The sequence below is a fragment of the Ylistrum balloti genome, unplaced genomic scaffold (genome assembly GCF_031769215.1).
Source record: "Ylistrum balloti isolate Yb309-2 unplaced genomic scaffold, AGI_CSIRO_Ybal_v1 Utg371826, whole genome shotgun sequence".
Classification (NCBI taxonomy): domain Eukaryota; kingdom Metazoa; phylum Mollusca; class Bivalvia; order Pectinida; family Pectinidae; genus Ylistrum; species Ylistrum balloti.
Window position 1 is genome coordinate 2,910 of NW_026782907.1, and position 70,976 is coordinate 73,885.

Consider the following 70,976-nt stretch of genomic DNA (forward strand, 5'->3'; position numbering starts at 1 on the left):
CACGATAAAATTATACCGTGGTTTTTAAGAAACATTATACCGTGGTGTAGTAGTACAGATAACATTATACCGTGGTGTAGTAGTTAAGATGACATTTTACCGTGGTGTAAGTTAACACTATAGTGGTGTAAGATAACATTATACCGTGGCGTAGTAGTTAAGATAACATTATACCGTGGTGTAATAGTTAAGATAACATTATACCGTGGTGTAGTAGTCCAGATAAAATTATACCGTGGTGTAGTAGTTAAGATAACATTATACCGTGGTGTAGTAGTCCAGATAACATTATACCGTGGTGTAGTAGTTCAGATATTATTATACCGTGGTGTAGTAGTTATGATAACATTATACCGTGGTGTAGTAGTCCAGATAACATTATACCGTGGTGTAGTAGTTAAGATATTATTATACCGTGGTGTAGTAGTTTAACACTAAGATATGATAACATTATACCGTGGTGTAGTAGTTAAGATAACATTATATCGTGGTGTAGTAGTTAAGTTAACATAATATCGTGGTGTAGTAGTTAAGATAACATTATACCGTGGCGTAGTAGTTAAGATAACATTATACCGTGGTGTAGTAGTTAAGATAACATTATACCGTGGTGTAGTAGTCCAGATAACATTATACCGTGGTGTAGTAGTGAAGATAACATTATACCGCTGTGTAGTAGTTAAGATAACATTATACCGTGGTTAAGGTAACATTATACCGTGGCGCAGTAGTTATGATAACATTATACCGTGGTGTAGTAGTCCAGATAACATTATACCGTGGTGTAGTAGTCCAGATAACATTATACCGTGGTGTAGTAGTCCAGATAACATTATACCGTGGTGTAGTAGTTAAGATAACATTATACCGCTGTGTAGTAGTTACGTTAACATTATACCGTGGCGTAGTAGTTAAGATAACATTATACCGTGGTGTAGTAGTTAAGATAACATTATACCGTGGTGTAGTAGTCCAGATAACATTATACCGTGGTGTAGTAGTTAAGATAACATTATACCGCTGTGTAGTAGTTAAGATAACATTATACCGTGGTTAAGTTAACATTATACCGTGGCGTAGTAGTTAAGATAACATTATACCGTGGTGTAGTAGTCCAGATAACATTATACCGTGGTGTAGTAGTTAAGATAACATTATACCGCTGTGTAGTAGTTAAGATAACATTATACCGTGGCGTAGTAGTTACGTTAACGTTATACCGTGGCGTAGTAGTTAAGATAACATTATACCGTGGCGTAGTAGTTACGTTAACATTATACCGTGGTGTAGTAGTTAAGATGACATTTTACCGTGGTGTAGTAGTTAAGATAATATTATACCGTGGTGTAGTAGTCCAGATAAAATTATACCGTGGTGTAGTAGTTAAGATAACATTATACCGTGGTGTAGTAGTCCAGATAACATTATACCGTGGTGTAGTAGTTAAGATATTATTATACCGTGGTGTAGTAGGTAAGTTAACACTATACCGTGGTGTAGTAGTTAAGAAACACTATACCGTGGTGTAGTAGTTAAGATAACATTATACCGTGGTGTAGTAGTTAAGATAACATTATACCGTGGTGTAGTACTCCAGATAACATTATACCGTGGTATAGAAGTTAAGAAAACATTATACCGTGGCGTAGTAGTTACGTTAACATTATACCGTGGTGTAGTAGTTAAGATGACATTTTACCGTGGTGTAGTAGTTAAGATAATATTATACCGTGGTGTAGTAGTCCAGATAAAATTATACCGTGGTGTAGTAGTTAAGATAACATTATACCGTGGTGTAGTAGTCCAGATAACATTATACCGTGGTGTAGTAGTTAAGATATTATTATACCGTGGTGTAGTAGTCCAGATAACATTATACCGTGGTGTAGTAGTCCAGATAACATTATACCGTGGTGTAGTAGTTCAGATATTATTATACCGTGGTGTAGTAGTTATGATAACATTATACCGTGGTGTAGTAGTCCAGATAACATTATACCGTGGTGTAGTAGTTAAGATATTATTATACCGTGGTGTAGTAGGTAAGTTAACACTATACCGTGGTGTAGTAGTTAAGAAACACTATACCGTGGTGTAGTAGTTAAGATAACATTATACCGTGGTGTAGTAGTTAAGATAACATTATACCGTGGTGTAGTACTCCAGATAACATTATACCGTGGTATAGAAGTTAAGAAAACATTATACCGTGGCGTAGTACTCCAGATAACATTATACTGTTGTGTAGTAGTTAAGATAACATTATACCGTGGTGTAGTAGTCCAGATAACATTATACCGTGGTGTAGTAGTCCAGATAACATTATACCGTGGTGCAGTATCCCAGATAACATTATACCGTGGTGTAGTAGTTAAGATAACATTATACCGTAGTGTAGTAGTCCAGATAACATTACACCGTGGTGTAGTATTCCAAATAACATTATACCGTGGTGTAGTAGTTAAGAAAACATTAAACCGTGGTGTAGTAGTTAAGATAACATTACACCGTGGTGTAATAGTTAAGATAACATTATACCGCTGTGTAGTAGTTAAGATAACATTATACCGTGGTTAAGTTAACATTATACCGTCGCGTAGTAGTTAAGTTAACATTATACTGTGGTGTAGTAGTTAAGATAACATTATACCGTGGTGTAGTACTCCAGATAACATTATACCGTGGTGTAGTAGTTAAGAAAACATTATACCGTGGCGTAGTACTCCAAATAACATTATACTGTTGTGTAGTAGTTAAGATAACATTATACCGTGGTGTAGTAGTCCAGATAACATTATACCGTGATGTAGTTAAGAAAACATTATACTGTGGTTAAGTTAACATTATACCGTGGTGTAGTAGTTAAGATAACATTATACCGTGGTTAAGTTAACATTATACCGTGGCGTAGTAGCCCAGATAACATTATACCGTGGTGTAGTAGTTAAGTTAACACTATATCGTGGTGTAGTAGTTAAGATAACACTATACCGTGGTGTAGTAGTTAAGATAACATTATACCGTGGTGTAGTAGTTAAGTTAACATTTTACCGTGGTGTAGTAGGTAAGTTAACATTATACCGTGGTGTAGTACTCCAGATAGTATTATACCGTGGTGTAGTAGTCAAGATAACATTATACCGTGGTGTAGTAGTTATGATAACATTTTATCGTGTAGTAGTTAGTTAAGATAATATCATACCGTGGTGTAGTAGTCCTGATTGTAAATCATCGTAGGAGAAGCTAATGTTTGTAAGTCGGAGTTGGATATTGCTGCTCCAGAACGACAGTAGATGGGTGTCTGTTCCTGCAGTATAAATTTAATCTTGAAATTGATAATTAAAGAAACTAAATGATTGAAACAAAATTACAATGTTTGTCATTTAAAGCAAAGTGAAAATTAAATTTATTAAGATGAGGAAAAAACTAATATTGAAGGAAAATGTCGGTGATAACACCATACACAAATATTGATAAGACTAATTCTGTGAGTCAGGTTTCCACTTATTTAAAATTCAAGCTAATGTGAATGGATACTACCGTGAACGGTGTTTCACCGAAGTTCGAGTATTTTCCGACGCCACAGCAAGAATACTATAAGATAACAAGGAGTTTCATGTATAACGTACATAAAATAAAATATCGATTTAAAACGATGAAATATTTCGAAAAAAAAACTGCAAGGCATTATATATAGTATATATGCAGTATATATAACATGAACAATGATTTTGTATCAACACATACAATGTTGTTATGACACGGACAAGGATTTTGTATCAATACATACAAAGTTTGGCATACCACGCCGAATATCATAAAATTCTACAAAAGACACACAATAGTACCTTTCAGTAATCTAGCGTTAGATATAGCAGAGCCAAAAATGCAACAAACAGCTGTTTTGTCCTTCTAGGACTTGTCAGTAATGTTAAGGGCCTAAAATTGGAAGCCTATGAAAATCCGAACTGATGGAATGAGGTAGGCCTACTAGTATCAAATCATCATAAATCTATATCCGTGTTAATTATACCACACACAAATTCCGATTTTTCTATCACAAAACACAAATTGAAAAGTAGTAATAGTACAATGGGGTTGGTTATTGGGTTACACTGGATATAAACCGGAAACCGTATCTGCATCCAACATATTGAGAATACCAGTTAATGGCTGGATTTACAACATTTATAACCAGAGAGAAACAGGCGAGTTCCATTGTTTATTAGTAACAAATTTTGTAAAATATCTAGGATGTTCATATCCATTTGAAGTCCAACGCTTTATTTGTTTTTGTGAGATAATAAGAGATATGCTTTATTCATAGGTTGCATTGTTAAAGGCAAATAGCAGTTGGTGGTGTGTAACATTTTCCCTTGTAGGTCAAATAGAGGTAACGTCCTTCTTCCCAGTGGGACAGAAGACAATTTCAAGGAAAAGCAGAATTTCAGTCGGGTAACTTTGAGCATACATATAATGTACAACTATCCAGCATATATCTAATTGATCTTTGATAATGATGAAGTGGGTGATAATTTATCGACTTAACCATTAAATTATCTAAGACCTCGAGCTCTTTCTAAGAAATGTAGGTATAGCTTTAGTCCATGTATGTTATTCTCTACGTTAAAGAAGTATAAAAATCCTTGTCATTTTTGTTGTTCAGAAATACTTACGGTGACGAAGAGAGCGTTCCAAGCTCGTGTATAATACAATTGAATGTGTGTATTTCCACCGTACACCAAAAACTCCCGATGCAACTGATCAAACATATCGCGGTACACCTAATAAACAGTTCATGTAAATATCAGAAATAATAGGAAAAGAAACAAACAAAACAATTAAAAAGAAGAAACAAATGAATTGGAGCAAAATGGGAGTAATTTCACGCTCTCAAAGGAAAACAAGAAAAGCTTCAATAGAACCAACAGGCGACCTCAAATCAAACACGCCCAGTTTCTTATGGAAACAAAAGCCAGAATGGGCCTGCAGCGCTCACAAAAAATAGTAATGATATCAAAGCCAGATATCATGCCTTTAGGCCATCAGTTCATGAGTAGAGGTTGTTTAAAGGTTTTAACCAATTTGACCGATGTGACCTTGAATATACGTCAAAGTCATTTATTTTCGCCAATGTTGTCGGGCTTCATCCTGGGAACATACCAGCAAAACAGTAAGGCGTTCGGCCTTTTAGTTCATGGCAAGAAGTCGTTTAAAAGGTTTTACCAAGTCTGACCCTTGTGACCTTGAATATATGTTAATGTCATTTCTTTTCGCAAACATTGTCAGGCTGTATACTTGGAACTTACAAACCAAGTACATGTATCAATACATTTGGTCCATTGGTTATTAAAAAGAAGTTGCTTAAATGAAAACGTTGACGACGGACGGACGACGGACGCTGCGCCACAACATGAACTCACTTAGCCTATTGACATCACACATATAAAACTTACCACCAACAGGTGGGGAATCCAAAAGCATGCTCCAGCGATGAGCAAAATGATCGTAAAAACTTGCCACGTCAAACTCTGTAATAAAACCAAAAACAAACGTTTTTAAATAGGTACTGATCAACCCAATTATTGCAGTGCTTTTAAATCAGGATTAATACACCACTCAAAACAGCAGAGAAGGATTTTACTCTTGGACATAGAATTAGTTACTTGCTTTATATCAGGTATTGAGATATAATTGAAGTAATCAGTTGCTTTATTTTAATGAAATATCGACGTCAGTCTAGCTCCCTGATATCAAAATCTGAATTTATACTAAAGTATATTATTTTGTGTGTTTTATTCAATCTTGTAGATGACAAACTGTCGTCCAACAAGGTTTGAAGTAATGTGACTCAAACTTTTAAATGCATTCGAAGATATTCAGTGTTGATTCACACACATAAATTTGACATTGTTTTGGAGTGTTAACAGAATATTTAATGAAATAAAACAACAAATATGGAATCATGGGCTAATACAGCTCTTTATCCAAACTTAAATATACCCAGTCACCTCCTCAAATATACCCAGTCACCTCCTCAAATATATCCAGTCAACTCCTTAAATATCCCAGGTCACAACCTTAAATATCCCCAGTTACCTCCTTAAATACCCCCAGTCACCTTCTTGAATCTCCCCAGTCACAACTATAAATCTCCGCAGTGACCACCTTAAATCTCCCCGGTAACCTCCTTAAATATTCCAAGGCACCTCCTTTAATATCACCAGTCACCTCCTTAAATCTGCCAAATCACCTTCAAAAATAACCCCAATCACATCCTCAAATATCCCCAGTCACCTCCATAAATCTCCCAAGTCACCTCCTTGAATCTCCCCAGTCACCTCATTTAATATCACCAGTCACCTCCTTAAATCTCTCCAATCACTTCCTCAAATGTGCCCAGTCACATCCTTATGTATCCCCAGTCACCTCCTCCAATCTACTAAATTACCTCCTAAACTTTCCCCAGTCACCTCCTTGAATATCCCCAGTCACCTCCTTGAATATCCTCAGTCACCTCCTTAATTCTGCCCAAACACCTCTTATATATGCCAAGTCACCTCCTTAAATATCGCCAGTAACCTCCATAAATCTCCCAAGTCACCTCCTTGAATCTCCCCAGTCACCTCATTTAATATCACCAGTCACCTCCTTTAATATCACCAGTAACCTCCTTAAAGATCGCCAGTAACCTCCCATAAATCTCCCAAGTCACCTCCTTGAATATCCTCAGTCACTTCCTTAAATATTCCAAGTCACCTCCTTAAATCTACTTGTCGCCTCCATAAATATCCTAGTCACCTTTTAAATATCCCCAGCCCTCTTCTTAAATATCCCAGTCACCTTCTTGAATATTCCCAGTCACCTCCTTGAATCTCCCCAATCACCTCCTTAAATATCCCCAGTCACCTCCTTAAATCTCCCCATTCACCTCCTATGTCATCTAGCACGTTTCAGAATATATGCATGTTCTATATTTTGTTCTAAAAGTAACGAAAAGGATTTAATGATGTTCTGCTGCATCTCCTCATCTAGATTTTGACTTTCTTTTCGATCACTTAATATTTTCCTTAATCGCCTCAAAGGTTCAAAATTTAGAAATTACTGACGAGCCCTAGAGGGACAAAACAGTTGAATGATGTAGCATTACTGACGAGCCCTAGTAGGACAAACAGTTGTATGATGTAGCATCACTGAAGAGCCCTAAAAGGACAAAACAGTTTGATAATGTAGCATTACTGACGAGCCCTAGAAGTACGAAATTGCTCTATTGTATCTAAATTGGCATCAAAAGGTGTTATTCACTTGTGACTTTTGAACATTCTTTTCAATACTAGAGGATCATAGCATTACCAGGGAGACTACAATAGAAATAACTGTTTGATTAAGCAGTGATTTACTGTTCAGCATTTCCTTTACTTCTGACTTGTATTTAAATGCGATATTCGTTTATGTGTCTTTTGTACAATACTTTGTATTTCAATGTGATACTTGTATGTGTCTTTCGTACAATACTTTGTCGTTCAATGTGATACTTGTATGTGTCTTTTGTACAATACGTTGTCGTTCAATGTGATATTTGTATGTGTTTTTTGTACAATACTTTGTATTTCAATGTGATACTTGTATGTGTCTTTTGTACAATACTTTGTATTTCAATGTGATACTTGTATGTGTCTATTGTACAATACTTTGTATTTCAATGTGATACTTGTATGTGTCTTTTGTACAATACTTTGTATTTCAATGTGATACTTGTATGTGTCTTTTGTACAATACTTTGTATTTCAATGTGATACTTGTATGTGTCTTTTGTACAATACTTTGTATTTCAATGTGATACTTGTATGTGTCTTTTGTACAATACTTTGTCGTTCAATGTGATACTTGTATGTGTCTTTTGTACAATACGTTGTCGTTCAATGTGATATTTGTATGTGTTTTTTGTACAATACTTTGTATTTCAATGTGATACTTGTATGTGTCTTTTGTACAATACTTTGTATTTCAATGTGATACTTGTATGTGTCTATTGTACAACACTTTGTATTTCAATGTGATACTTGTATGTGTCTTTTGTACAATACTTTGTATTTCAATGTGATACTTGTATGTGTCTTTTGTACAATACTTTGTATTTCAATGTGATACTTGTATGTGTCTTTTGTACAATACTTTGTATTTCAATGTGATACTTGTATGTGTCTTTTGTACAATACTTTGTCGTTCAATGTGATACTTGTATGTGTCTTTTGTACAATACTTTGTATTTCAATGTGATATTTGTATGTTTCTTTTGAAAAGCAATTGGAATATATTCTGATGCCCAGACTCAGTCATCACAAAATTTCTACCGTCCATCGTTATCCCCCTTTACCTATATCTTTATCAGTGACCCATGACTCTCAGTTTTGATTTTAAACATCACTTAATCTTGATCAGTGACCCATAACTCTCAGCCAATTAGAATCATTGTAGTATAATCAACAGTACAACTTGTGTCTGTAGTATAATCAACAGTACAACTTGTCACGTCTGTAGTATAATCAACAGTACAACTTGTGTCTGTAGTATAATCAACAGTATAACTTGTCACGTCTGTAGTATAATCAACAGTATAACTTGTCACTTCTGTATTATATTCATCAGTACAGCTTTTTTTTATTGTATAATCAACAGTATAACTTGTCACGTCTGTAGTATAATCAACAGTATAACTTGTCACGTCTGTAGTATAATCAACATTATAGCTTGTCACGTCTGTAGTATAATCAACAGTACAACTTGTCACGTCTGTAGTATAATCAACAGTATAACTTGTCACGTCTGTAGTATAATCAACAGTATAACTTGTCACGTCTGTAGTATAATCAACAGTACAACTTGTGTCTGTAGTATAATCAACAGTACAACTTGTCACGTCTGTAGTATAATCAACAGTATAACTTGTCACGTCTGTAGTATAATCAACAGTACAACTTGTGTCTGTAGTATAATCAACAGTATAACTTGTCACGTCTGTAGTATAATCAACAGTATAACTTGTCACGTCTGTAGTATAATCAACAGTATAACTTGTCACGTCTGTAGTATAATCAACAGTACAGCTTGTGTCTGTAGTATAATCAACAGTATAGCTTGTCACGTCTGTAGTATAATCAACAGTATAACTTGTCACGTCTGTAGTATAATCAACAGTATATCTTGTCACGTCTGTAGTATAATCAACAGTATAACTTGTGTCTTTAGTATAATCAACAGTATAACTTGTCAAGTCTGTAGTATAATCAACAGTACAACTTGTGTCTGTAGTATAATCAACAGTATAACTTGTCACGTCTGTAGTATAATCAACAGTACAACTTGTGTCTGTAGTATAATCAACAGTATAACTTGTGTCTGTAGTATAATCAACAGTATAACTTGTCACGTCTGTAGTATAATCAACAGTATAACTTGTGTCTGTAGTATAATCAACAGTATAACTTGTCACGTCTGTAGTATAATCAACAGTATAACTTGTCACGTCTGTAGTATAATCAACAGTATAGCTTGTCACGTCTGTAGTATAATCAACAGTATAACTTGTGTCTTTAGTATAATCAACAGTATAACTTGTCACGTCTGTAGTATAATCAACAGTACAACTTGTGTCTGTAGTATAATCAACAGTACAACTTGTGTCTGTAGTATAATCAACAGTACAACTTGTCACGTCTGTAGTATAATCAACAGTATAACTTGTCACGTCTGTAGTATAATCAACAGTATAACTTGTCACGTCTGTAGTATAATCAACAGTATAACTTGTCACGTCTGTAGTATAATCTGTAGTATAATCAACAGTATAACTTGTCACGTCTGTAGTATAATCAACAGTACAGCTTGTGTCTGTAGTATAATCAACAGTATAGCTTGTCAGTATAACTTGTCACGTCTGTAGTATAATCAACAGTACAGCTTGTGTCTGTAGTATAATCAACAGTATAACTTGTGTCTTTAGTATAATCAACAGTATAACTTGTCACGTCTGTAGTATAATCAACAGTATAACTTGTCACGTCTGTAGTATAATCAACAGTATAACTTGTCACGTCTGTAGTATAATCAACAGTATAACTTGTCACGTCTGTAGTATAATCAACAGTATAACTTGTCACGTCTGTAGTATAATCAACAGTATAACTTGTCACGTCTGTAGTATAATCAACAGTATAACTTGTCACGTCTGTAGTATAATCAACAGTATAACTTGTGTCTGTAGTATAATCAACAGTATAACTTGTGTCTGTAGTATAATCAACAGTATAACTTGTCACGTCTGTAGTATAATCAACAGTATAACTTGTCACGTCTGTAGTATAATCAACAGTACAACTTGTGTCTGTAGTATAATCAACAGTATAACTTGTCACGTCTGTAGTATAATCAACAGTATAACTTGTCACGTCTGTAGTATATAATATAACTTGTCACGTCAGTATAATCAACAGTATAACTTGTCACGTCTGTAGTATAATCAACAGTATAACTTGTCACGTCTGTAGTATAATCAACAGTATCAACTTGTGTCAGTACGTCTGTAGTAATCAACATAATGTAGTATAATCAACAGTATAACTTGTCACGTCTGTAGTACAGTATAACTTGTCACGTCTGTAGTATAATCAACAGTATAGATTGTCACGTCTGTAGTATAATCAACAGTATAACTTGTCACGTCTGTAGTATAATCAACAATACAACTTGTGTCTGTAGAATAATCAACAGTATAACTTGTCACGTCTGTAGTATAATCAACAGTATAAGTCTGTAGTATAATCAACAGTACAACTTGTCACGTCTGTAGTATAATCAACAGTATAGATTGTCACGTCTGTAGTATAATCAACAGTATAACTTGTCACGTCTGTAGTATAATCAACATTATAGCTTGTCACGTCTGTAGTATAATCAACAGTACAACTTGTCACGTCTGTAGTATAATCAACAGTACAACTTGTGTCTGTAGTATAATCAACAGTATAACTTGTCACGTCTGTAGTATAATCAACAGTATAACTTGTCACGTCTGTAGTATAATCAACAGTATAACTTGTCACGTCTGTAGTATAATCAACAGTACAACTTGTGTCTGTAGTAGAATCAACAGTACAACTTGTGTCTGTAGTATAATCAACAGTATAACTTGTCACGTCTGTAGTATAATCAACAGTATAACTTGTCACGTCTGTAGTATAATCAACAGTATAACTTGTCACGTCTGTAGTATAATCAACAGTATAACTTGTCACGTCTGTAGTATAATCAACAGTATAACTTGTCACGTCTGTAGTATAATCAACAGTATAACTTGTCACGTCTGTAGTATAATCAACAGTATAGATTGTCACGTCTGTAGTATAATCAACAGTATAACTTGTCACGTCTGTAGTATAATCAACAATACAACTTGTGTCTGTAGAATAATCAACAGTACAACTTGTGTCTGTAGAATAATCAACAGTATAACTTGTGTCTTTAGTATAATCAACACGTCTATAGTATAATCAACAGTATAACTTGTCACGTCTGTAGTATAATCAACAGTATAACTTGTCACGTCTGTAGTATAATCAACAGTATAACTTGTCACGTCTGTAGTATAATCAACATTATAGCTAGTCACGTCTGAAGTATAATCAACAGTATAACTTGTCACGTCTGTAGTATAATCAACAGTATAACTTGTCACGTCTGTAGTATAATCAACAGTATAACTTGTCACGTCTGTAGTATAATCAACAGTATAACTTGTCACGTCTGTAGTATAATCAACAGTATAACTTGTCACGTCTGTAGTATAATCAACAGTATAACTTGTCACGTCTGTAGTATAATCAACAGTATAACTTGTGTCTGTAGTATAATCAACAGTATAACTTGTCACGTCTGTAGTATAATCAACAGTATAACTTGTCACGTCTGTAGTATAATCAACAGTATAACTTGTCACGTCTGTAGTATAATCAACAATACAACTTGTGTCTGTAGAATAATCAACAGTACAACTTGTGTCTGTAGAATAATCAACAGTATAACTTGTCACGTCTGTAGTATAATCAACATTATAGCTTGTCACGTCTGTAGTATAATCAACAGTACAACTTGTCACGTCTGTAGTATAATCAACAGTATAACTTGTCACGTCTGTAGTATAATCAACAGTACAACTTGTGTCTGTAGTATAATCAACAGTATAACTTGTCACGTCTGTAGTATAATCAACAGTATAACTTGTGTCTGTAGTATAATCAACAGTATAACTTGTCACGTCTGTAGTATAATCAACAGTATAACTTGTCACGTCTGTAGTATAATCAACAGTACACTTGTCACGTCTGTAGTATAATGTATAACGTCTGTAGTATAATCAACAGTATAACTTGTCACGTCTGTGTATAATCAACAGTATAACTTGTGTCTGTAGTATAATCAACAGTATAACTTGTCACGTCTGTAGTCAACGTCTGTAGTATAATCAACAGTATAACTTGTCACGTCTGTTCAACAGTATAACTTGTCACGTCTGTAGTATAATCAACAGTATAACTTGTCACGTCTGTAGTATAATCAACAGTATAACTTGTCACGTCTGTAGTATAATCAACAGTATAACTTGTCACGTCTGTAGTATAATCAACAGTACAACTTGTGTCTGTAGTATAATCAACAGTATAGCTTGTCACGTCTGTAGTATAATCAACAGTATAACTTGTGTCTTTAGTATAATCAACAGTATAACTTGTCACGTCTGTAGTATAATCAACAGTACAACTTGTGTCTGTAGTATAATCAACAGTACAACTTGTCACGTCTGTAGTATAATCAACAGTATAACTTGTCACGTCTTGTCAACAGTCTGTAGTATAATCAACAGTACAACTTGTCACGTCTGTAGTATAATCAACAGTATAACTTGTCACGTCTGTAGTATAATCAACAGTACAGCTTGTGTCTGTAGTATAATCAACAGTATAGCTTGTCACGTCTGTAGTATAATCAACAGTATAACTTGTGTCTTTAGTATAATCAACAGTATAACTTGTCACGTCTGTAGTATAATCAACAGTATAACTTGTCACGTCTGTAGTATAATCAACAGTATAACTTGTCACGTCTGTAGTATAATCAACAGTATAACTTGTCACGTCTGTAGTATAATCAACAGTATAACTTGTCACGTCTTGTATAATCAACAGTCTTGTAGTATAATCAACAGTATAACTTGTCACGTCTGTAGTATAATCAACAGTATAACTTGTCACGTCTGTAGTATAATCAACAGTATAACTTGTCACGTCTGTAGTATAATCAACAGTATAACTTGTCACGTCTGTAGTATAATCAACAGTATAACTTGTCACGTCTGTAGTATAATCAACAGTATAACTTGTCACGTCTGTAGTATAATCAACAGTATAACTTGTCACGTCTGTAGTATAATCAACAGTACAACTTGTGTCTGTAGTATAATCAACAGTAAAACTTGTCACGTCTGTAGTATAATCAACAGTATAACTTGTCACGTCTGTAGTATAATCAACAGTATAACTTGTCACGTCTGTAGTATAATCAACAGTATAACTTGTCACGTCTGTAGTATAAACAACATTATAGCTTGTCACGTCTGTATTATAATCAACAGTATAACTTGTCACGTCTGTAGTATAATCAACAGTACAGCTTGTGTCTGTAGTATAATCAACAGTATAGCTTGTCACGTCTGTAGTATAATCAACAGTATAACTTGTCACGTCTGTAGTATAATCAACAATACAACTTGTGTCTGTAGTATAATCAACAGTATAACTTGTCACGTCTGTAGTATAATCAACAGTATAACTTGTCACGTCTGTAGTATAATCAACAGTACAGCTTGTGTCTGTAGTATAATCAACAGTATAACTTGTGTCTTTAGTATAATCAACAGTATAACTTGTCACGTCTGTAGTATAATCAACAGTACAGCTTGTGTCTGTAGTATAATCAACAGTATAGCTTGTCACGTCTGTAGTATAATCAACAGTATAACTTGTCACGTCTGTAGTATAATCAACAGTATAACTAACTTGTGTCTGTAGTATAATCAACAGTATAACTTGTCACGTCTGTAGTATAATCAACAGTATAACTTGTCACGTCTGTAGTATAATCAACAGTATAACTTGTCACGTCTGTAGTATAATCAACAGTATAACTTGTCACGTCTGTAGTATAATCAACAGTATAACTTGTCACGTCTGTAGTATAATCAACAGTATAACTTGTGTCTGTAGTATAATCAACAGTATAACTTGTCACGTCTGTAGTATAATCAACAGTACAACTTGTGTCTGTAGTATAATCAACAGTATAACTTGTCACGTCTGTAGTATAATCAACAGTATAGATTGTCACGTCTGTAGTATAATCAACAACAGTACAAATTGTGTCTGTAGTATAATCAACAGTACAACTTGTGTCTGTAGTATAATCAACAGTACAACTTGTGTCTGTAGTATAATCAACAGTATAACTTGTCACGTCTGTAGTATAATCAACAGTATAACTTGTCACGTCTGTAGTATAATCAACAGTATAACTTGTCACGTCTGTAGTATAATCAACAGTACAGCTTGTGTTTGTAGTATAATCAACAGTATAGCTTGTCACGTCTGTAGTATAATCAACAGTATAACTTGTGTCTTTAGTATAATCAACAGTATAACTTGTCACGTCTGTAGTATAATCAACAGTATAATTGTCTCGTCTGTAGTATAATCAACAGTATAACTTGTCACGTCTGTAGTATAATCAACAGTATAACTTGTCACGTCTGTAGTATAATCAACAGTATAACTTGTCACGTCTGTAGTATAATCAACAGTACAGCTTGTGTCTGTAGTATAATCAACAGTATAACTTGTCACGTCTGTAGTATAATCAACATTATAGCTTGTCACGTCTGTAGTATAATCAACAGTACAACTTGTCACGTCTGTAGTATAATCAACAGTATAACTTGTCACGTCTGTAGTATAATCAACAGTACAGCTTGTGTCTGTAGTATAATCAACAGTATAACTTGTCACGTCTGTAGTATAATCAACAATACAACTTGTGTCTGTAGAATAATCAACAGTATAACTTGTCACGTCTGTAGTATAATCAACAGTATAACTTGTCACGTCTGTAGTATAATCAACAATATAACTTGTCACGTCTGTAGTATAATCAACAGTATAACTTGTCACGTCTGTAGTATAATCAACAGTATAACTTGTCACGTCTGTAGTATAATCAACAGTATAACTTGTCACGTCTGTAGTATAATCAACAGTACAACTTGTGTCTGTAGTATAATCAACAGTACAACTTGTGTCTGTAGTATAATCAACAGTACAACTTGTCACGCCTGTAGTATAATCAACAGTATAACTTAATATATAAGTAAATTCACCAATCATTAAAAAGGGAAAATTGTCTGCGTAGAGATATAATGATATATATATATGTATATATTTAAGAAAGAGAACTAATATTTCATGGTGTAAGAAAAACTTGATGGCAGATCATATCGGTACCAATTAAAGCTTAAATATCACTTAAGTCTAATAATCTTCTCCATTTTCTCCATTTATTTTCTAAATTCTGCTGTGCAAGATCACCTTTGCTGTTAGCAATATATTTTTGAAATGTGTAATACTCTTTGATTGATCAGAATATTTGGATTTAAGATTTTTTATGTATACATCTTGATTTATATATACAACATAATCATGATCAGAATTTCATTATCTGCTGAGTTTCCTATAGCATTGTCATAATCTGAAGTTACCCCAAAAATAAAGCTTTTCTTGTTAAAAGAAAATGGAATCAATAGTTCATCAAGAAGAGTTTTAACATTAACCAAAAAATTCTGAGTTTCTCGACATTCCCACAAAGTATGAATTATTGTCTCTCTCTCCAAGTTGCAGAGAGGACAGATAGGACTATTTGCTAATCCAGCTTTAAACAAATATGTATTTGTTGTTAAAATATGTTGCACTATTCTGTATTGAAACCACTGTAGCTTTGTATTCTTTGTAACCTTAAATGGAGTTTTATAAATATCAGACCAGGTCAACTCAATATCTTCAAATATGTCTTCCCACTTCTTCCTACCTATAGATACAGTACATTTTTTAACCATAAAATTATATAGATCCTTAGTCCCTTTTGTATTTTTCACGAAAAAAAAAATATGTTACTTGGGATGATAGGGTGAAAGATTAACTGCCTTCTATAGCCTATCTTTGTTACATATGATTTAATAGCAGAGATCACACCATTATATTGAAGAAAGTTTGTATTAACTTGATAAATCTCATTAAATTCTTGAAGAGTGTAGAACGAGCATGTATCAATATCTTTTATCAAATCAGAAATTATTGTTACTCCCCTCTTGTACCACAATTTATAAAAAATAGTCTTTTTCCCAATAAGTAAATCTCTGTTATACCATAATGGCAATGTCAATATGGAGTTTTTTTTCTTTCTTTCCTTTACTGTATCTGAATCATTAAATCTTTCCCAGGCTTTAAACACATCCTTCCAAAATTTATTTTTGCATTTATTTTTACGTTCTTGAATATAGGCACCGCCACATATAAATAATTTGTGTGGGTCTGAGAATGTTTTTGAAAATCTGTTGCCACTTTGATGTTTTTTGATATAACCTTCTTATCCAACCTAATTTTAAAGAATCTATAAATACCCTAACATTAACCATTTTCAGACCCCCCTCATAATAATTCTGCGTGATAATATCTCTCTTTATTTTATCCACCTTACTATTCCACAAAAAATATATATATTTATATAGGACAGACCCGTCAGTATGAGTTATGAAGGACTTTTATTGGACACACTCGCCAGTATGAGTTATGATGGACGTATATAGGACAGACTCGACAGTATGAGTTATGATGGACGTATATAGGACAGACTCGTCAGTATGAGTTCTGATGGACGTATATAGGACAGACTCCTCCGTATGAGTTTTGATGGACGTATATAGAACATACTCGTTAGATTGAGTTATGATGGACGTATATAGGGTACACTCGTCAGTATGAGTGATGATGGACTTTCATAGGACAGACTCCTCAGTATGAGTTATGATGGACGTATATAGGACAGACTCCTCCGTATGAGTTATGATGGACGTATATAGAACATACGCGTTAGATTGAGTTTTGATGGACGTATATAGGGTACACTCGTCAGTATGAGTGATGATGGACTTTTATAGGACAGACTCCTCCGTATGAGTTATGATGGACGTATATAGGACAGATTCCTCCGTATGAGTTATGATGGACGTATATAGGACAGACTCGTCAATATGAGTTTTGAAGGACTTATATAGGACAGACACGTCACTATGAGTTATGTATATATCATATAGGACAGACTCGACAGTATGAGTTATGATGGACGTATATAGGACATAATCGTCAGTTTGAGTTATGAAGGACGTATATAAGACAGACTCGTCAGTATGAGTTATGAAGGACGTATATAGAACATACCCGTTAGATTGAGTTATGAAGGACGTATATAGGGTACACTCGTCAGAATGAGTTACGATGGACGTTTATAGGAGAGACTCGTTATTACGAGTTGTGATGTACGTATATAGGACAGACTCGTCAGTATGAGTTTTGATGGACGAATATAGGACAGACTCATCCGTATGAGTTATATAGAACGTATATAGGACAGTCTCGTCAGAATAAGTTATGAAGTAAATAAATAGGACAGATTCGTCAGAATGAGTTATGAAGGACGTATATAGGACATAATCATCAGTATGAGTTATGATGGACGTATATAGAACATACTCATTAGATTGAGTTATGAAGGACGAATATAGGACAGACTCGTCAGTATGAGTTATGATGGACGTATATAGAACATACTCATTAGATTGAGTTATGAAGGACGTATATAGGACAGACTCGTTAGATTGAGTTATGAAGGACGTATGTAGGACAGACACGTCAATATGAGTTATGAAAGACGTATATAGGACATACTCGTCAGTTTGAGTTATGATTTACGTGTTTAGGACAGACTCGTCAGTATGAGTTATGAAGGACGTATATAGAACATACTCGTTAGATTGAGTTATGAAGGACGTATATAGGGTACACTCATCAGAATCAGTTACGATGAACGTTTATAGGACAGACTCGTCAGTACGAGTTATGATGTACGTATATAGGACAGACTCGTCAGTATGAGTTTTGATGGACGAATATAGGACAGACTCGTCAGTATGAGTTATGAAGGACGTATATAGGACAGTCTCGTCAGTATAAGTTATGAAGGAAAAAATCGGACAGACTTGTCAGTATGATCTATGATGGACGTATATAGAACATACTCGTTATATTGAGTTATGAAGGACGAATATAGGACAGATTCCTCAGTAAGAGTTATGAAGGACGAATATAGGACAGACTCCTCAGTATGAGTTATGATGGACGTATATTGGACAGACTCCTCGGTATGAGTTATGATGGACGTATATAGAACATACTCGTTAGATTGAGTTTTGATGGACGTATATAGGGTACACTCGTCAGTATGAGTGATGATGGACTTTATAGGACAGACTCCTCCGTATGAGTTATGATGGACGTATATAGGACAGATTCCTCCGTATGAGTTATGAAGGACGTATATAGGACCGACTCGTCAATATGAGTTATGTATATATTCATATAGGACAGACTCGACAGTATGAGTTATGATGGACGTATATAGGACATAATCGTCAGTTTGAGTTATGAAGGACGTATATAAGACAGACTCGTCAGTATGAGTTATGAAGGACGTATATAGAACATACTCGTTAGATTGAGTTATGAAGGACGTATATAGGGTACACTCGTCAGAATGAGTTACGATGGACGTTTATAGGAGAGACTCGTTATTACGAGTTGTGATGTACGTATATAGGACAGACTCGTCAGTATGAGTTTTGATGGACGAATATAGGACAGACTCATCCGTATGAGTTATATAGAACGTATATAGGACAGTCTCGTCAGAATAAGTTATGAAGTAAATAAATAGGACAGATTCGTCAGAATGAGTTATGAAGGACGTATATAGGACATAATCATCAGTATGAGTTATGATGGACGTATATAGAACATACTCATTAGATTGAGTTATGAAGGACGAATATAGGACAGACTCGTCAGTATGAGTTATGATGGACGTATATAGAACATACTCATTAGATTGAGTTATGAAGGACGTATATAGGACAGACTCGTTAGATTGAGTTATGAAGGACGTATGTAGGACAGACTCGTCAATATGAGTTATGAAAGACGTATATAGGACATACTCGTCAGTTTGAGTTATGATTTACGTGTTTAGGACAGACTCGTCAGTATGAGTTATGAAGGACGTATATAGAACATACTCGTTAGATTGAGTTATGAAGGACGTATATAGGGTACACTCATCAGAATCAGTTACGATGAACGTTTATAGGACAGACTCGTCAGTACGAGTTATGATGTACGTATATAGGACAGACTCGTCAGTATGAGTTTTGATGGACGAATATAGGACAGACTCGTCAGTATGAGTTATGAAGGACGTATATAGAACATACTCGTTAGATTGAGTTATGAAGGACGTATATAGGGTACACTCGTCAGAATGAGTTACGATGGACGTTTATAGGAGAGACTCGTTATTACGAGTTGTGATGTACGTATATAGGACAGACTCGTCAGTATGAGTTTTGATGGACGAATATAGGACAGACTCATCCGTATGAGTTATATAGAACGTATATAGGACAGTCTCGTCAGAATAAGTTATGAAGTAAATAAATAGGACAGATTCGTCAGAATGAGTTATGAAGGACGTATATAGGACATAATCATCAGTATGAGTTATGATGGACGTATATAGAACATACTCATTAGATTGAGTTATGAAGGACGAATATAGGACAGACTCGTCAGTATGAGTTATGATGGACGTATATAGAACATACTCATTAGATTGAGTTATGAAGGACGTATATAGGACAGACTCGTTAGATTGAGTTATGAAGGACGTATGTAGGACAGACACGTCAATATGAGTTATGAAAGACGTATATAGGACATACTCGTCAGTTTGAGTTATGATTTACGTGTTTAGGACAGAGTCGTCAGTATGAGTTATGAAGGACGTATATAGAACATACTCGTCAGTATGAGTTATGAAGGACGTATATAGAACATACTCGTTAGATTGAGTTATGAAGGACGTATATAGGGTACACTCGTCAGAATGAGTTACGATGGACGTTTATAGGAGAGACTCGTTATTACGAGTTGTGATGTACGTATATAGGACAGACTCGTCAGTATGAGTTTTGATGGACGAATATAGGACAGACTCATCCGTATGAGTTATATAGAACGTATATAGGACAGTCTCGTCAGAATAAGTTATGAAGTAAATAAATAGGACAGATTCGTCAGAATGAGTTATGAAGGACGTATATAGGACATAATCATCAGTATGAGTTATGATGGACGTGTATAGAACATACTCATTAGATTGAGTTATGAAGGACGAATATAGGACAGACTCGTCAGTATGAGTTATGATGGACGTATATAGAACATACTCATTAGATTGAGTTATGAAGGACGTATATAGGACACACTCGTTAGATTGAGTTATGAAGGACGTATGTAGGACAGACACGTCAATATGAGTTATGAAAGACGTATATAGGACATACTCGTCAGTTTGAGTTATGATTTACGTGTTTAGGACAGACTCGTCAGTATGAGTTATGAAGGACGTATATAGAACATACTCGTTAGATTGAGTTATGAAGGACGTATATAGGGTACACTCATCAGAATCAGTTACGATGAACGTTTATAGGACAGACTCGTCAGTACGAGTTATGATGTACGTATATAGGACAGACTCGTCAGTATGAGTTTTGATGGACGAATATAGGACAGACTCGTCAGTATGAGTTATGAAGGACGTATATAGGACAGTCTCGTCAGTATAAGTTATGAAGGAAAAAATCGGACAGACTTGTCAGTATGATCTATGATGGACGTATATAGAACATACTCGTTATATTGAGTTATGAAGGACGAATATAGGACAGATTCCTCAGTAAGAGTTATGAAGGACGAATATAGGACAGACTCCTCAGTATGAGTTATGATGGACGTATATTGGACAGACTCCTCGGTATGAGTTATGATGGACGTATATAGAACATACTCGTTAGATTGAGTTTTGATGGACGTATATAGGGTACACTCGTCAGTATGAGTGATGATGGACTTTATATCCTCCGTATGAGTTATGATGGACGTATATAGGACAGATTCCTCCGTATGAGTTATGAAGGACGTATATAGGACAGACTCGTCACTATGAGTTATGTATATATTCATATAGGACAGACTCGACAGTATGAGTTATGATGGACGTATATAGGACATAATCGTCAGTTTGAGTTATGAAGGACGTATATAGGACAGACTCGTCAGTATGAGTTATGAAGGACGTATATAGAACATACTCGTTAGATTGAGGTATGAAGGACGTATATAGGGTACACTCGTCAGAATGAGTTACGATGGACGTTTATAGGAGAGACTCGTTATTACGAGTTGTGATGTACGTATATAGGACAGACTCGTCAGTATGAGTTTTGATGGACGAATATAGGACAGACTCATCCGTATGAGTTATATAGAACGTATATAGGACAGTCTCGTCAGAATAAGTTATGAAGTAAATAAATAGGACAGATTCGTCAGAATGAGTTATGAAGGACGTATATAGGACATAATCATCAGTATGAGTTATGATGGACGTATATAGAACATACTCATTAGATTGAGTTATGAAGGATGAATATAGGACAGACTCGCCAGTATGAGTTATGATGGACGTATATAGAACATACTCATTAGATTGAGTTATGAAGGACGTATATAGGACAGACTCGTTAGATTGAGTTATGAAGGACGTATGTAGGACAGACTCGTCAATATGAGTTATGAAAGACGTATATAGGACATACTCGTCAGTTTGAGTTATGATTTACGTGTTTAGGACAGACTCGTTAGTATGAGTTATGAAGGACGTATATAGAACATACTCGTTAGATTGAGTTATGAAGGACGTATATAGGGTACACTCATCAGAATCAGTTACGATGAACGTTTATAGGACAGACTCGTCAGTACGAGTTATGATGTACGTATATAGGACAGACTCGTCAGTATGAGTTTTGATGGACGAATATAGGACAGACTCGTCAGTATGAGTTATGAAGGACGTATATAGGACAGACTCGTCAGTATAAGTTATGGAGGAAATCAATAGGACAGTCTCGTCAGTATAAGTTATTAAGGAAAAAATCGGACAGACTTGTCAGTATGATCTATGATGGACGTATATAGAACATACTCGTTATATTGAGTTATGAAGGACGAATATAGGACAGATTCCTCAGTAAGAGTTATGAAGGACGAATATAGGACAGACTCCTCAGTATGAGTTATGATGGACGTATATTGGACAGACTCCTCGGTATGAGTTATGATGGACGTATATAGGACAGACTCGTTAGATTGAGTTATGAAGGACGAATATAGGACAGATTCCTCAGTATGAGTTATGAAGGACGAATATAGGACAGACTCCTCAGTATGAGTTATGATGGACGTATATTGGACAGACTCCTCGGTATGAGTTATGATGGACGTATATAGGACAGAGTCGTCAGTATAAGTTATGAAGGAAATCAATAGGACAGTCTCGTCAGTATAAGTTATGAAGACGTATATAGGACAGGCTTATTCGTATGAGTTACGATGTAATTATGTAGGATCGACCCGTCAGATTGAGTTATGATGGACGTATATAGGACAGACTCGTCAATATGAGTTATGTATATATTCATATAGGACAGACTCGACAGTATGAGTTATGATGGACGTATATAGGACATAATCGTCAGTTTGAGTTATGAAGGACGTATATAAGACAGACTCGTCAGTATGAGTTATGAAGGACGTATATAGAACATACTCGTTAGATTGAGGTATGAAGGACGTATATAGGGTACACTCGTCAGAATGAGTTACGATGGACGTTTATAGGAGAGACTCGTTATTACGAGTTGTGATGTACGTATATAGGACAGACTCGTCAGTATGAGTTTTGATGGACGAATATAGGACAGACTCATCCGTATGAGTTATATAGAACGTATATAGGACAGTCTCGTCAGAATAAGTTATGAAGTAAATAAATAGGACAGTCTCGTCAGAATAAGTTATGAAGTAAATAAATAGGACAGATTCGTCAGAATGAGTTATGAAGGACGTATATAGGACATAATCATCAGTATGAGTTATGATGGACGTATATAGAACATACTCATTAGATTGAGTTATGAAGGACGTATATAGGACAGACTCGTCAGTATGAGTTATGATGGACGTATATAGAACATACTCATTAGATTGAGTTATGAAGGACGTATATAGGACAGACTCGTTAGATTGAGTTATGAAGGACGTATGTAGGACAGACTCGTCAATATGAGTTATGAAAGACGTATATAGGACATACTCGTCAGTTTGAGTTATGATTTACGTGTTTAGGACAGACTCGTTAGTATGAGTTATGAAGGACGTATATAGAACATACTCGTTAGATTGAATTATGAAGGACGTATATAGGGTACACTCATCAGAATCAGTTACGATGAACGTTTATAGGACAGACTCGTCAGTACGAGTTATGATGTACGTATATAGGACAGACTCGTCAGTATGAGTTTTGATGGACGAATATAGGACAGACTCGTCAGTATGAGTTATGAAGGACGTATATAGGACAGACTCGTCAGTATAAGTTATGGAGGAAATCAATAGGACAGTCTCGTCAGTATAAGTTATTAAGGAAAAAATCGGACAGACTTGTCAGTATGATCTATGATGGACGTATATAGAACATACTCGTTATATTGAGTTATGAAGGACGAATATAGGACAGATTCCTCAGTAAGAGTTATGAAGGACGAATATAGGACAGACTCCTCAGTATGAGTTATGATGGACGTATATTGGACAGACTCCTCGGTATGAGTTATGATGGACGTATATAGGACAGACTCGTTAGATTGAGTTATGAAGGACGAATATAGGACAGATTCCTCAGTGTGAGTTATGAAGGACGAATATAGGACAGACTCCTCAGTATGAGTTCTGATGGACGTATATTGGACAGACTCCTCGGTATGAGTTATGATGGACGTATATAGGACAGAGTCGTCAGTATAAGTTATGAAGGAAATCAATAGGACAGTCTCGTCAGTATAAGTTATGAAGACGTATATAGGACAGGCTTATTCGTATGAGTTACGATGTAATTATGTAGGATCGACCCGTCAGATTGAGTTATGATGGACGTATATAGGACAGACTCGTCAGCATGAGTTATGTATATATTTATTTAGGACAGACTCCTCAGTATGAGTTATGAAGGACGTATATAGGACAAACTCGACATTATGAGTTATGATGGACGTATATAGGACAGACTCGTCAGTATGAGTCATGATGGACGTATATAGGACAGACTCGACAGTATAAGTTATGACGGACGTATATAGAACATACTCGTTAGATTGAGTTATGAAGGACGTATATAGGGTACACTCGTCAGTATTAGCGTTGATGGATTTTTATAGGACAGACTCCTCCGTATGATTTCTGATGGACGTATATAGGACAGATTCCTCCGTATGAGTTATGATGGACGTATATAGAAAATACTCGTTAGATTGAGTTATGATGGACGTATATAGGGTACACTCGTCAGTATGAGTGATGATGGACTTTCATAGGACAGACTCCTCAGTATGAGTTATGATGGACGTATATAGGACAGACTCCTCCATATGAGTTATGATGGACGTATATAGAACATACTCGTTAGATTGAGTTTTGATGGACGTATATAGGGTACACTCGTCAGTATGAGTGATGATGGACTTTCATAGGACAGACTCCTCCGTATGAGTTATGATGCACGTATATAGGACAGACTCCTCCATATGAGTTATGATGGACGTATATAGAACATACTCGTTAGATTGAGTTTTGATGGACGTATATAGGGTACACTCGTCAGTATGAGTGATGATGGACTTTCATAGGACAGACTCCTCAGTATGAGTTATGATGGACGTATATAGGACAGACTCCTCCATATGAGTTATGATGGACGTATATAGAACATACTCGTTAGATTGAGTTTTGATGGACGTATATAGGGTACACTCGTCAGTATGAGTGATGATGGACTTTATAGGACAGACTCCTCCGTATGAGTTATGATGGACGTATATAGGACAGATTCCTCCGTATGAGTTATGAAGGACGTATATAGGACAGACACGTCACTATGAGTTATGTATATATTCATATAGGACAGACTCGACAGTATGAGTTATGATGGACGTATATAGGACATAATCGTCAGTTTGAGTTATGAAGGACGTATATAAGACAGACTCGTCAGTATGAGTTATGAAGGACGTATATAGAACATACTCGTTAGATTGAGTTATGAAGGACGTATATAGGGTACACTCGTCAGAATGAGTTACGATGGACGTTTATAGGAGAGACTCGTTATTACGAGTTGTGATGTACGTATATAGGACAGACTCGTCAGTATGAGTTTTGATGGACGAATAAAGGACAGACTCATCCGTATGAGTTATATAGAACGTATATAGGACAGTGTCGTCAGAATAAGTTATGAAGTAAATAAATAGGACAGATTCGTCAGAATGAGTTATGAAGGACGTATATAGGACATAATCATCAGTATTAGCGATGATGGATTTTTATAGGACAGACTCATCCGTATGAGTTATGATGGATGTATATAGGACAGACTCGTCAGTATGAGTTATGATGGACGTATATAGAACATACTCATTAGATTGAGTTATGAAGGACGAATATAGGACAGACTCGTCAGTATGAGTTATGATGGACGTATATAGAACATACTCATTAGATTGAGTTATGAAGGACGTATATAGGACAGACTCGTTAGATTGAGTTATGAAGGACGTATGTAGGACAGACTCGTCAATATGAGTTATGAAAGACGTATATAGGACATACTCGTCAGTTTGAGTTATGATTTACGTGTTTAGGACAGACTCGTCAGAATGAGTTATGAAGGACGTATATAGAACATACTCGTTAGATTGAGTTATGAAGGACGTATATAGGGTACACTCATCAGAATCAGTTACGATGAACGTTTATAGGACAGACTCGTCAGTACGAGTTATGATGTACGTATATAGGACAGACTCATCCGTATGAGTTTTGATGGACGAATATAGGACAGACTCGTCAGTATGAGTTATGAAGGACGTATAAAGGACAGACTCGTCAGTATAAGTTATGGAGGAAATCAATAGGACAGTCTCGTCAGTATAAGTTATGAAGGAAAAAATCGGACAGACTCGACAGTATGAGTTATGATGGACGTATATAGGACATACTTGTTATATTGAGTTATGAAGGACGAATATAGGACAGATTCCTCAGTGTGAGTTATGAAGGACGAATATAGGACAGACTCGTTAGATTGAGTTATGAAGGACGTATATAGGGTACACTCGTCAGAATGAGTTACGATGGACGTTTATAGGAGAGACTCGTTATTACGAGTTGTGATGTACGTATATAGGACAGACTCGTCAGTATGAGTTTTGATGGACGAATATAGGACATAATCATCAGTATTAGCGATGATGGATTTTTATAGGACAGACTCATCCGTATGAGTTATGATGGACGTATATAGAACATACTCATTAGATTGAGTTATGAAGGACGTATATAGGACAGACTCGTTAGATTGAGTTATGAAGGACGTATGTAGGACATACTCGTCAGTTTGAGTTATGATTTACGTGTTTAGGACAGACTCGTCAGTATGAGTTATGAAGGACGTATATAGAACATACTCGTTAGATTGAGTTATGAAGGACGTATATAGGGTACACTCATCAGAATGAGTTACGATGAACGTTTATAGGACAGACTCGTCAGTACGAGTTATGATGTACGTATATAGGACAGACTCATCCGTATGAGTTTTGATGGACGAATATAGGACAGACTCGTCAGTATGAGTTATGAAGGACGTATATAGGACAGACTCGTCAGTATAAGTTATGGAGGAAATCAATAGGACAGTCTCGTCAGTATAAGTTATGAAGGAAAAAATCGGACAGACTTGTCAGTATGAGCTATGATGGACGTATATAGAACATACTTGTTATATTGAGTTATGATGGACGAATATAGGACAGATTCCTCAGTATGAGTTATGAAGGACGAATATAGGACAGACTCCTCAGTATGAGTTATGATGGACGTATATAGGACAGATTCCTCCGTATGAGTTATGAAGGACGTATATAGGACAGACTCGTCAATATGAGTTTTGAAGGACTTATATAGGACAGACACGTCACTATGAGTTATGTATATATTCATATAGGACAGACTCGACAGTATGAGTTATGATGGACGTATATAGGACATAATCGTCAGTTTGAGTTATGAAGGACGTATATAAGACAGACTCGTCAGTATGAGTTATGAAGGACGTATATAGAACATACTCGTTAGATTGAGTTATGAAGGACGTATATAGGGTACACTCGTCAGAATGAGTTACGATGGACGTTTATAGGAGAGACTCGTTATTACGAGTTGTGATGTACGTATATAGGACAGACTCGTCAGTATGAGTTTTGATGGACGAATATAGGACAGACTCATCCGTATGAGTTATATAGAACGTATATAGGACAGTCTCATCAGAATAAGTTATGAAGTAAATAAATAGGACAGATTCGTCAGAATGAGTTATGAAGGACGTATATAGGACATAATCATCAATATTAGCGATGATGGATTTTTATAGGACAGACTCATCCGTATGAGTTATGATGGACGTATATACGACAGACTCGTCAGTATGAGTTATGATGGACGTATATAGAACATACTCATTATATTGAGTTATGAAGGACGAATATAGGACAGACTCGTCAGTATGAGTTATGATGGACGTATATAGAACATACTCATTAGATTGAGTTATGAAGGACGTATATAGGACAGACTCGTTAGATTGAGTTATGAAGGACGTATGTGGGACAGACTCGTCAATATGAGTTATGAAAGACGTATATAGGACATACTCGTCAGTTTGAGTTATGATTTACGTGTTTAGGACAGACTCGTCAGAATGAGTTATGAAGGACGTATATAGAACATACTCGTTAGATTGAGTTATGAAGGACGTATATAGGGTACACTCATCAGAATCAGTTACGATGAACGTTTATAGGACAGACTCGTCAGTACGAGTTATGATGTACGTATATAGGACAGACTCATCCGTATGAGTTTTGATGGACGAATATAGGACAGGCTTATTCGTATGAGTTACGATGTAATTATGTAGCATCGACCCGTCAGATTGAGTTAAGATGGACGTATATAGGACAGACTCGTCAGTATGAGTTATGTATATATTCATATAGGACAGACTCGTCAGTATGAGTTATGATGGACGTATATAGAACATATTTGTTAGATTGAGATATGATGGACGTAAATAGGACAGACTCGTCAGTATGAGTTATGATGGACGTATATAGAACATACTCGTTATATTGAGTTATGAAGGACGAATATAGGACAGATTCCTCAGTATGAGTTATGAAGGACGAATATAGGACAGACTCCTCAGTATGAGTTATGATGGACGTATATTGGACAGACTCCTCGGTATGAGTTATGATGGACGTATATAGGACAGACTCGTTAGATTGAGTTATGAAGGACGAATATAGGACAGATTCCTCAGTATGAGTTATGAAGGACGCATATAGGACAGGCTTATTCGTATGAGTTACGATGTAATTATGTAGGATAGACCCGTCAGATTGAGTTATGATGGACGTATATAGGACAGACTCGTCAGCATGAGTTATGTATATATTTATTTAGGACAGACTCCTCAGTATGAGTTATGAAGGACGTATATAGGACAAACTCGACATTATGAGTTTTGATGGACAAACGTAGACTCGTCCGTATGAGTTATGCAGGACGTATGTAGGACAGTCTCGTCAGAAAGAGTTATGAAGGACGTATATAGGACAGATTCGTCAGCATGTATTATATATAGACTTTTAAATGACAGACTCCTCCGTATGAGTTATGATGGACGTATATAGGACATACTCGTTAGATTGTGTTATGAAGGACGTATATAGGACAGACGCGTCAATATGAGTTATGAAAGACGTATATAGGACATACTCGTCAGTTTGAGTTATGATTTACGTGTTTAGGACAGACTTGTCTGTCTGAGTTATGAAGGACGTATATAGGACAGACTCGTCAGTATAAGTTATGGAGGAAATCAATAGGACAGTCTCGTCAGTATAAGTTATGAAGACGTATATATTACAGAGTCGTCCGTATGAGTTATGAAGGACGTATATAGGACAGACTCGTCAGTATGAGTTATGACGGACGTATATAGGACAGACTCGTCAGTATGAGTTATGATGGACGTATATAGAACATACTCATTAGATTGAGTTATGAAGGACGAATATAGGACAGACTCGTCAGTATGAGTTATGATGGACGTATATAGAACATACTCATTAGATTGAGTTATGACGTATATAGGACAGACTCGTTAGATTGAGTTATGAAGGACGTATATAGGACAGACTCGTCAATATGAGTTATGAAAGACGTATATAGGACATACTCGTCAGTTTGAGTTATGATTTACGTGTTTAGGACAGACTTGTCAGTATGAGTTATGAAGGACGTATATAGAACATACTCGTTAGTATTGAGTTATGAAGGACGTATATAGGGTACACTCTCGTCAGTATCAGTTATGATGACGTTATATAGGACAGACTCGTCAGAATGAGTTATGATGGACGTATATAGGACAGACTCGTCAGAATGAGTTATGATGGACGTATATAGGATAGACTCGTCATTATGAGTTATGAAGGACGTATATAGAACAAACTCGTTAGATTGAGTTATGATGGACGTATATAGAACATACTCATTAGATTGAGTTATGAAGGACGTATATAGGACAGACTCGTTAGATTGAGTTATGAAGGACGTATCTAGGACAGACTCGTCAATATGAGTTATGAAAGACGTATATAGGACATACTCGTCAGTTTGAGTTATGATTTACGTGTTTAGGACAGACTCGTCAGTATGAGTTATGAAGGACGTATATAGAACATACTCGTTAGATTGAGTTATGAAGGACGTATATAGGGTACACTCGTCAGAATCAGTTATGATGAACGTTTATAGGACAGACTCGTCAGTATGAGTTATGATGTACGTATATAGGACAGACTCATCCGTATGAGTTTTGATGGACGTATATAGGACAGACTCGTCAGTATGAGCTATGAAGGACGTATATAGGACAGACTCGTCAGTATAAGTTATGGAGGAAATCAATAGGACAGGACGTATGAGTATAAGTTATGGACGAATATAGGACAGACTCAGTATGAGTATGAGCGTATATGATGGACGTATAAGGACGAATATTGGACATACTCGTTATATTGAGTTATGAAGGACGAATATGACAGATTCCTCAGTATGAGTTATGAAGGGCGAATATAGGACAGACTCCTCAGTATGAGTTATGATGGACGTATATTGGACAGACTCCTCGGTATGAGTTATGATGGACGTATATAGGACAGACTCGTTAGATTGAGTTATGAAGGACGAATATAGGACAGACTCCTCAATATGAGTTATGATGGACGTATATTGGACAGACTCCTCGGTATGAGTTATGATGGACGTATATAGGACAGACTCGTCAGTATAAGTTATGAAGGAAATCAATAGGACATTCTCGTCTGTATAAGTTATGAAGACGTATATAGGACAGGCTTATTCGTATGAGTTACGATGTAATTATGTAGGATCGACCCGTCAGATTGAGTTATGATGGATGTATATAGGATAGACTCGTCAGCATGAGTTATGTATATATTTATTAAGGACAGACTCCTCAGTATGAGTTATGAAGGACGTATATAGGACAAACTCAACATTATGAGTTTTGATGGACAAACATAGGACATACTCGTTAGATTGAGTTATGAAGGACGTATATAGGACTGACGCGTCAATATGAGTTATGAAAGACGTATATAGGACATACTCGTCAGTTTGAGTTATGATTTACGTGTTTAGGACAGACTTGTCAGTATGAGTTATGAAGGATGTATATAGGACAGACTCGTCAGTATAAGTTATGGAGGAAATCAATAGGACAGTCTCGTCAGTATAAGTTATGAAGACGTATATATTACAGAGTCGTCCGTATGAGTTATGAAGGACGTATATAGGACAGACTCGTCAGTATGAGTTATGACGGACGTATATAGAACATACTCGTTAGATTGAGTTATGAAGGACGTATATAGGGTAGACTCGTCAGTATTAGCGATGATGGATTTTTATAGGACAGACTCCTCCATATGAGTTATGATGGACGTATATAGGACATACTCGTTAGATTGAGTTATGAAGGACGTATATAGGACAGACGCGTCAATATGAGTTATGAAAGACGTATATAGGACATACTCGTCAGTTTGAGTTATGATTTACGTGTTTAGGACAGACTTGTCAGTATGAGTTATGAAGGATGTATATAGGACAGACTCGTCAGTATAAGTTATGGAGGAAATCAATAGGACAGAGTTATAAGTTATGAAGACGTATATAGGACAGACTCGTCGTATGAGTTATGAAGGACGTATATAGGACAGACTCGTCAGTATGAGTTATGACGGACGTATATAGAACATACTCGTTAGATTGAGTTATGTATATATTCATATAGGACAGACTCGTAAGTATGAGTTATGATGGACGTATATAGAACATACTCGTTAGATTGAGTTATGATGGACGTATATAGGACAGACTCGTCAGTATGAGTTAAGAAGGACGTATATAGAACAAACTCGTTAGATTGAGTTATGATGGACGTATATAGGACAGACTCGTCAGTATAAGTTATGAAGGAAATCAATAGGACAGTCTCGTCAGTATAAGTTATGAAGACGTATATATTACAGACTCGCCCGTATGAGTTATGAAGGACGCATATAGGACAGGCTTATTCGTATGAGTTACGATGTAATTATGTAGCATCGACGTATATAGATGGACGTATATAGGACAGACTCGTCAGTATGAGTTATGTATATATTCATATAGGACAGACTCGTCAGTATGAGTTATGATGGACGTATATAGAACATACTCGTTAGATTGAGATATGATGGACGTAAATAGGACAGACTCGTCAGTATGAGTTATGATGGACTTTTATAGGACAGTCTCCTCAGTATGAGTTATGATGGACGTATATAGGACAGACTTGTCAACATGAGTTATGATAGACGTATATAGGACATAATCGTCAGTTTGAGTCATGAAGGACGTATATAAGACAGAATCGTCAGTATGAGTATGAAGGACGTATATAGAACATACTCGTTAGATTGAGTTATGAAGGACGTATATAGGGTACACTCGTCAGAATGAGTTATGATTTACGTGTTTAGGACAGACTTGTCAGTATGAGTTATGAAGGATGTATATAGGACAGACTCGTCCCGTATGAGTTATGACGGACGTATATAGAACATACTCGTTAGATTGAGTTATGAAGGACGTATATAGGGTAGACTCGTCAGTATTAGCGATGATGGATTTTTATAGGACAGACTCCTCCGTATGAGTTATGATGGACGTATATAGGGTACACTCGTCAGTATGAGTGATGATGGACTTTTATAGGACAGACTCCTCAGAATGAGTTATGATGGACATATATAGGACAGACTCCTCCGTATGAGTTTTGAAGGGCTTATATAGGACAGACACGTCACTATGAGTTATGTATATATTCATATAGGACAGTCTCGTCAGTATGAGTTATGATGGACGTATATAGAACATACTCGTTAGATTGAGTTATGATGTATATAGGACGTATATATGAGTGATGATGGACACTCTTAGTATGAGTATATAGAGATCACTATGAGTTATGTATATGTTTATATAGGATAGACTCGTCATTATAAGCTATGAAGGACGAATGTAGGACAGTCTCGTCAGTATAAATTATGAAGACGTATATAGGTCGGTATGAGTTATGATGGACGTATATAGGACAGACTCGTCAGTATAAGTTATGAAGGAAATCAATAGGACAGTCTCGTCAGTATAAGTTATGAAGACGTATATATTACAGACTCGCCCGTATGAGTTATGAAAGACGCATATAGGACAGGCTTATTCGTATGAGTTACGATGTAATTATGTAGCATCGACCCGTCAGATTGAGTTAAGATGGACGTATATAGGACAGACTCGTCAGTATGAGTTATGTATATATTCATATAGGACAGACTCGTCAGTATGAGTTATGATGGACGTATATAGAACATATTTGTTAGATTGAGATATGATGGACGTAAATAGGACAGACTCGTCAGTATGAGTTATGATGGACGTATATAGAACATACTCGTTATATTGAGTTATGAAGGACGAAAATAGGACAGATTCCTCAGTATGAGTTATGAAGGACGAATATAGGACAGACTCCTCAGTATGAGTTATGATGGACGTATATTGGAGAGACTCCTCGGTATGAGTTATGATGGACGTATATAGGACAGACTCGTTAGATTGAGTTATGAAGGACGAATATAGGACAGATTCCGCAGTATGAGTTATGAAGGACGCATATAGGACAGGCTTATTCGTATGAGTTATGTATATATTTATTTAGGACAGACTCCTCAGTATGAGTTATGAAGGACGTATATAGGACAAACTCGACATTATGAGTTTTCATGGACAAACATAGGACAGACTAGTCCGTATGAGTTATGCAGGACGTATGTAGGACAGTCTCGTCAGAAAGAGTTATGAAGGACGTATATAGGACAGATTCGTCAGCATGTATTATATATAGACTTTTAAATGACAGACTCCTCCGTATGAGTTATGATGGATGTATATAGGACAGACTCGTCAATATGAGTTATGAAAGACGTATATAGGACATACTCGTTAGATTGAGTTATGAAGGACGTATGTAGGTCAGACTCGTCAATATGAGTTATGAAAGACGTATATAGGACATACTCGTCAGTTTGAGTTATGATTTACGTGTTTAGGACAGACTCGTCAGTATGAGTTATGAAGGACGTATATAGAACATACTCGTTAGATTGAGTTATGAAGGACGTATATAGGACAGACTCGTCAGTATAAGTTATGGAGGAAATCAATAGGACAGTCTCGTCAGTATAAGTTATGAAGGAAAAAATCGGACAGACTTGTCAGTATGAGCTATGATGGACGTATATAGAACATACTCGTTATATTGAGTTATGAAGGACGAATATAGGACAGATTCCTCAATATGTGTTATGAAGGACGAATATAGGACAGACTCCTCAGTATGAGTTATGATGGACGTATATTGGACAGACTCCTCGGTATGAGTTATGATGGACGTATATAGGACAGACTCGTTAGATTGAATTATGAAGGACGAATATAGGACAGATTCCTCAGTATGAGTTATGAAGGACGAATATAGGACAGACTCCTCAGTATGAGTTATGATGGACGTATATTGGACAGGTTCCTCAGTATGAGTTATGATGGACGTATATAGGACAGACTCTTCAGTATAAGTTATGAAGGAAATCAATAGGACAGTCTCGTCAGTATAAGTTATGAAGACGTATATAGGACAGGCTTATTCGTATGAGTATGTAATTATGTAGCATCGACCCGTCAGATTGAGTTATGATGGACGTATATAGGACAGACTCGTCAGCATGAGTTATGTATATATTTATTTAGGACAAACTCCTCAGTATGAGTTATGAAGGACGTATATAGGACAAACTCGACATTATGAGTTTTGATGGACAAACATAGGACAGACTCGTCCGTATGAGTTATGCAGGACGTATGTAGGACAGTCTCGTCAGAAAGAGTTATGAAGGACGTATATAGGACAGATTCGTCAGCATGTATTATATATAGACTTTTAAATGACAGACTCCTCCGTATGAGTTATGATGGACGTATATAGGACAGACTCGTCAATATGAGTTATGAAAGACGTATATAGGACATACTCGTTAGATTGAGTTATGAAGGACGTATATAGGACAGACTCGTCAATATGAGTTATGAAAGACGTATATAGGACATACTCGTCAGTTTGAGTTATGATTTACGTGTTTAGGACAGACTTGTCAGTATGAGTTATGAAGGATGTATATAGGACAGACTCGTCAGTATAAGTTATGGAGGAAATCAATAGGACAGTCTCGTCAGTATAAGTTATGAAGACGTATATATTACAGACGTATATCGTCCGTATGAGTTATGAAGGACGTATATAGGACAGACTCGTCAGTATGAGTTATGAAGGACGTATATAGAACATACTCGTTAGATTGAGTTATGATGGACGTATATAGGGTACACTCGCCAGTATGAGTGATGATGGACTTTTATAGGACAGTCTTCTCAGTATGAGTTATGATGGACGTATATAGGACAGACTCGTCACTATGAGTTATGTATATATTTATATAGGATAGACTCGTCATTATGAGCTATGAAGGACGAATGTAGGACAGTCTCGTCAGTATAAGTTATGAAGACGTATATAGGACATACTCCTCGGTATGAGTTATGATGGACGTATATAGGACAGACTCGTCAGTATAAGTTATGAAGGAAATCAATAGGACAGTCTCGTCAGTATAAGTTATGAAGACGTATATATTACAGACTCGTCCGTATGAGTTATGAAGGACGTATATAGGACAGACTCGTCAGTATGAGTTATGACGGACGTATATAGAACATACTCGTTAGATTGAGTTATGAAGGACGTATATAGGGTACACTCGTCAGTATTAGCGATAATAGATTTTTATAGGACAGACTCCTCCGTATGAGTTATGATGGACGTATATAGGACAGACTCCTCCGTATGAGTTATGATGGACGTATATAGGGTACACTCGTCAGTATGAGTGATGATGGACTTTTATAGGACAGACTCCTCAGTATGAGTTATGATGGACGTATATAGGACAGACTCCTCCGTATGAGTTTTGAAGGACTTATATAGGACAGACACGTCACTATGAGTTATGTATATATTCATATAGGACAAACTCGTCAGTATGAGTTATGATGGACGCATATAGGACAGACTCGTCAGTATGAGTTATGAAGGACGTATATAGAACATACTCGTTAGATTGAGTTATGATGGACGTATATAGGGTACACTCGTCAGTATGAGTGATGATGGACTTTTATAGGACAGTCTCCTCAGTATGAGTTATGATGGACGTATATAGTACAGACTCGTCAGTATGAGTTATGAAGGACGTATATATTACAGACTCGTCCCGTATGAGTTATGAAGGACGTATATAGGACAGACTCGGTTGTATAAGTTATGAAGGAAATCAATAGGACAGTCTCGTCAGTGTAAGTTATGAAGTAAATAAATAGGACAGACTCGTCAGTATGAGTTATGATGGACGTATATAGAACATACTCATTAGATTGAGTTATGAAGAACGAATATAGGACAGACTCCTCAGTATGAGTTATGATGGACGTATATAGGACATAATCATCAGTATTAGCGATGATAGATTTTTATAGGACAGACTCATCCGTATGAGTTATGATGGACGTATATAGGATAGACTCGTCAATATAAGTTATGAAGACGTATATATTACAGACTCGTCCCGTATGAGTTATGAAGGACGTATATAGGACAGACTCGGTTGTATAAGTTATGAAGGAAATCAATAGGACAGTCTCGTCAGTGTAAGTTATGAAGTAAATAAATAGGACAGACTCGTCAGTATGAGTTATGATGGACGTATATAGAACATACTCATTAGATTGAGTTATGAAGGACGAATATAGGACAGACTCCTCAGTATGAGTTATGATGGACGTATATTGGACAGACTCCTCGGTATGAGTTATGATGGACGTATATAGGACAGACTCGTCAGTATAAGTTATGAAGGAAATCAATAGGACAGTCTCGTCAGTATAAGTTATGAAGACGTATATATTACAGACTCGTTCGTATGAGTTATGAAGGACGCATATAGGACAGGCTTATTCGTATGAGTTACGATGTAATTATGTAGGATAGACCCGTCAGATTGAGTTATGATGGACGTATATAGGACAGACTCGTCAATATGAGTTATGAAAGACGTATATAGGACATACTCGTTAGATTGAGTTATGAAGGACGTATATAGGACAGACGCGTCAATATGAGTTATGAAAGACGTATATAGGACATACTCGTCAGATTGAGTTATGATTTACGTGTCTAGGACAGACTCGTCAGTATGAGTTATGAAGGATGTATATAAGACAGACTCGTCAGTATAAGTTATGAAGGAAATCAATAGGACAGTCTCGTCAGTATAAGGTATGAAGGAAAAAATCGGACAGACTTGTCAGTATGAGCTATGATGGACGTATATAGAACATACTCGTTAGATTGAGTTATGAAGGACGAATAAAGGACAGATTCCTCAGTATGAGTTATTATGGATGTATATTGGACAGACTCCTCGGTATGAGTTATGATGGACGTATATAGGACAGACTCGTCAGTATAAGTTATGAAGGAAATCAATAGGACAGTCTCGTCAGTATAAGTTATGAAGACGTATATATTACAGACTCGTCCGTATGAGTTATGAAGGACGTATATAGGACAGACTCGTCAGTATGAGTTATGACAAACGTATATAGAACATACTCGTTAGGTTGAGTTATGAAGGACGTATATAGGGTAGACTCGTCAGTATTAGCGATGATAGATTTTTATAGGACAGACTCCTCCGTATGAGTTATGATGGACGTATATAGGACAGACTCCTCCGTATGAGTTATGATGGACGTATATAGGGTACACTCGTCAGTATGAGCGATGATGGACTTTTATAGGACAGACTCCTCAGTATGAGTTATGATGGACGTATATAGGACAGACTCCTCCGTATGAGTTTTGAAGGACTTATATAGGACAGACACGTCACTATGAGTTATGTATATATTCATATAGGACAAACTCGTCAGTATGAGTTATGATGGACGTATATAGAACATACTCGTTAGATTGAGTTATGATGGACGTATATAGGGTACACTCGTCAGTATGAGTGATGATGGACTTTTATAGGACAGTCTCCTCAGTATGAGTTATGATGGACGTATATAGGACAGACTCGTCAGTATGAGTTATGAAGGACGTATATAGGATAGACTCGTCAATATAAGTTATGAAGACGTATATATTACAGACTCGTCCCGTATGAGTTATGAAGGACGTATATAGGACAGACTCGGTTGTATAAGTTATGAAGGAAATCAATAGGACAGTCTCGTCAGTGTAAGTTATGAAGTAAATAAATAGGACAGACTCGTCAGTATGAGTTATGATGGACGTATATAGAACATACTCATTAGATTGAGTTATGAAGAACGAATATAGGACAGACTCCTCAGTATGAGTTATGATGGACGTATATAGGACATAATCATCAGTATTAGCGATGATAGATTTTTATAGGACAGACTCCTCCGTATGAGTTATGATGGACGTATATAGGACAGACTCCTCCGTATGAGTTATGATGGACGTATATAGGGTACACTCGTCAGTATGAGTGATGATGGACTTTTATAGGACAGTCTCCTCAGTATGAGTTATGATGGACGTATATAGGACAGACTCGTCGCTATGAGTTATGTATATGTTTATATAGGATAGACCCGTCAGATTGAGTTATGATGGACGTATATAGGACAGACTCGTCAATATGAGTTATGAAAGACGTATATAGGACATACTCGTTAGATTGAGTTATGAAGGACGTATATAGGACAGACGCGTCAATATGAGTTATGAAAGACGTATATAGGACATACTCGTCAGTTTGAGTTATGAAGGACATATATGAGTTATATATAGACTTATATAAGATAGACTTGTCAGAATGAGTTATAGATAGACTTATATAAGATAGACTTGTCAGAATGAGTTATATATAGACTTATATAAGATAGACTTGTCAGAATGAGTTATAGATAGACTTATATAAGATAGACTTGTCAGAATGAGTTATAGATAGACTTATATAAGATAGACTTGTCAGAGTGAGTTATATATAGACTTATATAAGATAGACTTGTCAGAATGAGTTATAGATAGACTTATATAAGATAGACTTGTCAGAATGAGTTATAGATAGACTAATATAAGATAGACTTTTCAGAATGAGTTATAGATAGACTTATATAAGATAGACTTGTCAGAATGAGTTATAGATAGACTTATATAAGATAGACTTGTCAGAATGAGTTATAGATAGACTTATATAAGATAGACTTGTCAGAATGAGTTATATATAGACTTATATAAGATAGACTTGTCAGAATGAGTTATATATAGACTAATATAAGATACACTTGTCAGAATGAGTTATATATAGACTTATATAAGATAGACTTGTCAGAATGAGTTATAGATAGACTTATATAAGATAGACTTATCAGAATGAGTTATATATAGACTTATATAAGATAGACTTGTCAGAATGAGTGATGGCCTGCATATATTTATTTGCTATTATTAGCTACTTACGTCCTACACACAAAAGAGCAGAGTTGTTTAAGCATGCCAGGTAATGGTTGTTGATGGTTTTCTCTTCCTAGACGGCGATAGATCAATTCCATCAGTATAATGGTTATTATCTGCAAAATAAAAATGGTTCAGGTGATTTGTGTGTGTTTGTTTAAGAGGTCGTTTCTATCTTTCATCATGAACAACTACGTAAGATGATCGCATTAAGTACACCAGATTATTGTGTTATGTACACCAGATTATTGTGTTAAGTACACCAGATTATTGTGTTAAGTACACCAGATTATTGTGTTATATATACCAGATTATTGTGTTATATATACCAGATTATTGTGTTATGTACACCAGATTATTGTGTTATGTACACCAGATTATTGTGTTATGTACACCAGATTACTGTGTTATGTACACCAGATTATTATCTTATGTACACCAGATTATTGTCTTATGTACACCAGATTATTGTCTTATGTACACCAGATTATTGTCTTATGTACACCAGATTATTGTCTTATGTACACCAGATTATTGTCTTATATATACCAGATTACTGTGTTATGTACACCAGATTATTGTGTTATGTACACCAGATTGTTATATTATGTACACCAGATTATTGTGTTATGTACACCAGATTATTGTATTAAGTACACCAGATTATTGTGTTATGTACACCAGATTATTGTGTTATATATACCAGATTATTGTCTTATGTATACCAGATTATTGTCTTATGTACACCAGATTATTGTCTTATATATACCAGATTATTGTCTTATGTACACCAGATTATTGTGTTATATATACCAGATTATTGTCTTATGTACACCAGATTATTGTCTTATGTACACCAGATTATTGTCTTATGTACACCAGATTATTGTCTTATGTACACCAGATTATTGTGTTATGTACACCAGATTATTGTCTTATGTACACCAGATTATTGTCTTATGTACACCAGATTATTGTCTTATGTACACCAGATTATTGTCTTATGGTCTTATGTACACCAGATTATTGTCTTATGTACACCATTGTCTTATTATTATTGTCTTATGTACACCAGATTATTGTGTTATGTACACCAGATTATTGTCTTATGTACACCAGATTATTGTCTTATGTACACGAGATTATTGTCTTATGTACACCAGATTATTGTCTTATGTACACCAGATTATTGTGTTATGTACACCAGATTATTGTGTTATGTACACCAGATTACTGTGTTATGTACACCAGATTATTGTCTTATATACAACAGATTATTGTGTTATGTACACCAGATTATTGTGTTATGTACACCAGATTATTGTGTTAAGTACACCAGATTATTGTCTTATATATACCAGATTATTGTGTTATGTACACCAGATTATTGTGTTATGTACACCAGATTATTGTGTTATGTACACCAGATTACTGTGTTATACACCAGATTATTGTGTTATGTACACCAGATTATTGTGTTATGTACACCAGATTATTGTGTTATGTACACCAGATTATTGTACACCAGATTATTGTCTTATATATACCAGATTACTGTGTTATGTACACCAGATTATTGTGTTATGTACACCAGATTATTGTGTTATGTACACCAGATATATTGTGTTATGTACACCAGATTATGTTATGTACACCAGATTATTGTGTTATGTACACCAGATTATGTGTCTTATGTACACCAGATTATTGTGTTATGTACACCAGATTACTGTGTTATGTACACCAGATTATTGTGATATGTACACCAGATTGTTGTATTATGTACACCAGATTATTGTGTTATGTACACCAGATTATTGTGTTATGTACACCAGATTATTGTACACCAGATTATTGTGTTATGTACACCAGATTATTGTGTTATGTACACCAGATTATTGTGTTATATACACCAGATTATTGTGTTATGTACACCAGATTATTGTGTTATGTACACCAGATTATTGTGTTATGTACACCAGATTATTGTGTTATATACACCAGATTATTGTCTTACAGATTATTGTGTTATGTACACCAGATAAATGTGTTATGTACACCAGATTATTGTGTTATGTACACCAGATTACTGTGTTATGTACACCAGATTATTATTGTGTTATGTACACCAGATTATTGTGTTATGTACACCAGATTATTGTGTTATGTACACCAGATTATTGTGTTATGTACACCAGATTACTGTGTTATGTACACCAGATTATTGTGATATGTACACCAGATTATTGTCTCATATATACCAGATTACTGTGTTATGTACACCAGATTATTGTGTTATGTACACCAGATTATTGTCTTATATATACCAGATTACTGTGTTATTATATATGTACACCAGATTACTGTGTTATATACACCAGATTATTGTATTATGTACACCAGATTATTGTGATTATTGTGTTATGTACACCAGATTATTGTGTTATGTGATTACTGTATTATTATTACTGTGTTATGTACACCAGATTATTGTGTTATATACACCAGATTACTGTGTTATGTACACCAGATTATTGTGTTATGTACACCAGATTATTGTGTTATGTACACCAGATTATTGTGTTATATAAACCAGATTAGTGTGTTATGTACACAAGATTATTGTGTTATGTACACCAGATTTTTCTATTATGTACAGGAGATTATTGTGTTATGTACACCAGATTATTGTGTTATGTACACCAGATTACTGTGTTATGTACACCAGATTATTGTGTTATGTACACCAGATTACTGTGTTATGTACACCAGATTATTGTGTTATGTACACCAGATTATTGTGTTATATACACCAGATTATTGTGTTATGTGTTATGTACACCAGATTATTGTGTTATGTACACCAGATTATTGTGTTATACACCAGTTGTGTTATGTACACCAGATTACTGTGTTATATACACCAGATTATTGTGTTATATATACCAGATTACTGTGTTATATACACCAGATTATTGTGTTATGTACACCAGATTACTGTGTTATGCACACCAGATTATTGTGTTATGTACACCAGATTATTGTCTTATATAGACCAGATTACTGTGTTATGTACACCAGATTATTGTGTTATGTACACCAGATTGTTGTCTTATCTATACCAGATTACTGTGTTATGTACACCAGATTACCAGATTCTGTGTTATGTGTTATGTACACCAGATTATTGTGTTATGTACACCAGATTATTGTGTTATGTACACCAGATTATTGTGTTATGTACACCAGATTATTGTGTTATGTACACCAGATTACTGTGTTATGTACACCAGATTATTGTGTTATATATACCAGATTATTGTGTTATATATACCAGATTATTGTGTTATGTACACCAGATTATTGTGTTATATTATTGTCTTATATATACCAGATTACTGTGTTATGTACACCAGATTATTGTGTTATGTACACCAGATTATTGTATTAAGTATAGCAGATTATTGTGTTATGTACACCAGATTATTGTATTAAGTACAGCAGATTATTGTGTTATGTACACCAGATTGTTGTATTATGTACACCAGATTATTGTGTTATGTACACCAGATTATTGTCTTATATATACCAGATTACTGTGTTAAGTACACCAGATTACTGTGTTATGTACACCAGATTATTGTGGTAAGTACACCAGATTATTGTCTTATATATACCAGATTACTGTGTTATGTACACCAGATTATTGTCTCATATATACCAGATTACTGTGTTATGTACACCAGATTATTGTGTTATGTACACCAGATTATTGTATTAAGTATAGCAGATTATTGTGTTATGTACACCAGATTGTTGTATTATGTACACCAGATTATTGTGTTATGTACACCAGATTATTGAATTAAGTACACCAGATTATTGTGTTATGTACACCAGAATATTATCTTATATATACCAGATTACTGTGTTATGTACACCAGATTATTGTGTTAAGTACACCAAATTACTGTGTTATGTACACCAGATTACTGTGTTATGTACACCAAATTATTGTGTTATGTACACCAGATTATTGTGTTATGTACACCAGATTATTGTGTTATGTACACCAGATAAATGTGTTATGTACACCAAATTATTGTGTTATGTACACCAGATTACTGTGTTATGTACACCAGATTATTGTGTTATGTATACCAGATTACTGTGTTATGTACACCAGATTACTGTGTTATGTACACCAGATTATTGTGTTAAGTACACCAGATTATTGTCTTATATATACCAGATTACTGTGTTATGTACACCAGATTATTGTGTTAAGTACACCAGATTATTGTCTTATATATACCAGATTATTGTGTTATGTACACCAGATTATTGTGTTATGTACACCAGATTATTGTGTTATGTACACCAGATTATTGTCTTATATATACCAGATTACTGTGTTATGTACACCAGATTATTGTGTTATGTACACCAGATTACTGTGTTATGTACACCAGATTATTGTGTTAAGTACACCAGATTATTGTCTTATATATACCAGATTACTGTGTTATGTACACCAGATTATTGTGTTAAGTACACCAGATTATTGTCTTATATATACCAGATTATTGTGTTATGTACACCAGATTATTGTCTTATATAGACCAGATTACTGTGTTATGTACACCAGATTATTGTGTTATGTACACCAGATTATTGTGTTAAGTACACCAGATTATTGTGTTATGTACACCAGATTATTGTGTTAAGTACACCAGATTATTGTGTTATGTACACCAGATTATTGTGTTATGTACACCAGATTATTGTCTTATATATACCAGATTACTGTGTTATGTACACCAGATTATTGTGTTAAGTACACCAGATTATTGTCTTATATATACCAGATTATTGTGTTATGTACACCAGATTATTGTGTTATGTACACCAGATTATTGTGTTATGTACACCAGATTATTGTCTTATATATACCAGATTACTGTGTTATGTACACCAGATTATTGTGTTATGTAAGTACACCAGATTATTGTGTTATGTACACCAGATTATTGTCTTATATATACCAGATTACTGTGTTATGTACACCAGATTATTGTGTTAAGTACACCAGATTATTGTCTTATATATACCAGATTATTGTGTTATGTACACCAGATTATTGTGTTATGTACACCAGATTATTGTGTTATGTACACCAGATTATTGTCTTATATATACCAGATTACTGTGTTATGTACACCAGATTATTGTGTTATGTACACCAGATTACTGTGTTATGTACACCAGATTATTGTCTTATGTATACCAGATTACTGTGTTATGTACACCAGATTATTGTCTTATATATACCAGATTACTGTGTTATGTACACCAGATTATTGTGTTATGTACACCAGATTATTGTGTTATGTACACCAGATTATTGTCTTATATATACCAGATTACTGTGTTATGTACACCAGATTATTGTGTTATGTACACCAGATTATTGTCTTATATGTACACCAGATTATTGTCTTATGTACACCAGATTACTGTGTTATGTACACCAGATTATTGTGTTATGTACACCAGATTATTGTCTTATATATACCAGATTACTGTGTTATGTACACCAGATTATTGTGTTATGTACACCAGATTATTGTGTTATGTACACCAGATTATTGTCTTATATATACCAGATTACTGTGTTATGTACACCAGATTATTGTGTTAAGTACACCAGATTATTGTGTTATGTACACCAGATTATTGTGTTATGTACACCAGATTATTGTCTTATATATACCAGATTACTGTGTTATGTACACCAGATTATTGTGTTATGTACACCAGATTATTGTGTTATGTACACCAGATTATTGTCTTATATATACCAGATTACTGTGTTATGTACACTAGATTATTGTGTTATGTACACCAGATTACTGTGTTATGTACACCAGATTATTGTCTTATGTATACCAGATTACTGTGTTATGTACACCAGATTATTGTCTTATATATATACTGTGTTATGTACACCAGATTACCAGATTATTGTGTTATGTACACCAGATTATTGTGTTACCAGATTATTGTGTTATGTACACCAGATTATTGTGTTATGTACACCAGATTATTGTCAGATTATATATACCAGATTACTGTGTTATGTACACCAGATTATTGTGTTATGTACACCAGATTATTGTCTTATATAGACCAGATTACTGTGTTATGTACACCAGATTATTGTGTTATGTACACCAGATTGTTGTCTTATATATACCAGATTACTGTGTTATATATACCAGATTACTGTGTTATATACACCAGATTATTGTGTTATGTACACCAGATTATTGTCTCATATATACCAGATTATTGTCTTATATATACCAGATTACTGTGTTAGTACACCAGATTATTGTGTTATGTACACCAGATTATTGTGTTACCAGATTATTGTGTACACCAGATTATTGTGTTATGTACACCAGATTATTGTGTTATGTACACCAGATTATTGTGTTATACACCAGATTATTGTACACCAGATTATTGTGTTATGTACACCAGATTGTTGTCTTATATATACCAGATTACTGTGTTATATACACCAGATTATTGTGTTATGTACACCAGATTATTGTCTCATATATACCAGATTATTGTCTTATATATACCAGATTACTGTGTTATATACACCAGATTATTGTGTTATGTACACCAGATTACTGTGTTATGCACACCAGATTATTGTGTTATGTACACCAGATTATTGTGTTATGTACACCAGATTACTGTGTTATGTACACCAGATTATTATCTTATGTACACCAGATTATTGTCTTATATATACCAGATTACTGTGTTATGTGTTATTGTGTTATGTACACCAGATTATTGTGTTATTACCAGATTATTGTGTTATGTATACCAGATTATTGTGTTATGTACACCAGATTATTGTGTTATGTATACACCAGATTACTGTGTTATGTTATGTACACCAGATTACTGTGTTATGTACACCAGATTATTGTGTTATGTACACCAGATTATTGTCTTATCTATACCAGATTACTGTGTTATGTACACCAGATTATTGTGTTATGTACACCAGATTATTGTGTTATGTACACCAGATTATTGTGTTATGTACACCAGATTATTGTGTTATGTACACCAGATTATTGTCTTATGTACACCAGATTACTGTGTTATGTGTTATGTACACCAGATTATTGTGTTATGTACACCAGATTATTGTGTTATGTAAACCAGATTAGTGTGTTATGTACACCAGATTATTGTGTTATGTACACCAGACTGTGTTATTACCAGATTACTGTGTTATGTGTTATGTACACCAGATTATTGTGTTATATATACCAGATTATTGTGTTATGTACACCAGATTATTGTGTTATGTACACCAGATTACTGTGTTATGTACACCAGATTATTGTGTTATGTACACCAGATTATTGTGTTATGTACACCAGATTATTGTGTTATGTACACCAGATTATTGTGTTATGTATACCAGATTACTGTGTTATGTACACCAGATTATTGTGTTATGTACACCAGATTTTTGTCTTATATACACCAGATTACTGTGTTATATATACCAGATTACTGTGTTATGTACACCAGATTATTGTGTTATGTTCACCAGATTATTGTCTTTTTTATACCAGATTACTGTGTTATTACACCAGATTTGTGTTATGTACACCAGATTATTGTGTTATGTACACCAGATTACTGTGTTATGTACACCAGATTATTGTGTTATGTACACCAGATTATTGTCTTATGTACACCAGATTACTGTGTTATGTACACCAGATTATTGTGTTATGTACACCAGATTACTGTGTTATGTACACCAGATTATTGTGTTATGTACACCAGATTATTGTGTTATTGTGTTATATACACCAGATTACTGTGTTATGTACACCAGATTATTGTGTTATGTACACCAGATTATTGTGTTATGTACACCAGATTATTGTGTTATGTACACCAGATTATTGTGTTATGTACACCAGATTATTGTGTTATGTACACCAGATTATTGTCTTATATACCAGATTACTGTGTTATGTTATTGTGTTATGTACACCAGATTATTGTGTTATGTACACCAGATTATTGTGTTATGTACACCAGATTATTGTCTTATATATACCAGATTAATGTGTTATGTACACCAGATTATTGTGTTATGTACACCATTGTCTTATATATTTGTGTTATGTACACCAGATTATATGTGTTATGTACACCAGATTATTGTGTTATGTACACCAGATTATTGTGTTATGTGATTATTGTGTTATATATACCAGATTACTGTGTTATGTACACCAGATTATTGTGTTATGTACACCAGATTATTGTGTTATATACACCAGATTACCAGATTATTGTGTTATGTACACCAGATTATTGTGTTATGTACACCAGATTATTGTGTACCAGATTACTGTGTTATGTACACCAGATTATTGTGTTATGTACACCAGATTATTGTGTTATGTACACCAGATTATTGTGTTATGTACACCAGATTATTGTGTTATGTACACCAGATTATTGTGTTATGTACACCAGATTATTGTCTTATATATACCAGATTATTGTGTTATGTACACCAGATTATTGTGTTATGTACACCAGATTATTGTGTTATGTACACCAGATTATTGTGTTATGTACACCAGATTATTGTGTTATGTACACCAGATTATTGTGTTATATACCAGATTATTGTGTTATGTACACCAGATTATTGTGTTATTACACCAGATTATTGTGTTATGTACACCAGATTATTGTGTTATGTACACCAGATTATTGTATACCAGATTACTGTGTTATATACCAGATTACTGTGTTATGTACACCAGATTATTGTGTTATGTACACCAGATTATTGTGTTATGTACACCAGATTATTGTGTTATGTACACCAGATTATTGTGTTATGTACACCAGATTACACCAGATTATTGTGTTATGTACACCAGATTACTGTGTTATGTACACCAGATTATTGTGTTTGTCTTATATATACCAGATTACTGTGTTATGTACACCAGATTATTGTGTTATATATACCAGATTATTGTGTTATGTACACCAGATTATTGTGTTATGTACACCAGATTATTGTGTTATTGTGTTATGTACACCAGATTATTGTCTCATATACACCAGATTATTGTCTTACATATACCAGATTATTGTGTTATGTACACCAGATTATTGTGTTATGTACACCAGATTACTGTGTTATGTACACCAGATTATTGTGTTATGTACACCAGATTATTGTGTTATGTACACCAGATTATTGTGTTATGTACACCAGATTATTGTGTTATGTACACCAGATTATTGTTATGTACACCAGATTACTGTGTTATGTACACCAGATTATTGTGTTATACACCAGATTACTGTGTTATGTACACCAGTTATGTACACCAGATTATTGTGTTATGTACACCAGATTACTGTGTTATGTACACCAGATTACTGTGTTATGTACACCAGATTATTGTGTTATGTACACCAGATTACTGTGTTATGTACACCAGATTATTGTGTTATGTACACCAGATTATTGTGTTATGTACACCAGATTACTGTGTTATGTACACCAGATTATTGTGTTATGTACACCAGATTATTGTCTTATATATACCAGATTACTGTGTTATGTACACCAGATTATTGTGTTATGTACACCAGATTATGTACACCAGATTACTGTGTTATGTACACCAGATTATTGTGTTATGTACACCAGATTATTGTGTTATGTACACCAGATTAATGTGTTATGTACACCAGATTATTGTCTTATCTTATATATGTTATGTACACCAGATTATTGTGTTATGTACACCAGATTATTGTGTTATGTACACCAGATTATTGTCTTATGTACACCAGATTACTGTGTTATGTACACCAGATTATTGTGTTATGTACACCAGATTAATGTCTTATATAAACCAGATTATTGTGTTATGTACACCAGATTATTGTGTTATGTACACCAGATTATTGTGTTATATACACCAGATTATTGTGTTATGTACACCAGATTATTGTGTTATGTACACCAGATTATTGTGTTATGTACACCAGATTATTGTGTTATGTACACCAGATTATTGTGTTATGTACACCAGATTATTGTGTTATGTACACCAGATTATTGTGTTATGTACACCAGATTAGATTATGTACACCAGATTATTGTGTTATGTACTCCAGATTATTGTGTTTTGTACACCAGATTCTTGTGTTATGTACACCAGATTACTGTGTTATGTACACCAGATTATTGTGTTATGTACACCAGATTATTGTGTTATACCAGATTATTGTGTTATGTACACAGATTATGTGTGTTATGTACACCAGATTATTGTGTTATGTACACCAGATTATTGTGTTATGTACACCAGATTATTGTGTTATGTACACCAGATTATTGTGTTATGTACACCAGATTATTGTGTTATGTACACCAGATTATTGTGTTATGTACACCAGATTATTGTGATATGTACACCAGATTATTGTGTTATGTACACCAGATTATTGTGTTATGTACACCAGATTATTGTCTTATATATACCAGATTACTGTGTTATGTACACCAGATTACTGTGTTATGTACACCAGATTATTGTGTTAAGTACACCAGATTATTGTCTTATATAAACCAGATTACTGTGTTATGTACACCAGATTACTGTGTTATGTAAACCAGATTACTGTGTTATGTACACCAGATTATTGTGTTATGTACACAGATTATTGTTTTATGTACACCAGATTATTGTGTTATGTACACCAGATTACTGTGTTATGTACACCATTGTGATGTATTGTGTTATGTACACCAGATTATTGTGTTATGTACACCAGATTATTGTGTTATGTACACCAGATTATTGTCTTATATATACCAGATTACTGTGTTATGTACACCAGATTACTGTGTTATGTACACCAGATTACTGTGTTATGTACACCAGATTACTGTGTTATGTACACCAGATTACTGTGTTATGTACACCAGATTACTGTGTTATGTACACCAGATTATTGTGTTATGTACACCAGATTACTGTGTTATGTACACCAGATTATTGTCTTATATACAACAGATTATTGTGTTATGTACACCAGATTATTGTGTTATGTACACCAGATTACTGTGTTATGTACACCAGATTAATGTGTTATGTACACCAGATTATTGTGTTATGTACACCAGATTATTGTGTTATGTACACCAGATTATTGTGTTATGTACACCAGATTACTGTGTTATGTACACCAGATTACTGTGTTATGTACACCAGATTATTGTGTTATGTACACCAGATTACTGTGTTATGTACACCAGATTATTGTGTTATGTACACCAGATTACTGTTATGTACACCAGATTACTGTGTTATGTACACCAGATTACTGTATTATGTACACCAGATTATTGTGTTATGTACACCAGATTACTGTGTTATGTACACCAGATTACTGTATTATGTACACCAGATTATTGTGTTATGTACACCAGATTACTGTACTATGTACACCAGATTACTGTGTTAAGTACATCAGATTATTGTGTTATGTACACCAGATTACTGTATTATGTACACCAGATTATTGTGTTATGTACACCAGATTACTGTGTTATGTACACCAGATTACTGTATTATGTACACCAGATTATTGTGTTATGTACACCAGATTACTGTATTATGTACACCAGATTACTGTATTATGTACACCAGATTACTGTATTATGTACACCAGATTACTGTGTTATGTACACCAGATTATTGTGTTATGTACACCAGATTATTGTCTTATATATACCAGATTATTGTGTTATGTACACCAGATTATTGTGTTATGTACACCAGATTATTGTCTTATATATACCAGATTACTGTGTTATGTACACCAGATTATTGTGTTAAGTACACCAGATTATTGTGTTATGTACACCAGATTATTGTGTTATGTACACCAGATTATTGTCTTATATATACCAGATTACTGTGTTATGTACACCAGTTTATTGTGTTATGTACACCAGATTATTGTGTTATGTACACCAGATTATTGTCTTATATATACCAGATTACTGTGTTATGTACACTAGATTATTGTGTTATGTACACCAGATTACTGTGTTATGTACACCAGATTATTGTCTTATGTATACCAGATTACTGTGTTATGTACACCAGATTATTGTCTTATATATACCAGATTACTGTGTTATGTACACCAGATTATTGTGTTATGTATACCAGATTATTGTGTTATGTACACCAGATTATTGTCTTATATATACCAGATTACTGTGTTATGTACACCAGATTATTGTGTTATGTACACCAGATTATTGTCTTATGTACACCAGATTATTGTCTTATGTACACCAGATTACTGTGTTATGTACACCAGATTATTGTGTTATGTACACCAGATTATTGTCTTATATATACCAGATTACTGTGTTATGTACACCAGATTATTGTGTTATGTACACCAGATTATTGTGTTATGTACACCAGATTATTGTGTTATGTATACCAGATTACTGTGTTATGTACACCAGATTATTGTGTTATGTACACCAGATTACTGTGTTATGTACACCAGATTACTGTGTTATGTACACCAGATTACTGTGTTATGTACACCAGATTATTGTCTTATGTATACCAGATTACTGTGTTATGTACACCAGATTATTGTGTTATGTACACCAGATTACTGTGTTATGTACACCAGATTATTGTGTTATGTACACCAGATTATTGTCTTATATATACCAGATTACTGTGTTATGTACACCAGATTATTGTGTTATGTACACCAGATTACTGTGTTATGTATACCAGATTACTGTGTTATGTACACCAGATTATTGTGTTATGTACACCAGATTATTGTCTTATATATACCAGATTACTGTGTTATGTACACCAGATTATTGTGTTATGTACACCAGATTATTGTCTTATATATACCAGATTACTGTGTTATGTACACCAGATTATTGTGTTATGTACACCAGATTATTGTGTTATGTACACCAGATTACTGTATTATGTACACCAGATTACTGTGTTATGTACACCAGATTATTGTGTTATGTACACCAAATTGTTGTGTTATATATACCAGATTACTGTGTTATGTACACCAGATTACTGTATTATGTACACCAGATTACTGTGTTATGTACACCAGATTACTGTGTTATGTACACCAGATTATTGTGTTATGTACACCAGATTATTATGTTATGTACACCAGATTATTGTGTTATGTACACCAAATTGTTGTATTATGTACACCAGATTATTGTATTATGTACACTAGATTATTGTGATATGTACACCAGATTATTGTGTTATGTACACCAGATTATTGTGTTATGTACACCAGATTATTGTCTTATATATACCAGATTACTGTGTTATGTACACCAGATTACTGTGTTATGTACACCAGATTATTGTGTTAAGTACACCAAATTGTTGTATTATGTACACCAGATTATTGTGTTATGTACACTAGATTGTTGTATTATGTACACCAGATTATTGTGTTATGTACACCAGATTACTGTGTTATGTACACCAGATGACTGTGTTATGTACACCAGATTACTGTGTTATGTACACCAGATTATTGTGTTATGTACACCAGATTACTGTGTTATGTACACCAGATTATTGTGATATGTACACCGGATTGTTGTATTATGTACACCAGATTATTGTGTTATGTACACCAGATTATTGTGTTATGTACACCAGATTATTGTCTTATATATACCAGATTACTGTGTTATGTACACCAGATTACTGTGTTATGTACACCAGATTACTGTGTTATGTACACCAAATTGTTGTATTATGACACCAGATTATTGTGTTATGTACACCAGATGACTGTGTTATGTACACCAGATTACTGTGTTATGTACACCAGATTACTGTGCTATGTACACCAGATTATTGTGTTATGTACACCAGATTATTGTCTTATATATACCAGATTACTGTGTTATGTACACCAGATTATTGTGTTATGTACACCAGATTACTGTGTTATGTACACCAGATTACTGTGTTATGTACACCAGATTATTGTGTTATGTACACCAGATTATTGTGTTATGTACACCAGATTATTGTGTTATGTACACCAGATTACTGTGTTATGTACACCAGATTATTGTGTTATGTACACCAGATTACTGTGTTATGTACACCAGATTATTGTGTTATGTACACCAGATTACTGTGTTATGTACACCAGATTACTGTGTTATGTACACCAGATTATTGTGTTATGTACACCAGATTACTGTATTATGTACACCAGATTACTGTGTTAAGTACATCAGATTAATGTGTTACGTACACCAAATTACTGTATTATGTACACCAGATTATTGTGTTATGTACACCAGATTACTGTGTTATGTACACCAGATTACTGTATTATGTACACCAGATTATTGTGTTATGTACACCAGATTACTGTATTATGTACACCAGATTACTGTATTATGTACACCAGATTAATGTATTATGTACACCAGATTATTGTGTTATGTACACCAGATTATTGTGTTATGTACACCAGATTATTGTGTTATGTACACCAGATTATTGTGTTATGTACACCAGATTACTGTATTATGTACACCAGATTACTGTATTATGTACACCAGATTACTGTATTATGTACACCAGATTACTGTATTATGTACACCAGATTACTGTATTATGTACACCAGATTAATGTATTATGTACACCAGATTATTGTGTTATGTACACCAGATTATTGTGTTATGTACACCAGATTACTGTATTATGTACACCAGATTACTGTATTATGTACACCAGATTACTGTATTATGTACACCAGATAATTGTATCAAGTACCTCATATTACTGTGTTGAGATTACTTTTTTTAATATTACTGCTAATTTGTTTTCGTCAAAAAGGATTTTGATCGATGTATTTCTGTTGCCAGTCAGGTGCTGACAATGTTTATACTACAGAATGGGATTCATTGGGTTTACACGATATGGTAGCGATTTATTTATTAAAAGTGTTTCCTCTAAATATTACATCATCAGTTAACCACATCATCTTCCATCATTTTTCATCAAACACACACTGTAGATTTCTACTTCAGACCTCAACATATGAAATAATCAATACACTGGACATAAAGCCTTTCAGGTCTACAACTTACCTCCATTACAATACTGACTGATAAAAGCATGATAAACACAGTGATGATACCATTCATCACAGGATAGTATTTATCCCAGCAGCCTGCACCGCTATCCGATAGTTCCGCCGATTTACAGTTCATCTAAAAATCAAAATCGATGTCAGAAAGGTACATCTACATTACACTACATCTACATCAATTGATGTACACGTCAGAAAGGTACATCTACATTACACTACATCTACATCAATTGATGTACACGTCAGAAAGGTACATCTACATTACACTACATCTACATCAATTGATGTACACGTCAGAAAGGTAAATCTACATTACACTACATCTACATCAATTGATGTACACGTCAGAAAGGTAAATCTACATTACACTACATCAAAACATTCTCAACGGTTCGTCAGATCATATCTGAACAGAAGAATCGCTCTTTAAAGGAAGTACTAATTGTTCAAACCCAATTTGATTGTTATTCGGGAAAAAACAATCGCCGCCATCAACTATTTCATACAATCGAACCCTTGTTATTTGTGTTTCACATTAAAGTCCCTGACACGGATTAGCTCCTGTTTACTGTTGTTCAAGCGTGTCCTTGTCACTTGATATTGAACAATCGCTTCCCCATCAACTGTTTTGTACAATTGAGTCCATGTCAACTGTTTTGTACAATCGAGTCCCTGTCAACTGTTTTGTAAAATCGATTCCTTGTCAACTGTTTTGTATAGTTCATTCCCTGTCAACTATTTTGAATACTCGATTCAGTGTCAACTACTTTGTGCAATTGAGTTACTGTCAACTGTTTTGTAAATTCGAGTTACTGTCAACTGTTTTGTAAATTCGAGTTACTGTCAACTGTTTTGTAAATTCGAGTCCCTGTCAACAATTTTGTACAATCTAGTCCCTGTCAACTATTTTGTACATACGAGTTCCTGTCAACTATTTTGTACATTCTATTCAGTGTCAACTACTTTGAACAATCGAGTCCCTTTTAACTATTTTGTACATTCTATTCAGTGTCAACTGTTTTGTACAATCGAGTTCCTGTCAACTGTTTTGAATAATCGAGTCCCTGTCAACTGTTTTGTACAATCCATTCCCTGTCAACTATTTTGTACAATCGATTCCTTTTCAACTGTTTTGCATAATCCATTCCCTGCCAACTGTTTTGTAAAATCGAGTCCCTGTCAACTGTTTTGTACAATCGAGTCCCTGTCAACTGTTTTGTACAATCGATTCCTTGTCAACTATTTTGTACAAACGAGTTCCTGTCAACTACTTTGCACTATAGAGTCCCTGTCATCTGTTTTGTACAATCGAGTTACTGTCAACTGTTTTGTACAATCGAGTCCCTGTCAACTGTTTTGTACAAACGTGTCCCTGTCAACTGTTTTGTACAATCGAGTCCCTGTCAACTGTTTTGTACAATCGAGTCCCTGTCAACTGTTTTGTACAATCGATTCCTTGTCAACTATTTTGTACAAACGAGTTCCTGTCAACTACTTTGCACTATCGAGTCCCTGTCATATGTTTTGTACAATCGAGTTACTGTCAACTGTTTTGTACAATCGAGTCCCTGTCAACTGTTTTGTACAAACGTGTCCCTGTCAACTGTTTTGTACAATCGAGTCCCTGTCAACTGTTTTGTACAATCGAGTCCCTGTCAACTGTTTTGTACAATCGAGTCCCTGTCAACTCTTTTGTACAATCCATTCCCTGTCAACTATTTTGTACAAACATGTCCCTGTCAACTGTTTTGTACATACGAGTTCCTGTCAACTGTTTTGTACAATCCATTCCCTGTCAACTATTTTGTACATACGAGTACCTCTCAACTGTTTTGTACAATCCATTCCTTGTGAACTATTTTGTACATACGAGTACCTCTCAACTGTTTTGTGCAATCCATTCCCTGTTAACTATTTTGTACATACGAGTACCTCTCAACTGTTTTGTACAATCGAGTTCCTGTCAACTGTTTTGTACAATCCATTCCCTGTGAACTATTTTGTACATACGAGTCCCTGTCAATCGATTTCCTGTTAATAATGCTACAACAGAGCCATTGAAAAATGTATTTGAGAGTTGTGACTCAAATAGCTAAATGTACAAGGTTACCGAAGATGTATATATATATATATATATATATATATATAAATAACCACTTACGGCGTCAAATAACTCCGAGAACGCCTGCTGCACCTCAGTGTTAAGTCGAGAAGCACTGTAATCGTTGTAATAGTCTATGAATCGATATTTCACCCAGGTATTTATCTGAAATAAGCAATATAAAGAACGAACTTCTTACTAAGTTGATATCAAATACATCACCGTAACAAACGCCGAAAAGCTCGTTTGAAAAGTTATGTGTGATATCTAGTAAAAGTGTCTTCACCGCAGCAGTGTGATAGTGTGTCAGCACAGTGATAGTGTGTCAGTACCGTGATAGTGTGTCAGTACCGTGATAGTGTGTTAGCACCGTGATAGTGTGTCAGTACCGTGATAGTGTGTTAGCACCGTAACAGTGTATCAGTACCGTAACTGTGTAGCAGTGTATCAGAACCGTTACAGTGTATCAGTATGAAAACAGTGTATCAGTAGCGTAACAATGTATCAGTACCGTTACAGCGTATCAGTGTATCAGTACCGTAACAGTGTATCAGTACCGTAACAGTGTATCAGTACCGTAACGGTGTATCAGTACCGTAACAGTGTAACAATACCGTAACAGTGTAACAGTATTGTAACGGTGTATCAGTACCGTAACGGTGTATCAGTGTATCAGTACCGTAACAGTGTATCAGTTTATCAGTACCGTAACAGTGTATCAGTACCGTAACAGTGTATCAGTGTATCAGTACCGTAACAGTGTATCAGTGTATCAGTACCGTAACAGTGTATCAGTACCGTAACAGTGTATCAGTACCGTAACGGTGTATCAGTACCGTAACAGTGTATCAATGTATCAGTACCGTAACAGTGTATCAGTGTATCAGTACCGTAACGGTGTATCAGTACCGTAACAGTGTATCAGTACCGTAACAGTGTATCAGTACCGTAACAGTGTATCAGTACCGTAACGGTGTATCTGTACCGTAACAGTGTATCAGTACCGTAACAGTGTATCAGTGCCGTAACAGTGTATCAGTGTATCAGTACCGTAACAGTGTATCAGTACCGTAACAGTGTATCAGTACCGTAACGGTGTATCAGTACCGTAACAGTGTATCAATGTATCAGTACCGTAACAGTGTATCAGTGTATCAGTACCGTAACGGTGTATCAGTACCGTAACAGTGTATCAGTACCGTAACAGTGTATAAGTGTATCAGTACCGTAACAGTGTATCAGTACCGTAACAGTGTATCAGTACCGTAACGGTGTATCTGTACCGTAACAGTGTATCAGTACCGTAACAGTGTATCAGTGCCGTAACTGTGTAGCAGTGTATCAGTACCGTAACAGTGTAACAATACCGTTACAGTGTAACAGTGTATCAGTACCGTAACAGTGTAACAGTACCGTAACAGTGTATTAGTAACGTAACAGTGTATTAGTAGCGTAACAGTGTATCAGTACCGTAACAGTGTATCAGTGTATCAGTACCGTAACAGTGTATCAGTACCGTAACGGTGTATCACTACCGTAACAGTGTATCAGTGTATCAGTACCGTAACAGTGTATCAGTACCGTAACAGTGTATCAGTGTATCAGTACCGTAACGGTGTATCAGTACCGTAACAGTGTATCAGTGTATCAGTACCGTAACAGTGTATCAGTACCGTAACGGTGTATCTGTACCGTAACAGTGTATCAGTACCGTAACAGTGTATCAGTGCCGTAACAGTGTATCAGTGCCGTAACAGTGTATCAGTGTATTAGTACCGTAACAGTGTATCAGTACCATAACAGTGTATCAGTACCGTAACGGTGTATCAGTGCCGTAACTGTGTAGCAGTGTATCAGTACCGTAACAGTGTAACAATACCGTTACAGTGTAACAGTGTATCAGTACCGTAACAGTGTAACAGTACCGTAACAGTGTATTAGTAGCGTAACAGTGTATCGGTACCGTAACAGTGTATGCTATCAGTATCTGACTAGAAAAACACCTACCATTCTAAAACGGTCAGTATCAATTGATTTCAATCATTTACGTAAGCCAGCTTCGTTTAGGGGTAATTGAATAATAATATTTTTGAGTCTTACCCCTTCTAATATCAAGGAGAACAGCACAATGAAGACCATGTCCATGACAATGCCAAACAACAGAAAACAGGTGTACTGAAACAGAGAAAACAGTCGTTTAACTATTCTCATACCGGTGTTTTACAACAGACAAAGGAACGAACTTTGCACTATTCTCATACCGGTGTTTTACAACAGACAAAGGAACGAACTTTGCACTATTCTCATACCGGTGTTTTACAACAGACAAATAAACGACCTTTTAACTATTTTTAAGTCCTTGTATCTGACGATACCCAACAGTAAGACTACTTACTATGATAATCAAAAGTTGTTTATGATAGATGACCCCCAGCAGTCCTAGACAGCCGAAGACTGAATGGAGGGGAAGCATGACGAAAAGAGCGTACACCAAGCCCGAGGAGAGGTTTCCAAGTGGCATTCCATCTATCATAAATTGATTCAGTAAAGGAAACGTCCCACGTTGTAGTACGCCATCTCTAACAATCAGCACAACTCCAACAACCAAGGCGAGAAGCCATAACAGCTGCAACAAAAAAGGGATACATCCATCTTAACTAGAAACATTGTTATAAGCATACAAGTTCAAAAGTGGACAGTTAAATCCAACAACAGAGTGGGCGGAGACATACAACCAAGTACAGAAATATACAAGTATAACAGTGGACAATTAAATCCAACAACAGAGGTGGAGACATACAACCAAGTACAGAAATATACAAGTATAACAGTGGACAGTTAAATCCAACAACAGAGGGGGCGGAGACATACAACCAAGTACAGAAATATACAACCTAAATATAACAATGGACAGTTAAATCCAACAACAGAGGCGGAGACATACAACCAAGTACAGAAATATACAAGTATAACAGTGGACAGTTAAATCCAACAACAGAGGCGGAGACATACAACAAAGTACAGAAATATACAAGTATAACAGTGGACGGTTAAATCCAACAACAGAGGGGGCGGAAACCAACAACAAAACACAGACATGGATACCAACAACCAACTAGAGACGTGGATACCAACTACAGTAGTGGATACCAATAACCAAACATAGATGTGGATACCAACAATCAACTACACACGTGGATACCAACTACAGAAGTGGATACCAACAACCAAACACAGATGTGGATACCAACAACCAAACACAGACGTGGATACCAAAAACCAAACACAGACACGGATACCAACAACCAAAACCCGACGTGGATACAAACAACCAACTACAGACGTAGATACCAACAACCAAACACAGACGTGGATACCAACAACCAACTACAGACGTAGATACCAACAACTAACTACAGAAGTGGACCACCAACCAACTACAGACGTGGAAACCAACATCCAAACACAGACGTGGATACCATCAACCTAACACATACGTGGATACCAATAACCAAACGTAGACGTGGATACCAACAACCAAACACAGACGTGTGTACCAAGAACCAAACACGGCCGTGGATACCAACAACCAACTAGAGACGTGGATACCAACAACAGAAGTGGATATCAACAACCAAACACAGACATGGATTACAATCGTAGATACCAACAACCAAACACAGACGTGGATACCAACAACCAACTACAGACGTTGATACCAACAACCAACACAGACGTGGAAACCAACATCCAAACACAGACATGGATACCATCAACCTAACACAGACGTGGATACCAACAACCAAACGTAGACGTGGATACCAACAACCAAACAGAGACGTGGATACCAACAACCAAACACGGCCGTGGATACCAACAATCAACTACAGACGTGGATACCAACAACCAAACAGACGTGGATACCAACAACTAACTACAGACGTGGACCAACAACCAACTACAGACATGGAAACCAACATCCAAACACAGACGTGGATACCATCAACCTAACACATACGTGGATACCAACAACCAAACGTAGACGTAGATACACACAACCAACTACAGACGTAGATACCAACAACTAACAACAGACGTAGATACCAATAACCAAACACAGACGTGGATACCAACAACCAACAACAGACGTGAATACCAATAACCAAACACAGACGTGGATACCAACAACCAAACACAGACGTGGATACCAACAACAAAACACAAACATGCATACCAACAACCAAATACAGACGTGGATACCAACAACCAACTATAGAAGTGGATACCAACAACCAACTATAGACGTGGATACCAACAACCAACAACAGACGTGGATACCAATAACCAAACACAGACGTGGATACCAACAACCAACAAAAGACGTGGATACCAATAACCAAACACAGACGTGGATACCAACAACCAAACACAGACGTGGATACCAACAACCAAAAACAGACGTGGATACCAACTACCAAACACAAACGTGAATACCAACAACCAGCACAGACGTGCATACCAACAACCAAACATAGACGTGCATACCAACAACCAAAAACAGACGTGGATATCAACAACCAAACATAGACGTGGATACCAACAACCTAACACAGACGTGGATACCAACAACCAAACATAGACGTGGCAACTAACAACCAAACACAGACGTGGATACCAACAACCAAACACAGACGTGGATACCAACAACCAACTACAGACGTGGATACCAACAACCAAACACAGACGTGGATACCAACAACCAACTACAGACGTGGATACCAACAACCAACTACAGACGTGGATACCAACAACCAAACACAGACGTGGATACCAACAACCAACTACAGACGTGGATACCAACAACCAAACACAGACGTGGATACCAACAACCAACTACAGACGTGGATACCAACAACCAAACACATACGTGGATACCAACAACCAAACACAGACGTGGATACCAACAACCAACTATAGAAGTGGATACCAACAACCAACTATAGACGTGGATACCAACAACCAAACACAAACGTGAATACCAACAACCAAACACAGACGTAGATACCAACAACCAACTATAGAAGCGGATACCAACAACCAACTACAGACGTGGATACCAACAACCAAACACAAACGTGAATACCAACAACCAAACACGGACGAGGATACCAAAAACCAAACACAGAAATGGATACCAACAACCAAACACAGACGTGGATACCAACAACCAACTATAGAAGTGGATACCAACAACCAAACGTAGACGTGGATACCAACAACCAACTACAGACGTGGATACCAACAACCAAACACGGAAGTGGATACCAACAATCAACTACAGACGTGGATGCCAACAAACAAACACAGACGTGGATACCAACAACCAAACACACACGTGGTTACCAACAACCAAACAAAGACGTAAATACGAACTACCAAACACAGACGTGGATACCAACAACCAACTACAGACGTGGATACCAACAACCAACTACAGACGTGGATACCAACAACCAAACACAGACGTGGATACCAACAACCAACTACAGACGGGGATAACATCAACCTACTACAGACGTAGATACCAACAACCAAACACAGACGTGGATACCAAAAACCAAAACAGACGTGGATACCAAGAACCAAACACAGACGTGGATACCAAAATCAACTACAGACGTGGATACCAACAACCAAACACAGACGTGGATACCAACAATCAAACACAGACGTGGATACCACCAACCAAACACAGACGTGGATACCATTAACCAACTATAGACGTGAATACCAACAACCAGCTACAGAAGTGGATACCAACAACCAAACATAGACGTAGCTACCAACAACCAGCTACAGACGTGGATACCAACAACCAACTACAGACGTGGATACCAACAACCAACTACCGACGTGGATACCAACAATCAACTACAGACGTGGATTCTAACAACCAAACACAGATGTGGATACTAACAACCAAACACAGACATGGATACCAACTACAGACGTGGATACCAACAACCAAACACAGACGTGGATACCAACAACCAAACACAGACGTGGATACCAACAACCAAACACAAACGTGGATACCAACAACCAACATAGACGTGAATTCAATGGACATACAACTAACCACAAACGTGGATAATGACAAGAAATACCAGATGTGAATACATACAACCGAATACAGACATGGATACAAATAGTTAATCCGTTATTGATACATGTACTGTAAATCTATAGTTACATACCTTTAAGAGTGAAACGCAGACAAGCATCGCGTGTGCCATCTTAGTTAAGCGACCCGTCAACAGTGTACTCGTAGTGATGACAGTCATATTTGTCGTACAAAGTCAACAAAATGTCGGTCAGTGTTGAAAACAGGTTATTCCAAAAAACAGCTTTTTATTGAATCCTGCAAAAGAAAACAAAATTGAAATAATTTGTTAGTATATAAGAGTTCATTCCGACTCATTCAATCACCATATTGGTTTATCACGTTTATCACCCGTTAACATTTTATTTACTACATCTAACACACAGACAGACAGATTAAACATGTGATAACGAGTCCAATCCTAGCACACAGACAGACAGATTAAACATGTGATAACGAGTCCAATCCTAGCACCCAGACATACTGAATAAACATGTGATAACGAGTCCAATCCTAGCACACAGACAGACAGATTAAACATGTGATAACGAGTCCAATCCTAGCACACAGACAGACAGATTAAACATGTGATAACGAGTCCAATCCTAGCACCCAGACATACTGATTAAACATGTGATAACGAGTCCAATCCTAGCACCCAGACAGACTGATTAAACAAGTGATAACGAGTCCAATCCTAGCACCCAGACAGACTGATTAAACAAGTGATAACGAGTCCAATCCTAGCACCCAGACAGACTGATTAAACAAGTGATAACGAGTACAATCCTAGCATCCAGACAGACTGATTAAACAAGTGATAACGAGGCCAATCCTAGCACCCAGACAGACTGATTAAACAAGTGATAACGAGTCCAATCCTAGCACCTAGACAGACTGATTAAACAAGTGATAACACTGTCACACGTATAGTAACACTGTCACAAGTATAGTTACACTGTCACACGTGTAGTAACAATGTCTCACGTATAGCAACAATGTCACACGTGTAGTATCAATGTCACATGTTAAGTAACACTGTTACAAGTATAGTAACATTGTCACTCGTATAGAAACACTGTCACAAGAATAGTAAGAATGTCACACGTACAGTAACAATGCCACACGTATAGTAACAATTTCCCACGTATAGTAAAAATTTCACACGTATAGTAACACCTTCACACGTATAGTTACACTGTCTTATGTATAGTAACATTGTCACACGTATAGTTACACTGCCATATGTATAGTAACATTGTCACACGTATAGTTACACTATCACAAGTATAGTAACACTGTCACACGTATAGTATCAATGTCACACGTATAGTAACAATGTCACACGTGTAGTAACAATGCTACACGTATAGCAACAATGTCACATGTCACACGTATAGTATCAATGTCACACGTATAGTAACAATATCACAAGTATAGTAACACTGTCACACGTATAGTAATATTGTCACACGTATAGTATCAATGTAACACATATAGTTACACTGTCACACGTATAGTAACAATGTCACACGTATAGCAACAATGTCACACGTATAGAAACACTGTCACACGTATAGTAACAATGTCACACGTATAGTAACAATTTCACACGTATAGTAACACCTTCACACGTATCATTACACTGTCATATGTATAGTAACATTGTCACACGTATAGCTACACTATCACAAGTATAGTAACACTGTCACAAGTATAGTTACACTGTCACACGTATAGTAACAATGTCACACGTATAGTAACATTGTCACACGTATAGTAAGACTGTCACACGTATAGTATCAATGTCACACGTATAATAACATTGTCACACGTATAGTAACAATGTCACACGTATAGTAACATTGTCACACGTATAGTATTAATGTCACACCTATAGTAACACTGTCACACATATAGTAACAATATCACATATATAGTATCAATGTCACATGTAAAGTATCAATGCCACATGTTTAGTTACATTGTCACACGTATAGTATCAATGTCACACGTTTAGTAACACTGTCACAAGTATAGTAACAATGTCACACGTATAGAAACACTGTCACACGTATAGTAACAATGTCACACGTATAGTAAGAATGTCACACGTGTAGTAACAATGTCACACGTATAGTAACAATTTCACACGTATAGTAACACCTTCACACGTATCATTACACTGTCATATGTATAGTAACATTGTCACACGTATAGTATTAATGTCACACCTATAGTAACACTGTCACACATATAGTAACAATATCACATATATAGTATCAATGTCACATGTAAAGTATCAATGCCACATGTTTAGTTACATTGGCACACGTATAGTATCAATGTCATACGTTTAGTAACACTGTCACAAGTATAGTAACAATGTCACACGTATAGAAACACTGTCACACGTATAGTAACAATGTCAAACGTATAGTAACAATTTCACACGTATAATAACAATGTCACACGTAACGTAACGCTATCATAAGTATAGTAACACTGTCACACGTATAGTAACAATGCCACACGTATAGCAACAATGTCACATGTATAGAAACACTGTCACACGTATAGTAACAATGTCACACGTATAGTAACAATGTCACACGTATAGTAACAATGTCAGACGTATAGTAACAATGTCACACGTATAGTAACAATATCACACGTATAGTAACACCTTCACACGTATCGTTACACTGTCATATGTATAGTAACATTGTCACACGTATAGTAACACCTTCACACGTATCGTTACACTGTCATATGTATAGTAACATTGTCACACGTATAGTTACACTATCACAAGTATAGTAACACTGTCACACGTATAGTATCAATGTCACACGTATAGTAACAATGTCACACGTGTAGTAACAATGCTACACGTATAGCAACAATGTCACATGTCACACGTATAGTATCAATGTCATACGTATAGTAACAATATCACAAGTATAGTAACACTGTCACACGTATAGTAATATTGTCACACGTATAGTAACAATGTCACACGTATAGTAACATTGCCACACGGATAGTAACATTGCCATACGTATAGTTACATTGCCACACGTATAGTTACATTGCCAAACGTATAGTAACACTGTCACACGTATAGTAACACTGCCACACGTATAGTATCAATGTCACACGTATAGTAACAATGCCACACGTCACACGTATAGTATCAATGTCACACGTATAGTAAAACTGTCACATGTATAGTATCAATGTCACACCTATAGTAACACTGTCACACGTATAGTAACAATATCACACATATAGTATCAATGTCACACGTATAGTATCAATGTCACACGTATAGTAACACTGTCACACGTATAGTAACATTGCCACACGTATAGTTACATTGCCACACGTATAATGTCACACGTATAGTAAGACTGTCACACGTATAGTATCAATGTAACACGTATAGTTACACTGTCGAACGTATAGTAACAATGTCACACGTATAGCAACAATGTCACACGTATAGAAACACTGTCACACGTATAGTAACAATGTCACACGTATAGTAAGAATGTCACACGTATAGTAACAATTTCACACGTATAGTAACACCTTCACACGTATCATTACACTGTCATATGTATAGTAACATTGTCACACGTATAGCTACACTATCACAAGTATAGTAACACTGTCACAAGTATAGTTACACTGTCACACGTATAGTAACAATGCTACACGTATAGCAACAATGTTACACGTATAGTAACATTGTCACACGTATAGTAAGACTGTCACACGTATAGTATCAATGTCACACGTATAATAACATTGTCACACGTATAGTAACAATGTCACACGGATAGTAACATTGCCACACGTATAGTTACATTGCCACACGTATAATGTCACACGTATAGTAAGACTGTCACACGTATAGTATCAATGTAACACGTATAGTTACACTGTCGAACGTATAGTAACAATGTCACACGTATAGCAACAATGTCACACGTATAGAAACACTGTCACACGTATAGTAACAATGTCACGCGTATAGTAAGAATGTCACACGTGTAGTAACAATGTCACACGTATAGTAACAATTTCACACGTATAGTAACACCTTCACACGTATCATTACACTGTCATATGTATAGTAACATTGTCACACGTATAGCTACACTATCACAAGTATAGTAACACTGTCACAAGTATAGTTACACTGCCACACGTATAGTAACAATGTCACACGTATAGTAACAATGCTACACGTATAGCAACAATGTTACACGTATAGTAACATTGTCACACGTATAGTAAGACTGTCACACGTATAGTATCAATGTCACACGTATAATAACATTGTCACACGTATAGTAACAATGTCACACGTATAGTAACATTGTCACACGTATAGTATTAATGTCACACCTATAGTAACACTGTCACATATATAGTAACAATATCACATATATAGTATCAATGTCACATGTAAAGTATCAATGCCACATGTTTAGTTACATTGTCACACGTATAGTATCAATGTCACACGTTTAGTAACACTGTCACAAGTATAGTAACAATGTCACACGTATAGAAACACTGTCACACGTATAGTAACAATGTCACACGTATAGTAACAATGTCACACGTGTAGTAACATTGTCACACATATAGTAACAATGTCACTCGTATAGAAACACTGTCACAAGAATAGTAACACTGCCACACGTATAGCAACAATGTCACACGTATAGTAAGAATGTCACACGTATAGTAACAATGTCACAAGTATAGTAACAATTTCACACGTATAGTAACACCTTCACACGTATCGTTACACTGTCATATGTATAGTAACATTGTCACACGTATAGTTACACTATCACAAGTATAGTAACAATGTCACACGTGTAGTAACAATGCTACACGTATAGCAACAATGTCACCTGTCACACGTATAGTATCAATGTCACACGTATAGTAACAATATCACAAGTATAGTAACACTGTCACACGTATAGTAATATTGTCACACGTATAGTAACAATGTCACACGTATAGTAACATTTTCACACGTTTAGTAACATTGCCACACGTATAGTATCAATATCACACGTATAGTAACATTGCCACACGTATAGTAACATTGTCACACGTATAGTAACATGGTCACTCGTATAGTAACAATGTCACACGTATAGTTATATTGCCACACGTATAGTTATATTGCCACACGTATAGTTATATTGCCACACGTATAGTTACCCTGCCACATTTATATTGTCCCAATCATAGTAAAACTTCTCTTTTCTAGGTTTTTTCTTTAACATTTTTTTGGCTTATTGTCTGTCCATAGAGATACATTTTGGTTATATTTTTTCATCAATTTTCTTACCTTGTAGTTAAGGTACATATCCTAACTTCTCGCCAGTGTCTACATTTACTGCAGTTTTGACCAGTGGTAGAACTGTTACCTCACACACAATATTATTAACTTCCTTCTTCGGAATGTTAACAGAATACGCAGTCGTCATACCTCGTTAAGCACAGAGACCCGTTATCTACAACAGTAAAAACAATAGAAACATATCTTTACGTATCCCGTCAGTGACACTCCGAGACACTTTGTGCTGATGAGGTGACCGTGAAGCTGGCAGCAGCAGGGATCAGAGTCCGGATCCTGATGAATCCGAGATCAGGAAGACAAGGGGCGTGGACATATTAAGCTATCGATGCTCTGAGTGGCGTATAAACAAGGAAAAGATTGACACGCAATACTAATTTAAAACATTGTGTCGCCGTCATGTATTAACTTGTTGTATTTTGTGGACTTGTACCCTACTGTCTTGTGGACGCCGAGTTATTTGTAAGGTAAAACAAAACAATGTATCCATGGCGTGGTAAGGACCTGGCTTCTTTCTCCATTTTGTATTTGATATTTTCTATACAACCGTCGAAGACCTGGCTAGTCCGTCGTAAACTTTTCTACCTGAAAATTTCTCTTATACCTTCGACCGATTTTTTTTTTTTTACTTTTTTTTAATGGATTGATTTTACCACAGATACATAAAGTATTTGTCTCTCACATATACAACTTTGTAATACGATTAAAGGTGTTGTCTACAGCAGTGCATGTTTTTTTCGCCTTACGGAACTGATGTGTGTCATTTTACGCTGAATAGTGTATCTTAGGAATTTTAAACGACTCTACCGCTACTCTATTACTAAACAAAAAAATTCAAACTGACCTTACGTGATCTGAGAGCTGGCACCACCACTACAATGTATATTCCTGTTATAAATGACAATAACTATCCGTCAACAATATTTGTCAAGTTGTAAGGAGTGGACGAATGCCAGAACTACGTACTACTTAACATTTAAGGACCAATGTTGGTCCCTAATCAAGCAAACACTCTGGTCCCTAATCAAGGACCAATGTTGGTCCCTAATCAAGCAAACACTCTGGTCCCTAATCAAGGACCAATGTTGGTACCTAATCAAGCAAACATTCTGGTCCCTAATCAAGGACCAATGTTGGTCCCTAATCAAGCAAACACTCTGGTCCCTAATCAAGGACCACTAATTATAATCAATAAGAAATGTTGGTCTCTAATCAAGGACCACTAATTATAATCAATAAGAAATATTGGTCCCTAATCAAGCAAACACTCTGGGCCCTAATCAAGGACCAATGTTGGTCCTAAATCAAGCAAACACTCTGGTCCCTAATCAAGGACCAATGTTGGTCCCTAATCAAGCAAACACTCTGGGCCAAAATCAAGGACCAATGTTGGTCCCTAATCAACCAAACACTCTGGGCCCTTATCAAGGACAAATTTTGGTCCTTAATCAAGCAAACACTCTGGTCCCTAATCAAGGACCAATGTTGGTCCCTAATCAAGGACCACTAATTATAATCAATAAGAAATGTTGGTCTCTAATCAAGCAAACACTCTGGGCCCTAATCAAGGACCAATTTTGGTCCTTAATCAAGCAAACACTCTGGTCCCTAATCAAGGACCATTAATCATAATCAATAAGAAATATTGGTCCCTAATCAAGCAAACACTCTGGGCCCTAATCAAGGACCAATGTTGGTCCCTAATCAAGCAAACACTCTGGTCCCTAATCAAGGACCAATGTTGGTCCTTAATCAAGCAAACACTCTGGGCCCTAATCAAGGACCAATGTTGGTCCCTAATCAAGCAAACACTCTGGTCCCTAATCAAGGACCAATGTTGGTCCCTAATCAAGCAAACACTCTGGGCCCTAATCAAGGACCAATGTTGGTCCTTAATCAAGCAAACACTCTGGTCCCTAATCAAGGACCAATGTTGGTCCCTAATCAAGCAAACACTCTGGTCCCTAATCAAGGACCA

General features: G+C 35.7%; 1 protein-coding gene across 1 annotated transcript; it reads right to left on the minus strand.

Annotated features, from left to right (window-relative positions):
- Positions 1-19,287: 19,287 nt before the first annotated feature.
- On the minus strand, positions 19,288-55,346 carry LOC132563699 (uncharacterized; the record flags this gene model as incomplete). Its single annotated transcript, XM_060228451.1, has 4 exons — positions 55,341-55,346; positions 20,692-20,829; positions 20,095-20,205; positions 19,288-19,386 (listed from the first exon to the last, which is right to left on the minus strand). Coding segments are annotated over exons 1-4 (354 nt in total), but the record flags the coding sequence as incomplete, so codon positions are not given.
- Positions 55,347-70,976: the final 15,630 nt, after the last annotated feature.